Source organism: Drosophila tropicalis, unplaced genomic scaffold (assembly GCF_018151085.1).
Source record: "Drosophila tropicalis isolate 14030-0801.00 unplaced genomic scaffold, ASM1815108v1 contig_573, whole genome shotgun sequence".
Taxonomy (NCBI): Eukaryota; Metazoa; Arthropoda; class Insecta; order Diptera; family Drosophilidae; genus Drosophila; species Drosophila tropicalis.
The window spans coordinates 5,637,660-5,709,748 of record NW_027173049.1 but is presented as its reverse complement, the minus strand read 5'-3'; the positions used below and the strand labels follow the sequence as shown (position 1 = coordinate 5,709,748).

The 72,089-nt window shown below is 37.5% G+C and overlaps 3 protein-coding genes and 1 long non-coding RNA gene across 17 annotated transcripts; 1 reads left to right on the top strand and 3 right to left on the bottom strand.

Moving 5' to 3' along the window:
- Positions 1–21,037: 21,037 nt before the first annotated feature.
- Positions 21,038–57,605, bottom strand: LOC137575266 (uncharacterized). Of its 6 annotated transcripts, XM_068287733.1 has the most exons (4): positions 56,810–57,093; positions 56,518–56,747; positions 28,556–28,706; positions 21,038–28,066 (listed from the first exon to the last, which is right to left on the bottom strand). In XM_068287733.1, the coding sequence occupies exons 2-4, from the start codon at positions 56,702–56,704 to the stop codon at positions 26,656–26,658; spliced, it is 1,749 nt and encodes a 582-aa protein (XP_068143834.1). In that variant the 5' UTR covers positions 56,705–56,747; positions 56,810–57,093; the 3' UTR covers positions 21,038–26,655. The 6 variants fall into 6 exon arrangements, with proteins under 6 accessions (XP_068143834.1, XP_068143835.1, XP_068143832.1 ...); XM_068287734.1 differs by lacking the exons at positions 56,518–56,747; positions 56,810–57,093 and adding an exon at positions 57,337–57,605; XM_068287731.1 differs by having other exon boundaries at positions 56,518–57,092.
- Positions 56,146–65,460, top strand: LOC137575270 (uncharacterized). Of its 8 annotated transcripts, none has more exons than XR_011032131.1 (4): positions 56,146–56,277; positions 65,017–65,078; positions 65,139–65,249; positions 65,333–65,460. It is a non-coding gene; the product is annotated as an uncharacterized lncRNA (long non-coding RNA). The 8 variants fall into 8 exon arrangements; XR_011032132.1 differs by having other exon boundaries at positions 56,164–56,281; XR_011032133.1 differs by lacking the exon at positions 56,146–56,277 and adding an exon at positions 58,424–58,557.
- A 2,003-nt stretch (positions 65,461–67,463) lies between these two features.
- Gr47b (Gustatory receptor 47b) lies at positions 67,464–70,781 on the bottom strand. Of its 2 annotated transcripts, XM_068287739.1 has the most exons (3): positions 69,702–70,781; positions 68,053–68,217; positions 67,464–67,988 (listed from the first exon to the last, which is right to left on the bottom strand). In XM_068287739.1, exons 1-3 carry the CDS (start codon positions 70,647–70,649, stop codon positions 67,842–67,844), a joined length of 1,260 nt encoding a protein of 419 aa, XP_068143840.1. In that variant the 5' UTR covers positions 70,650–70,781; the 3' UTR covers positions 67,464–67,841. The 2 variants fall into 2 exon arrangements, with proteins under 2 accessions (XP_068143840.1, XP_068143839.1); XM_068287738.1 differs by lacking the exon at positions 68,053–68,217 and having other exon boundaries at positions 67,464–67,934.
- san (Probable N-acetyltransferase san) lies at positions 70,749–71,630 on the bottom strand. The gene is made up of 3 exons (XM_068287740.1): positions 71,471–71,630; positions 71,090–71,413; positions 70,749–71,021 (listed from the first exon to the last, which is right to left on the bottom strand). The coding sequence occupies exons 1-3, from the start codon at positions 71,476–71,478 to the stop codon at positions 70,790–70,792; spliced, it is 564 nt and encodes a 187-aa protein (XP_068143841.1). The 5' UTR covers positions 71,479–71,630; the 3' UTR covers positions 70,749–70,789.
- Between the last annotated feature and the right edge of the window lie 459 nt (positions 71,631–72,089).

Genomic DNA, 72,089 nt, shown 5'->3' with positions numbered 1-72,089 from the left:
GTATATATATTCTTGATCAGCATGACGAGACGAGCTCATTTAGCCATGTCCGTCCGCCCGTCTGGATCAATGCAAACTCAAGTGTGTAACGCATAGAAGGAAGCATTTTTGACAATTTAAAATATATATATTCTTGATCAGCACGACGAGACGAGCTCATATAGCCATGTCCGTCCGTCCGCCCGCCCGTCTAGATCAACGCAAACTGAAACTTTGCTTGTAGGCTTGTACATACTGCAGGGAATGTTTATCTCGGACTCAGCCGGATCGGACTACTATATCATATAGCTCCCATACAAACGGCAACGTCACGAACAGTGAATTTTCTGAATAGCTTCGTTATTTTCAGAGCTACTGAAATTTAATCTTAGTAAGCTTATTACACTTATAAAAGACTCTGCCAAATTTGATCAGTATCGGGCGACTATATCTTAAAGCTCCCATAGTAACGATCGGTCGGAAACAGTGACTTTTGTCAATAACTTCGTTTCTTTTAACGCGATTGCTTTAAAATTAGAAATTTTTGTTAGTGTTATGTATCTGTTAATAACTGTGCCAAATTTGATCCAGATCGGGCGACTATATCGTATAGCTCCCATAGCAACAATCGTCAGAAAACAGTGACTCTGATCCATAACTTCGCTTTGCCGTTTCGCAAACATTAGACTTTAAAGAATCCCTTTGAAACGTTTTTCCATTTTGCAGACCATAGGTAATGAAAGAGAAAAAACTTGCGAGGGTATACAAACTTTGACGCGGTAGATCAAGCCTACAAAACGAGGATTTAAGTTTGGCAAAACTTCTGTATGAATGGGCCATACAAGAATATTGCTTTTGAATTTTGTAGCAAGGAGGACCACGCAATTTATGAGCAAATTTTTTAAAAGCCGACAGTACCATTTCTTCGCTCCAGTAGATAAGTACAGCATTGCTTGCAAAGTATTTTCAGCATCATTAGAAACATGTATCAAAAAAATGCTAAATACTTAGGTTATGGATCTGAGTTGAATACAATTTAAACATGGATTTTGGGATTAATTATAACTTAATATAATTTAATGACTCCATTTACGATTTTTTGAATGTATATCAACATAGTTCCCTTATAGCAAGTTTTTAATATTCATTGTCGGCGTGTAAACGTCATAAATTTTAAGCAAAAACCTACCATTTAAGTGCCTTAAGCAATGGAAAATCTTCGTTTTTTAGCGATAACTTGAAACTTAATCCGATCTTATAATTTTTCATTTTCATATTCGATGCGTTATGAATCAAAGATTGGTATAAGGTAAACACACAACACAGAAATATTTTGATTTTTGTTAATATCTTTTGAAATTACGCGGCTTGGACAAAAGAAAAAAAACCATTTTTAGATATTTGCCTAAGAACCAAGCTAAAAATTTTAGATAAAGGCAGCGAGTAAGAAGAAAAAAAGTGGTCAAAGTAGCATGCAACGAAGTATTGCTGCTAGTAACTTTGGTAAAAGTTCGAATCTTTGAAAACTGTTAAAAATAAAATCTTCTTTTACTTATATGAATCGAAATAAGTACTTTTGAAGATTTTGAGATTTATTGTCCAAAACGATAGAAAACCAAAAATAGGTGTTCGTCTTCTGTGAAAGAAAGACTAAACTGCGTGTTTCTGCGATAAAAGCTTTAAAATTTACATTATAAAACATTTATTGTGGCTATCAACGAGATTAAAATTTGGTTTGGACAATAAAGAAGATTCGGACAGTCTTGGTAGACCAAAGCTAAATCATGATGAAGGAGGGCCATGTCTTAAAAGAACACTAGCTGCCGATGTTGCAATGAACAATAAGAACGACACCAAACTTTTGGTTTATGCATCGTTTCAAGTTTAACATTAATTGGGAGTTACGGATACGATGTATCAACTGGACAAAGTATGTACAAAATAAGATTTGAAACGTACGAACCGGATAGTGTTGATCAAATTTTTATTTGTTACTACTGTGTTACTCTGAACCTTATAGATAAAGCAGTAAACATTTTTTGGAATAATATTCTGTAAGATTTAACTTGACTCCTTGTGTACTACCAATTTCATATGTCTCCACTTTCGAACGTTTTAACGGACAGAAAATCTAGCCAGTTGTATTCAATTTGTGGTGCAGGCCTAAAACAATATATGGAAACCTATGACACAAATTCATTTAAACCAAACCCTCGGCATCTTCAATATGGAATAGGTCCATTTCCCACTTCGATATTGTTACTCAAAATATCATACAGATTTTGAATTTAATAATGGCAAGTATGAAACGAAAAAGACAAATTAAAAATGATTGAAAAAAACATATACAAAGAAGATTGCGACAAGAAATGGGTTTGCATGCAGATAAGCCAAAATCGAATGGAAGTGGAACTGGAACAATGACAACACTGCGAGAAAAGCTTTTTTAAATATCAAATATTAAATTCATTACGCCTCTCTTAAATAATATATTTCATTTTTGTTTACATATTGATTTAAAAATTAGATTTTGATAAATCAATTATATTAAATATTGTCTGCTACAAATATGTATATTTGCAATAATCAGAGCAAGACCAGTGAAGACTATCTATCATATTGGCTGGGTGACAGTGTAATGCACTTTAATTGTGTTGGTTCCACAGTCAAGGTGAGTATTGCACAGGGTGGCGGCCTTAAATTGTGCTGTGATTCGTGTCGTGGCTGGGAGCTCGAGATGCGAGGTTTTATGGAACGGACTGGGGATGCATGCCAACTGGCGTTTATAAGCTCCAAGAGGAGCTTTTAGCGATGGAAGTTGTAGTGTCCGAACCGTCAGGGCAAACATTCGTTCCCAGGAATATTGCCAATAAATTAGTTACAAGAGGAGATAGTAAAGTGTTGGCTGCTCAGCTCTTGCTCCATCTTCTGCTGCTGCTACTGCTGTGCCCGGCACATCTAGTTCCCTTGTCGTAGTTCCACCCAAAAAGCAAATTTTTGTTTCGAGGCTTGATCCAAATACTACTCCAAAAAAAGTCATCGCGTGCATCCTGGGCAAAGTTTAAGCCCCAAACATTGCGGTGGAAAAGTTCCGTTTTTCATATACTCGGGACAATTCGTCCTTCAAAATAAGCGTCTCACCAGATCTTTTTGGCCAAATAAGTCATAAAGATTTCTGGCCAGAACACCTCATTGTAAAAGAGTATACAATAAAAAAGAAGAATCGGCCTCCGATTAGCCTGCTACCTGCCTCTGAAAAACTACGTTCCTTCTGGCTCGTCGGCACTTGTTGCCGAGTCAAAAAAACTAACTTCGTCCCTAACACAGGCCTATCAGAACGTACAGGGACTCAAGTCTAAACTCTCTAGACTTGACTTTGACTGTCTTATTCTTGCCTTTACTGAAACTTTGCTAAAGCTGATATTGCCCATTCTTCAATTTTCACCTCAAAATATTTAACATACAGACATGGTCGGACTATCCGTAATGGTGGTGGTGTTTTGATCGCTGTTGAATCAGCGTTCTCGTCTGAAATTGTCCAGTCTTCCAATCAGGAGAATGAATTTGTTTGTGTTAAAATTTCTTTAAATTCTTTTTCTGCCTATTGACAACTTCCATCCAACTTTGGATGTAATCTTTGACCTTCCTTCTGGGGTTATGTCTCAATATAATAACTCGATAAAATTTTTGTTAGCTAATGATTGGTCATATCTGCATACTTGCACGGATATGGACTCTGTCTTCTATAAAACTCTCGAGTGGTTCTTGGATGTTTGTGTCCCGCGTTTGACCCAAGGATCGTCTGATAAACCTTCTTGGTTCTTACGTGAGTTATGTAACTTGAAGAACGTAAAATCAAGATGCTATAAAAGATTTAAAAAATCCGGTAAAGCATCGGATTTTTGGCTTTATGTAGTTGCTCGATCAAATTTTATGGTGCTGAATTCACAATGCTATAAGGATTATCTTCAACGTTGTAAACTTAAATTTTCTCGAGATCCTAAGCAATTTTATAACTTTGTCAATGTAAAACGTAAGACATCAGTGCACCCGTCTTACTTGTCTTTCGAAAGCAATAAAGCTGACACTGATCAGGCAATTGCCGATATGTTTGCTGATTTCTTCAAAACAACTTATTCCTCTTCTTATTCATTACTTGCAATCGTCTAGCTGCATTTAAGACCCTGTGTTTGATAAAAGTTCGGTTCTTAGCGTGCTCAGTTCCGTCTAACCAGTATATGCACTTGGCCCGGACGGAATACCAGGCTGTGTGTGTTAAGGTTTTGTGCAAAGGCCCTATGTAAGCCAATACTTAAGTTATTTACACTGTCCGTCACATCTTCCGGCTTCCCGTCTATCTGGAAAGGATCATTTATTATTCCTCTTCGTAAAAGAAAAAGTCCAAAGCTTCCAATTATAGGGGCATTTCTAAATTGTCTGCCATATCCCATGCATTTGAGAAAATAATAACATCTCAATTGCAGCATTTTTGTAGCTCAATTATTTCGTCCTCCCAACATGGGTTTAAAAAACGTAGATCGACAACTACTAACCTACTAGCGTTTACATCTCACTCGATTAAAGGATTCAAGGCTGTCGTGCAAACTGACGTCATTTATATTGAGTTCTGCAAGGCTCTTGACACTGTTAATCATACTCTACTCTTATATAAATTAAACGCATTTGGCATCCCCAGCCATTTGCTAGATTGGATTCTTCAATATATTTATAAACGTACACAAAAGGGCCTCTTTAAGTCCGATCTCAATGATCTTCAGAGTTGGTGTGAAACCAACCTATTAAACCTCGACGGCTCTAAATGTAAAGTTATGTCTTTTTATAGATGCACTCCTTACTTAGCAACTTATTATCTTAACGACACTCCCTTAGACCGGTTAGATATTATCAATGACTTAGGTGTTCTTATGGACCATAAATTAACTTTTACTCCTTCTGCTACAGTTAGTAAAGCTATGAATGTTCTTGGGTTTGTGAAACGACGGTCAAAAGAGTTTAACGATCCGTACACAACCAAAATTCTGTATACTTCATTAATCTGTCCTATCTTACAAGGGGAATTTCAGGTATGCGAATCACCGATTTGGATGAATTTTGGATATGTTGTAGAATACCCCGTAATTTGAAGCTGTGTGAAATATTTCGGCGCACTATTCTATATTTTCCTGAAAAATCGCCTTCAAAGTTATAGCTTCGGTGAGTTATGGGTAAAACTCCGAGTGGTCTTCAAGCAGCACGGTGGTGTAAGGCGTAGAGTTCCTCAAAGTCAAGAATTCCTAGTTCAACCCCCGCCCTAAACCAGTTAGTTTTGGTTTTTCATCATTATTTAGGCAGGTTAAAAATAATATAGAGCGGATGAAAAACTCCTCAACGTGTATAAATAAAAATCGTGGAATTTCATCAAGAGAAGACTGCATTAAGGTCTAATTCCTTGCACATTTCCTTTTGTCATCCCTAATATTGAAGGAAGTTCTTAAGTATTCATGGTTCGCTTCGAAGTTGACCGAGTGTTTTTCCAAAATTGTTATTCGGTTTGTTTCTTTCGAATTAATTTAAAGTTGGTATATTTTTGCACAAAATCATGATTTATATCACAACAAAAAATGTAAAGGCAGAAATTAATTTATATATTTTACGTATGTAATGGTTTATAAATCTAAATTTATGTTTTTGTAAAGGCATATTAAATGAATTCATTCAAAAATCATTATTATTATACTATTCTGCTATTAGAAAAAACAATTATTAAAATGTAAAAAAAAGAATGAAAAACCAAAACTAACTAGTTCCGAGCGGGGATTGAAACAGCATTTCTTGACTTTTAGGCAGGAATTCTACCCCTTACACCACCGTGCTGCTTGAAGACCACTCGGAGTTTTACCTATAACTCACCGAAGCTATAACTTTAAACGCGATTTTTCAGGAAAATATAGAATAGTGCCCCGAAATATTTCACACAGCTTCAAATTACGGGGTATTCTACAACATATCCAAAATTCATCCAAATCGGTGATTCGGTGATAATAATACCCAGACTTAGACTCGGACACTCCAAAATAACCCACATACACTACATCGATCAATCTCCCCCTACATGCCCCTTTTGCAACGACACCATATCAATCGAACACATTCTCAGCAAAAGCAATACCCTAAAACTTCAAAGACAAGCAGTATTAAAAAAACACCAACCCTCTCCATTGCTTAGCACAACCCACACCCTCAAACGTATCAAACATTCTTAAATACTTAAAAGCAAAAAATTTATATCACTACATTTAAGAACTTCCAATTTAACCTAAATTAAGAAAACCACTCTCACCTCTTTACCCCATGTACATTAATACTTTTAAGTAAATACATCATTTAGTACTATTAAGAGAATTTAAACATTCTAGAGGTGAAGGCCTTTGCTGCCATAGCCGCGTAATAAGCTAGCTTATAATTTTAACATTACTAAGTTATCTCTTAAATAAATAATAAATAAAAATAAAACTACGTTAGAATTCAAGAACATTTAACAATTATGTGGCAGGTAACAAACTTGTAACATACATTTTTTGACACATCAGCACCGTTCGACGTGGAGTTAAGAACTAATTCTTGTCAAGTAAATGTTTGATTGAAGAAATGAAAGATTGAAAAGAACAGAATGATGACAACTACTGCGATCTCACCAAGAATATATGGACTACCAAAAACACACAAAAAAGGGACACCATTGAAACCAATTTGTTCGTCAATTGGCTCATTATCTTATATGTAAATACATTATACGAATTTTAAGTAATATAACATTGGACTCTAACTATAATATAAAAAATGTAACTGAATTTTAACAGCGCATAAACAACACTTACATACATTTGTTACGATGAGCAATTAATTTCGTTTGACATGTTATCATTATTTCCAAGCATACCAACGGATTTAGCATTGGAACACACAAGGAAACCAAAAGCTTTATTTATGGAAATAGTAAAATTCTGCATCCAAGAGATCAGTTTTTTTCTCAACAAGGAAGCCTACTGGAGTATGATGGCGAATTGACATTGCGATCCCAATTTAGACCGCGATTCAATTTCACAGAATTAATTTTACTTTGGTGCGTCTCATATTGAGCTGACCATATGCAAGATCCGTCCTCTAACAAGGGGAACTTCAGGTATGCGAATCACCGATTTGGATGAATTTTGGATATGTTATAGAATACCCCGTCATTTGAAGCTGTGTGAAATATTTCGGCGCACTATTCTATATTTTCCTGAAAAATCGCGTTTAAAGTTATAGCTTCGGTCACTTATAGATAAATCGCCGAGTGGTCTTCAAGCAGCACGGTGGTGTAAGGGGTAGAGTTCCTGGCTAAAAGTCAAGAAATGCTGTTTCAACCCCCTCCCGGAACTAGTTAGTTTTGGTTTTTCATTTAAAACCCTGTCAGCTGGCGTACATAAGCTCCAAGAGGAGCTTTTGGCGATGGAGGTGCAATCCAGAAGTTCTAAACTTTTGATTGAACCTACGACGCGTTAGATGGCCAGGTTTCAGGGCGCGTCCCTCAGTCCGGCGCATAGATCTATGGCAGTTCCGGCTTCGGACAATGACCCTATGTCACCAAATGTACAGCAACTGATATCGTTTAGGAGTCCGCCTTTGGCAGGAGTGGAGTCTCTTCCCAGTAACCCATCTACTAGCATGATATCTGTTGTAGTTTCCGAACCGTCCGGGCAAACATTCGTTCCCAGAAATATTGCCAATAAAGAAGTTACAAGAGGAGCTAGTAAAGTGTTGGCTGCGTCAGATGCTACTCTTCTACTGTTGCAGCTACTGCTGTACCTGGCACTTCTAGCCCCTAACATTGCGGTGGAAATGTTCCGTTTTTCATATACTCGGGACATTTCGTCCTTCAAAATAAGCGTCTCACTAGATCTTTTTGGCCAAATATGTCATAAAGATTTATGGCCAGAACACCTTATTGTAAAAGAGTATACAATAAAAAAGAATAATCGGCATCCGATTAGCCTGCTACCTGCCTCTGCAAACAACGTTCCTTCTGGCTCATCGGCACTTGTTGGCGAATCAAAAAACTAACTTCGTCCCTAAGTCTGGCCTATCTGAATGTACGGGGACTAAAGTCTAAACTCTCTAGACTCTATGTAGATAGTTTAGCTTTTGACTTTCAGATTCTTGCCTTTACTGAAACTTGGCTGAAACCTGATATTGCCGATGCTTCAATTTTCATTTCAAAATAATTAACATACAGACATGATCGGACTATCCGTAGTGGTAGTGTTTTGATCGCTGTTGATTCAGCGTTCTCGGGAGATTGAATTTGTTTGTGTTAAAATTTCTTTAAATTCTTTTTCTGCCTATATTACATGTTCGTATATTCCACCACAGTCCGACTTGGCACTATACATTCACCATTTGGAAGCTATTCAACTTATTTCCTTATATCTCTCTGGCAAAGACTTGCTCTTTGTTTTGGGAGATTTTAATTTACCTGAGATTGCCTGGACCCTTCCATATGATTCTTTGCTCTTCTTGCTCTTTGTTTTGGGAGATTTTAATTTACCTGAGATTGCCTGGACCCTTCCATATCATTCTTTATTACTGTTGCCCTCCTCGTCACATTGTTTCATAGATGGTCTGCTTGAGTTGTCCCTAACTGAAATAAATCATGTCCGGAATAGTCGCGACAGATCACTAGATCTGGTATTTGTGTTGGATTCTTCCAACTGAAATGTTTCCAGGACTGATCCCTTAGTTATCCCTGAAGACAACCTTCATCCAACTCTGGATGTAACCATTGACTTTCCTTTTGGGGATGTCTAAATATAATAGCTTGATGCCTCCAACCCGATGTTTTCGCAAGACAAACTTTACTAAACTCAAAAAACTATTGTTTTCTAATGATTGGTCATATCTCTATACTTGCACGGATATGGACTCTGCCATTTCTGTCTTCTATAAAACTCTTAAGTTGTTCTTCGATGTTTGTGTCCCGCGTGTGACATAAGGGTGGTGTGACAGACCTCCTTGGTTCTCACGTGAGTTATCTAACTTGAAGAACGTAAAATAAAGATGCTATAAAAGATTTAAAAATTCCGGTAAACCATCGGATTTTTCCCTTTATGTAGTTGCTCGATCAAATTTTATGGTGTTGAATTCACAATGCTATAAGGATTATCTCCAGCGTTGTAAACTTAAGTTTTCTCGCGATCCTAAGCAATTTTATAACTTTGTTAATGGAGCGTAAAAGGGAACAAAGATTACTATCTGGTACTAGAGGGGGTAGCTCAACTATACAAGCTCTGTTTTCTTCTTCGGCCTCAATTTCAATATTTTCACCCTGCAACAGATTTACATTTCTCTCAACATTGGGTATAGCTAGAGCCCTGAACTCATCATCTAGGAATTGGATAGCTGATACTTCGTCAGAACTATTTTCTTCTAGGGGTATTTTGTTGCAATTCGGCAAGAACAGCTCCCAAGTCTAGGTCATCGAAAAAGTCATATTTTAATTTGTTTTTCTTGATCAGGGTGTTGGTGAAGTATTCAAGGTAAAGCGATCCCATCTAACGATTTTTGGCTTTAAGCGCAGCTTTACACAACCATTTCTATCCATCTGTGCATCTGCGCGCAGTTCCTTCTTCTTCGCCACCGACTTCTTTAACTTAATCGTAATTTTAATTTTTTAAAATCGTAAAAATCTGCATAGTCTGCGAAGGATATTTGACTCTAGCATATCGATCAATCAAACTGGGCACATAGATATCAGTCCAGTCATCGGGAAGTTCTTTTAGCATTCTTTTGGATTTAACCATCCGAACTCTTTTATCTGGGTGGGAAGTATTACTAAAAATTTCTGCATTGCCTGCTTCAGACATATGCCATTATTGAATTTGTTACCGAGAAGTTGCAGGTTACTTTTAACAGAGATATTTTCGTTATTTTTTTCAGCCATGGCTTCACGAAGCAATTGAGGGACGCCCCTGTTTGATTTGTTTATGTAGTTTATTTTCCAACTACAACAGTCATAGGCGTCTAGAATAAACCGAAAATCCATGTCTGCACGGTGCAGCCCCAAAATATCTCTATTATTAGCGTTAAGCAACCTGTCAGTATATCTTCGACGGAGAAAAACTTGCGGCTTTTTCAAACTCTATCTTAAAGCAAGCTTATACCCCTCATATGTAGTATTAAGGTCAGACAAAAAATTCTCAAAATTATTAAATCTAGTGGCTTCTTCCTCTGTGCTGAGCTTAAGGTATTCTTTAATTTTTTTGAAAATGTTTTTAAATTGATCAATATTCGCCTCTTCATCTTCTAATGGAAACAATATTTCATTTTGAGGCATTGGTGGGTAAGGCATATTAAACCGACAAAATTCTTGACCCCCAAGGTCCCTTAGACATGATGCGCTGTGTCTGTGGCGCTGGCACCAAATCACTTCATGTAGCTCAGGACCGTCTCCATTGGTGGTGATAAATCTATCGATAAAATTCACTATCTGTTCAATATTGGTGGAATTGTTGAACTTTGGAGCTCCAGTAAACCAGTACATGCCATGGGTGTGGGGTGAACTCTATTCTCCAATAATAGTGCGACCGTTCAAATTCTCCAAATATGTCGGATTTGAATAGTTTCATCAACTCTCGCAGTCTATTATTAAAATATCTAGAACAGGTAACTGGGTCGGATCGAATTAACCGAGCCTTTTCAGAACTCGAAAGGTTTGCCGCTTCCTCTTCATTAATAATATTGTTATGCAAAAGTTTTACAAAAATTATCAAAAGCTCTGTCTATTTGGATTCAGCAGCAGTTAATGTTATAAAAAATGTAGGCAACCCAAATTTTCTAATCATGGCAAGAACTTTCTTTTTTCAATGAGCTGGAGCTGAGCGCAAACCTTTAAGAATTTCATATCCATCGTCATGCTGAACCAAACTATCTACATATAAATCATCACGCATGTTTCCTGCTGTTACATTTTGACCTGATTTTTTTCTTAGACAAATGGATACAGAATTCTTAACTCGCTCAAGCTCGTATCGCTTGTACATATAAAGAACTTTGGGGACTATAGCGCAACGACGATCGTAATAGCGGATTTGGGAACGATCTTTTCGGACATATGTAGTTTTGTCTTTGAAAATCTGGCCACATGATTTCAGATTTTTGACTAAGAAGTTGATCGACAACTGACTTGTCGGCTACGTTTAAAATATAAGGAACTTCCTCGGCATTGTTAAATTGAAGAATCCAATCTTCAGACACGGTAATTTTGGCAGGACGGATGGTTTCTGTCATAAAATTGTGGTTATACTCAATAATACAATATCGGGGACGGATATGGGCATACCGGCAATGGCCTGTCATAGCCGAGGGACATAATTTGCATGCAAGGAATTCTCGGTGAAACAAAGCGCTCTTCAGCGCATTTTAAATCTTGAAGGCATTCAGGAACATTGGAAAATTCAAAACCATCGAATACATTATTGTCACTCATCGAAGTTGGTCCTGTTTTTTTGCGCTCTCGCTCAACTATTTTTATTCATTCTTTTGTGCACTTAATTTATAACATTCACATTAAATTAAATTATCTCAACCAATTTTTATAATCGCCACATTCATCGCGAAGTTTAAAGTTAAATTTACATTTACATTTTGATAAACATTAAAACATTAACAAACGAAATTTTTTGTTGCGCTGCTTAGTATTTGATTTGTTTCTATTCTTTAACTTTAGCCGTTAACTTCGTGCTTGTGACAAGTTTTTGTTGTTGTGTATTTTAAAACAAAAAGTATTCTCTTTTATTTGTCTCTTTTTCATTTGCTAATTGCAGTTAGCTTTTGCTTTGGTTTGTATACATATTGATATATAATTTGTTTTTAAATAAATCAATTTTTTAATATTGTCGTCCTTCAAAATAAGCGTCTCACTACATCTTTTTGGCCAAATATGTCATAAAGATTTATGGCCAGAACACCTGATTGTAAAAGAGTATACAATAAAAAAGGAGAATCGGCATCCGATTAGCCTGCTACCTGCCTCTGCAAACAAAGTTCCTTCTGGCTCATCGGCACTTGTTGGCGAATCAAAAAACTAACTTCGTCCCTAAGTCTGGCCTATCAGAATGTACGGGGACTAAAGTCTAAACTCTCTAGACTCTATGTAGATAGTTTAGTTTTTGACTTTCAGATTCTTGCCTTTACTGAAACTTGGCTGAAACCTGATATTGCCGATGCTTCAATTTTCATTTCAAAATATTTAACATACAGACATGATCGGACTATCCGTAGTGGTAGTGTTTTGATCGCTGTTGATTCAGCGTTCTCGTCTAAAATCGTCCAGTCGTCCAATCAGGAGATTGAATTTGTTTGTGTTAAAATTTCTTTAAATTCTTTTTCTGCCTATATTACATGTTCGTATATTCCACCACAGTCTGACTTGGCACTATACATTCACCATTTGGAAGCTATTCAACTTATATCCTTATATCTCTCTGGCAAAGACTTGCTCTTTGTTTTGGGAGATTTCAATTTACCTGAGATTGCCTGGACCCTTCCATATCATTCTTTATTACTGTTGCCGTCCTCGTCACATAGTTTCATAGATGGTCTGCTTGAGTTGTCCCTAACTGAAATAAATCATGTCCGGAATAGTCGCGACAGATCACTAGATCTGGCATTTGTGTTGGATTCTTCCAACTGAAATGTTTCCAGGATTGATCCCTTAGTTACCCCGGAAGACAACCTTCATCCAACTCTGGATGTAACCATTGACCTTCCTTTTGGGGTCATCTCTAAATATAATAGCTTGATGCCTCCAACCCGATGTTTTCGCAAGACAAACTTTACTAAACTTAAAAAACTGGTCATATCTGTATACTTGCACGGATATGGACTTTGCCATTTCTGTCTTCTATAAAACTCTTAAGTCGTTCTTCGATGTATGTGTCCCGCGTGTGACCCAAGGGTGGTGTGATAGACCTCCTTGGTTCTCACGTGAGTTATGTAACTTGAAGAACGTAAAATAAAGATGCTATAAAAGATTTAAAAAATCCGGTAAAGCATCGGGTTTTTGGCTTTATGTAGTTGCTCGATCAAATTTTATGGTGCTGAATTCACAATGCTATAAGGATTATCTTCAACGTTGTAAACTTAAATTTTCTCGAGATCCCAAGCAATTTTATAACTTTATCAATGTAAAACTTAAGACGTTGCCGTCCTCGTCACATAGTTTCATAGATGGTCTGCTTGAGTTGTTCCTAACTGAAATAAATCATGTCCGGAATAGTCGCGACAGATCACTAGATCTGGCATTTGTGTTGGATTCTGCCAACTGAAATGTTTCCAGGACTGATCCCTTAGTTATCCCTGAAGACAACCTTCATCCAACTCTGGATGTAACCATTGACCTTCCTTTTGGGGTTATGTCTAAATATAATAGCTTAATGCCTCCAACCCGATGTTTTCGCAAGACAAACTTTACTAAACTTAAAAAACTGGTCATATCTGTATACTTGCACGGATATGGACTCTGCCATTTCTGTCTTCTATAAAACTCTTAAGTCGTTCTTCGATGTTTGTGTCTCGCGTGTGACCCAAGGGTGGTGTGATAGACCTCCTTGGTTCTCACGTGAGTTATGTAACTTGAAGAACGTAAAATAAAGATGATATAAAAGATTTAAAAAATCCGGTAAAGCATCGGATTTTTGGCTTTATGTAGTTGCTCGATCAAATTTTATGGTGCTGAATTCACAATGCTATAAGGATTATCTTCAACGTTGTAAACTTAAATTTTCTCGAGATCCTAAGCAATTTTATAACTTTATCAATGTAAAACTTAAGACATCAGTGCACCCGTCATACTTGTCTTTCGAAAACAATAAAGCTGACACTGATCAGGCAATTGCCGATATGTTTGCTGATTTCTTCACAACAACTTATTCCTCTTCGATTTATTTAGCAAATCCACCTTATCTTCATCACTTGCAATCGTCTAACTGCATTTTAGACCCTGTGTTTGATGAAAGTTCGGTTCTTAGCGTTCTCAGTTTCGTCAAACCAGTAAATGCACCTAGCCCTGATGGAATACCCGGCTGCGTATTGAGGTTTTGCAGGGGCCTTATATAAGCCACTACTTAATTTTTCACTGTCCGTCTCATCTTCTGCTTTCCCATCCATTTGGAAGGAATCATATATTATTCCTTTTCATAAAAAGGGAAAAAAGTCCGAAGCCTCCAATTATAGGGTCATTTCTAAATCGTCTGCCATACCCAATACCATTTGAGAAAGTAATAACTTCTCAATTGCAGCATTTTTGTAACTACTATTATTTAGTCTTCCCAACATGGGTTTAAGAAACGTAGATCGACAACTACTAATCTATTAGAGTTTACTTCTCACTCGGTTAAAGGATTCAAAACTGCTTTGCAAACTGAGATCACTTCTGCAAGGCTCTTGACTCTGTTAGTCACGCTCTTTTTTTATATAAGTTGAACGCACTTGGCACCCCGAGCCTTTTGCTAGATTGGATTTTTCACTAAGACCAACCAAGTGTCCTCTCGAGTAACTCATGTAGTCATTTGGGTGCATTGCTATTCACTTTTTTTATACCCTTGCAAAAAGGGTATATTAATTTTGGTCAGAAGTGTGCAACGCATAAAACGAAGCATCTCCGACCATACAAAGTATATATATTCTTGATCAGCACGACGAGACGAGTTCAAATAGCCATGTCCGTCCGTCCGTCCGTCTGGATCAACGCAAACTCATCCTAGACCGTAAGAGCTACAGAGCTGACATTTTGCACATAGGCTTATATATAATGCAGGCGTTGTATATCTCGGATTCAGCCGGATCGGACCACTATATCATATAGCTCCTATACAAACCCCAAAGTCTATTATCGTGAAACTTAATATTAGAGAGTTTATTGCGCCTATAAACTACTGTGCCAAATCAAGATCGGGTGACTATATCATATAGCTCCCATAGGAACGATCGGTCGAAAACAGTGACTTTTGTAAATAACTTCGTTACTTTTAACGTGATTGTTTTCAAATTAAACATTTCTTAATTTAATATATCTGTTAATGACTGTGTCGAATTTGATAAAGATCGGGTGACTATATCATATAGCTCCCATAGGAACGATCGGTGGAAAACAGTGACTTTGATCAATATCTTCGTTATTTTCTATGATTGTAGACCATTCTTTCGCAAACATAAGCCATTGATGGCTAATAGGTAAGGAAAGAGTTACCAAAAAAGTTGCAAGGGTATACAAACTTTGACGCGGTCGAAGTTAGCCCCGGCCCTCTGGTTATAAATAATCTTCCATTGGTAGTGACACATTCCAGTGTGCTTATCTACGCGAATCATGTTAAGCTTTACCTCAGTTTTAAAGACATATCGTCTTCTTGTCTGCTTCAATTTGATCTTAATGATCTTCAGAGTTAGTGTGAAACCAACCTATTAAACCTAGATGGCTCTAAATGTAAAGTTATATTTTTTACAGATGCACTCCATAATTAGCAACTTATTATCTTAGCGACACTTTTTTAGTGCGGTAAGATATTATTAATGACTTAGATGTTCTTACGGACCATAACTTTTCTTTTAATCTTCATATTTCCACTACGGTTAGCAAAGCTTTGAGTGTTCTTGGGTTTGTAATACAATGGTAAAAAGAATTTGACGATCCGTACATAACCACAATTCTTTTTACTTTCTTAGTCCGTCGTATCTCATAGACGCACCAAGGTAAAATTGCTTCCTATTTCAGTAGGCTTCTATTAATCAATCTTCCTTCTCTAATTATTCCTAGATTAATGCTTTTTGCTGTCTTTATACACTCTCCTGTTAAATCTAACTGTACCCCGTGGACCTACTAGAAATTTTATTCATCTATCTTTAAAACACTGTATTTCTAACTGTGCTTCACGTTAACCTTTTCAAGTCCTATGTTCTGATTACAGTCTTCTTTATCCCGTAATCAGATCAGAAACCTCCCTCTCTTTCTTTCTTTCTTTCTTTCTCTATTCTCGTAATTAGCTTGTAATGTACAAGAATTCGATTAGTTAGAATGGTGAGAATCAAAATGTAGGGATCGATCAGTTTGCTTTACATTATTTTTCTAAAAATGCACTTTGGATAAAACAATAAGAAAATGAAAGCAAAAGAGCCTTATTGAAAAGCGTGGTTGTTGGGATTATTAACACGATTGGGTAGTGCATCATAACCCCTACGAAAATAAAATGATTTGCGTGTATGTGTGCTTAAAAGATTGATGTAAGTTTATTTCATTGCAATAATTCTAGGATTATTGTGAATTTAACCTACACATTTTTTCTTCAACAGCCATCGGAAATTGTTTCCATCAAGTATTGGCGACCTTAATTTGGGACGCTTCTCTTCGGCAGATTTGCCCCAGCAGTCTCAACTTTTTTTTTAAGAATTGATTGTAGAATCCGAGAGTTAAATATATATCTAACTTTTGACTCGGATGGTATTAAAGGTAAATAAAAACCAGAGGGCCGGGGCTAACTTCGACCGCGTCAAAATTTGTATACCCTTGCAACTTTTTTGGTAACTCTTTCCTTACCTATTAGCCATCAATGTGGAAGAACGTTTTATCTAAAAAGGCTTATGTTTGCGAAAGAATGGCCTACAATCATAGGAAATAACGAAGATATTGATCAAAGTCACTGTTTTAAACCGATCGTTCCTATGGGAGCTATATGATATAGTCACCCGATCTATATCAAATTGGACACAGTCATTAACAGATATATTAAATTAAGAAATGTTTAATTTGAAAGCAATCACGTTAAAAGTAACGAAGTTATTTACAAAGTCACTGTTTTCGACCGTACGTTTCTATGGGAGCTATATGATATAGTCATCCGATCTTGATCAAATTTGGCACAGTCATTAACAGATATATTAAACTAACAAATAATTAATTTGAAAACAATCACGTTAAAAGTAACGAAGTTATTCATAAAAGTCACTGTTTTCGACCGATCGTTCCTATGGGAGCTATATGATATAGTCACCCGATCTTGATCAAACTTGGCACAGTCGTTAATAGGCGTAATAAACTCTCTAAGATTAATTTTCACGATAATAGCATAGAAAATAACGAAGTTATTGAGAAAAGTCACTGTTCGTGACTTTGGGGTTTGTATGGGAGCTATATGATATAGTGGTCCGATCCGGCTGAATCCGAGATATACAACCCCTGCAGTATATACAAGCTCTTACGGTCTAGGAGGAGTTTGCGTTGATTCAGACGGACGGACGGACGGACATGGCCATTTGAAAATTTTGAATGAGACATTTATATACATACATATGTCAACATCGCGCTTTCCGCTTATCCTGCCTCATCTGTAATCCAGGCCATACAAGCAGAACACATGTTGGAAAAAATTGTTGCCTAATAGAAGAAAAAATAGAAGGATGTACTAAAACCCCACCTTTCTACAACCGTAACATAACCTCATTAAGAAGAACGTGATATTTTTAAGTACAAGCAAGGCGTATAATTTTCCAAAAAAGATTTTTTATTTGTCTTCTGAACAGACGAAATGATCAGGATTAAGTGAAATGAATCAACATGAGGCTCCACAGTAGTTTATATAGCAGTAGTTTGAAATTCACAATGTAACCAGATGCTTTAGCTCTGTTTGGAATATGTAAACCTTCCTATTTTCAACAGTGACAACAACACAATGAAAAATCCTTCTGCGTGGCACAAATTAACAAACTGTAAGTGTATAAAAACCCAAATTTTCCTTTTTATATTTTTGTTGAAATTTATTGGATGAAATCAATTCATTCGTGTAAGGATTAGCCTTTGATACCATGTACGTAGATACATATATGTATAAAAATATTTAGACAGAATGTTATTTGCGAGGAAATTAGCGTAGGCAAGCAACATACTCGGATACATTTTTTTTCTGGAATTAATGTTATGAGTCCAAATATCGTAAAGTTAGGAAATCATGCATATAAAATATTAGATCCGTTTTTTTAGCACTTAATTCAAAAATGTAGGCTTAACAATCATTTTCATTCTCATTGCATGGCGTGAGGTAATAAATATATTTTGCAATTATTTTTAGAGAAAATGGGCGTGGCATATCGCCTCCACGGTAAAAAAAACAGTATCTAAAAAAAGTATGCAAAGTATTTTATCAAATTTTTATCTTCAAATTTAGGGCCAAGATTCATAGAAAAATCTAGAATATGTTCTTAAAGTTGATCAATATCATTATCAGCATAAATAATATAGACACCTGAAGCAAGCAACTGCTTCCGCCGGCCGTGGAATTCGAGAAATGCATTTGGAAGCTATTTTCTAAGCTTAAAGAGAAAATCAAGAGATCTGAATATCCATTTTTATGCGAAAAGTGGTTCTAAAATCTGCGATTCTATTGTTTTTCTTGGCGAGACGGTTTGGCTTATATGTATACCGCTTTTGGTATTTAACCTTATTTTCTGATTCGTACTACTCTTTGTGGATGCATAAATGAGACATTAAAGTCGCACAAACAATTTTTTGCTGTTATTGGTGCTATCCCCTATTATTCAAAAGGTCGTTTGCATCCGCCATCTAAAAAACTGAATTTAAAAACATTTAAATTGGTCGTATATGCTTTGGTGCAATAAAAAAAAAAAAAGCGTACTATTATATTATAATTTCGCATCTAACACACCTGGAGCACTGTACACTACATGTGCCTGCAACATATGGACATTAACTCCATATGATTCATTCCTTAATCGTTTTTTCCTACTATGTTAAAATCTCGTCCATGTGCAGATATTTGAGGTTATGCGCTTAAAAGTTAAATTGCAAATAAGGGGTTATTTGTGGACATTAAGACTTTTATATTTTACAAAGAATTGATTATTCTGTCCAATAGTAAGTCTTAGACTGCCAGTGTCCAGTCTAAGAACATTTTTTTAGAACTCTACCTAAAGTTGAGATTTCGTTATAAGTTTTGTTGCTCAGAATGACACAAATTTTAAGGCACAAACCTGAATTTGTAACAAATTAAATATACTTACACATTGAACGAACCCGACTTTTTCAATTGCATATACAGTTTTAGCAATAACGTTTTTCTTTCAAAAGTTATACACACTCAAAGTCAAGCAATAATTTGCAATAAACAGAAGGGAATTCATTCTGTTCCCAACACTGGTTTTCAACAACGTTTTAATCGCCAGTGTTGGAAAAATTTGAAAAAGCAAGTATGCAAAAATGTGCATTGATGTTTTATCTATGTATAAAGCATCATCAAAACATTTCGATTTAATGAACTTTTAAAAATTGACTTACGTGCTCAAAAAACGGCTCGGCGCCATTTTGTGTAATGGTAGGATGGGTACAGACGCGGAGCACAATTATCATCCATAGCACCTGCAAGAAGAGGTGTCCGAAAATCTCTTGTATTATTTTTTAATGAAAACCCAGGCAAGGGATTCGGTTAATATGAATAGCCGACGGACATAAAATACGCTGTGTAAATACTAGCTATGACGTTCAAAAAGAACCCCCCACAGGCTGCTTCTGCTAGTCGTTTGTGAATCCCACTGAGCAGTCATATGCCCACTATTCACCTTCTTTAAAGTCTATCACACGCGTTGTCAATATCATTCAAGGGGTTCGGGTAGTTCTAGTATTTTAACCCATTCTGACTCCATCATGTTGAGCAAAAGGATCGCAGTGCCACTAACCTTTGTGTTTTGCTAACTTATGTCAACAGTTACAGGATGCAAACCAGGAGTGTTAGGAGTGCTACTTTATTTATCGATAAATATAACTAATACATTTATAGGACGGGATGTCCCAATTTTTTTTTTTTTTTTATATTTTTGTCGTTATGTGTCAGTTTCTATTACAATTATATTTGTAATTGCTTGTCCGTTTGAATTTGTATTGGTCTACGCGATCGTGTCGTCCAATATACGGCTGCGCTCTCTGCGTGGGCGCTCGCGAAGCAGGCTATGTCGTATGCGCCACTTGTACGTACATCGCATTGTACGCGTCCAGACAATTTAAAAATAAATTTTTTACCATATATGTATTTATATTTAAATTTAATTAAAAATTTTTTTATTCCATATAATAGAACTGATATATTTGATATGTACATATATCGTGGAGAAAATGGCACGTTGCCAATCAATATTGATCTGAACTTTTTATACCATGCAGAAATAGGGTGCAACGGTATATTGATGACGCCAAAATGTACGTACCAAAGGAAAAGAAAAAAGACCCACTATTTTGGTATGCCGCCATTCGTCCCCTTTAAATAAAATAAAACTGATTTTTCTGAAAAATAACAAAGCTAATGCTACGAAATTTGGAAAGTAGACTTCTTTAGTATGCGCGCAGAGGATAAACGAAAAAACCACTCTCCTACCGCGATTTGTTGACAATCGCAATTAAATTTGCCACAATACCTAGTGTGTTTTATTTATATCGTCCTGAAAATAGACAAGTTATGAATTGATCATTTTCTACTAGGTGCTCATGCCTTGTGTGGGTATCCGTTTGGTTTTCAATATTTCAAATATTTTTTCACTTGGTGCATGTCAGCGAGACGATTTACTGAAATCAGTTTGTTTAAATATTACTAAAACAAAAATTAACATATATGTTTTTGTTGAACCAAAAATTTGTTCAGTTGAATAAAAAAACTAAATATTCTTTTTTAAATATGCCCGCCTAGCTCGCAGCTTCTCATGGAGCTGTTTGGTTTTTGTATTTCAAAACAGCACCAAAAAAGTAGTTGTATAAATATGTACACTTGTGTGCGTATTTATGTAGCTGTACACTGCTTAAAATGAAAATTAATTAAATCTTGCTATAAATCTGGAAAACAAGCATAACCGATAATCTGATTCAAAAAAAAATATAGAGAAAACAAAACAAATATATATTTTTTTATGTGTTCTCTAAACAAACTGACTGTGACGCACGGGGTTTCGTTTGTATTAAAACAAACTTAAGTAACAGTTTATATAGCATTTAGTTTATTTAGCGCGATTTTACAGGTTGTGTGATGTAATTTTACATTTTAAACGAAGACGCTTGACAACGCCTTTTTCTAACGCTTTCTAACGCTTTAAAAAATTTTGTCGCTTTCTTCCCCTGGTACCATCACAGACTGACGCCAAACTCTCGGTTGGTCCCGCTCGTGTTTTTCAGGGCTGCCATACCCCAGTGTTTTCAGGGCTGCCGGCTCCAGCATTTTCGGGTTGAAGGTTAATTTTTAAATTTGTAATGACGGCGGTAACATTCCTGCCATTAGTGTTAGGCACGTAAAGGGGGCTCCCCAGCGCTTTTCTTTGTGTCTTCCAACGTTGACTAGTATGGGGCCGAAATAGTCGACTCCTGTATATGTGAATGGTCGTTCAAAACAAGCTAGTCTGGCGATCGGTATAGGTGCCATTTGTAGCACTTGAGGTTTCGCTGTGGATATTTTGCAGTGTTGGCATGCATTTCGGACGATTTTATATAGGACTCTTAGGCGTGGTATATAATATACGCTTCTAATAAGGTTGATAGTACACTCGTGAAATATATGGTGAGATTTTTCGTGATAATCCTTTGCGATTAAAAAGGCAATTCTGCTGTCTTGGGATTACGATGGCGTCACCGTCAGAAGTTATGCTGTCTGACCTGCCCTTCACGCGGATGATGTCTTCTGAGTCCAGGTAAACATTCAAAGCAATTAATGATCTTGACTTGTCCACTACTGATTTGTCTTTGTGCGAATCGATTTCATTTGAGTACGTCGCTAATTGGGCCTGTCTGCATAAAAGAGATTTTGCTGCGTATATATTTTCGGGGCTTAGGGTTTGTGGTAGAGGCTTTCCCGAACACTTAGCGCGTAACCTTCGGGCGTACAGCATGACGTTGGCCACTGCTCTATATAGACGCTTCCAGTCAGAAAAGTATTCTACTGCAAATACATTTGAATACATTTTGTCGGACTGTCGTTAGACAGTCCTTGATAATCGACACCTTTAATCCAACGAGATGCATCTGGTAATTTAAAAAATTTTGTGGCTAAGTCTGCAACGTTATCCTTTGTGCTAACCCAGCGCCATTGGTTTGGGCTGGTTTTGTCGATTATCTTGCCCACTCTATGCATGACGAATGACTGGAGTCTTCTTGGGTCCATGGTTAACCAGTTAAGGACCGTTTTAGAATCGGACCAATATGTGCAGGAATCGATTCTTAGGCCTCGGGTGCTGAGTATACGCATTGTTAGGCTTATGCCCATGACGGCTGCCAAAAGTTCCATTCGAGGTATAGATACAGGTTTGAGTGGAGCTACTTTACATTTGGCTGCTACCAACACTGTATTTATGTTTTGACCTTGTTGAATGCGAAGATAGGTTACTGCGGCGTAGGCATGTTCGCTTGCGTCTACGAAGGTATGAAGGTCTACCTGGCTTTCGTTTAACAGCAGAGCAGAGTAGTGACGTGGAAATTCTAAATTGCTGGCGTGTAGTAGGACACCTTTCAATTGTCGTCACTGTTCGAGGAGTTGTTCGGGTAAATCTTCGTCTCATCCTATTCCTGTGCGCCAGACCTTTTTAAGCAGCATTTTAAGGCCTACGGTGTAGCACGATAATAGACCGAGGGGATCAAATATAGACATCAGTACTTGTAGGACCTCACGTTTCGTTGGCGCTATTTCGTAGGTTAGGACGTCTCGTTTTAATCTCGAAAATCTGAAGATAAACTTAAAAACGTCATTATTTGGGTCCCAATACATACCGAGGACCTTTTCAGGGTTCCCTAATTCTTTCGGGTGTTGATTTATTTGCTGTTCTCCTAGATTTTGGAGAACAGATACAGAGTTTGAGCACCAATTTCTTATTTGGAATCCACCATAGGCATGTATGTCTCTAACTGATGATGTAACTGTTATGGCTTCAAGGTCATCTTTGAAACTGTCGATGAGGTCGTCCACGTGGGCCTTTGTAATGGATTCGTACGCTCGTGGATTTTAAAATTTGGAAATTCTCTGCATTTTTATCGCGCACATAGTGGGCAATACAAGGGGCGCAATTAATTCCGAATGTCATCGCGCGCATAACGAAGATCCTTGGAGTGTTCTCGTTTTTATTGAGCCATAAGAACCGCTGGACGTGCATGTCGCTTTCCTGAATGTTTATTTGATGAAACATCTCGGCTATATCTGCGCACACGGCAATCCGTCCTACTCTGAAGGCCATTAGGACAGAAGTCAATGGATTTAGATAATCAGGCCCAGTAAGCAGTGATTTTCCATGACTTTTGGCGGCGGCATCCCAAACTAGTCGTATTTCGTTTGGCTTATTTGGACTTAAAGCAATAAATATTGGGAGATACCAGACGCGTTCCTTTCGATCGGATATTTCTTCTGGTCTGAGCTCAAATGCATAACCTTTTTCTAATATATTGTCAATTTGTGATTGAATTTTATCAAACAGTTCCGGCATTCTTTTAATTTTGGCCCGTAGGCATTCGAGGCGTTTCAGCGCTGCGGTATAGCTTTCGGTTAAAATGACTGTGTCGTCTTTCCAGAGTAGGCCGACTTCGTATCGACCATTGATCTTTTTGCAGGTATCTTCGAGAATGCCTTTGGCCGTTTTGTCGTTTTTAGATTGCATTTCTCTAGATACGATCGGTTCCATTGTGAAACTTTCCTTTATGGCTTTATCTATTTCAGTCCATTTGCTCTCGCAATGATACATTCTTACGTGTTTGCTTGAGTTTGTTGATCCTTGGATGCACCATCCTAATGTGCACTTTTAAGCAATGGGTTTGTTTCGTCTGCCCTCGCGGATTTTGCGGTGTATTGCCAGATTCCAATTGTTGCTGCCGATTAAAATTAGTGGTGTACCGTTTTGGTACGACTTTAGCGGCAAGCCACGCAAATAAGGATATTGCTTGGATAATTTTTTAACATTGATGGTTTGTTTCGGCAATCCTAATTTCTTTACTGAGTGGATGTTGTAGAGCCATAGCTTTTTGTCAGTTCCCGCTTCCGAGATTTGTAGGTGGGTCTTAACGGAGTCCTCTTCGTTTCTGGTTTCTTCACCGGTCCATTGCAGGCAAATTGGCTCTGGCGTTGAAGAGATCTTCAGCTTGTCCAAAATGCTTTCATCGATGAGAGTGACTGATGAGCCCTCATCTAAAAATGCGAACGTGTTAAAAGTTACATTGGCTCCATACAGTTTGATGGGTACAACGCGGAAAAATTGTCCTTCCACTACATTGTCTTTATGATGAGCAGTAACAACTTCGGTTCTGCCTGTGCCTTTGTGAAGAAGCGGGTGATGTTTTGAGTTGCAATTATCAATTCCGCAGTCACGATTGGAGAAGCATTTACGGCGGTGGCCTTTGGTGCACCTGTACCTTGGCTTCATTTATTATTCGTTGTCTATCGTCAACGGACAGTCGTTTGAAGCTTTGACATAGAGCAACCTGGTGATCCGTGGAAGCACACATCACGCATTGTAGCTTCAGCTACCCATTCTCTCGATTATTTGGTCCTTCCTGTGGTTGTTGATGTGCTTGCGAGTGTGTGTTGACATTATTGGCCTTAGTGCTTTGGCCAGGCATAACAGTGGCTGCGGCCTCAGCTATTTTGTACAACCAATCGCTAAATGATTTTATAACCGGGATGGATTCGTTACGTGGATGCATAGCCCAGTTTAACTTTTGCTGGGTGGGTAGTTTGTCGATAAGTTCTCGAAGGAGCATCGGGTTATTTAAATGTGAGGTTAAATTGCACGCTTCCATAGTTGCACATGCGTTTCTCACCGCCAAATCAACGATGGATTCTAATTTATCCTTGTGTACGTTTATTTTTCTTATTTTGTCGATCAATCGATCGAGTATTTGCTCCGGGCGTCCAAAGAATGTCTTAAGCGTATTAATGACATCAGGAACCAGTATTGGCAGCAGTAGCTTATCACGAACTAGTTCGTAGGCTTTACCTTTGAGGATCTTCTGAAGTCGTAGCATGTTTTCGGCGTTTGAAAATCCCGCTATACGGCAGCTGTTCTCGTACATGCTAATAAAGATTGGCCAGTCCTCTGGATTTCCGTTAAAGATGGGTAGATCTGCGGGTAAAACTTGCCTTGCGGCTAGCTGGGAAGCAGTAGGTCCATTTAATTGGAAACACGATACCTGCGTTCCTTGCTGCTATGCAAGCAAGTTGTATTTTTGCTCGATGTATCTTTTCTCGGCTTCCCGCCTTTCCTCCAGCATTGCCAACATTAAATAATTTGAGCTTGGCGATTGAGTTTGCTCGACTAAGTTTACTTTGCCGAGATAAGACGCATTTGCCGCGTGAGGTTCGGGGCATTGCTTTTCGGTGGCTTTGTTGGCATTTGGTATATTGGGCGATCCTGTTGACGGGTCACGACCAGTGCTTGTTGATGCCACTTTGTCCAGCGCTTGTTGGCAGCTGTTGCAAATCCATTCAGCCTCAGCTATTGAGCTATTGACTCCAGCACATTGAAAGTGGTACCATTTCTGGCAATTGTCGCATTAAACCCAATGTTGGGTACTACTGTTTAGGCGACTCTTGTTACAGGCACTACAAATGTCTTGATCTTTATTCATGATGCTTTGGATTTGTTTTAGTCTATTGGTTTCCGATTATATTGTGCTATGAATTTATCCCCTGCAATTTGTGCATGTACTACTTAAAGGTTTTTTACATGCATGGCTTTGAACACTTTATGTGTAGTTACGCTCTAATATACATGTGTATGTGTGTCTTTATGTATTTGCACTTGATACATATGGTGAAATTCGGGCACGCGGAAACTTTTTAACCTCAATAAACCTTTTTAAAGAAATGCGACGCACGGGGTTTCGTTTGTATTAAAACAAACTTAAGTAACAGTTTATATAGCATTTAGTTTATTTAGCGCAAATTTACAGGTTGTGTGATGTAATTTTACATTTTAAACGAAGACGCTTGACCACGCCTTTTTCTAACGCTTTCTAACGCTTTAAAAAATTTTGTCGCTTTCTTCCCCTGGTGCCGCCATCACAGACTGACGCCAAACTCTCGGTTGGTCTCGCTCGAGTTTTTCAGGGCTGCCATACCCCAGTATTTTCAGGGCTGCCGGCTCCAGCATTTTCGGGTTGACGGTTAATTTTTAAATTTGTAATAACGGCGGTAACAGTGACAAATGCTGTGTGAATGAAATACGCTCTGATTTTTTATGTGAGATCTTCGCCAGCCGTTCGGATCACATAAACAAGAGGTGACGAACACTTTCGTTTCCCGGTGTTTATTAGTCTCTCTGCGGAGACCAAGATTTTAGCTTGGACATTGGCATTAGTTGATTGACAAAAGCGATTATTCGGCACACATTAAATTACTCCAGCCCTGAAATATAATCATTCTTATAGCTACAAATGCATAATATATGCTAAAACCTACTGTTGTAATATAATGTTATTACAGTAAGCTTTTTACTTTACAGCCTTTTTACAAAATTTGTTATGTGCAAATTAATTAAATAATTAATTTGGAAGAATTGTAAGTTATTAACTCTCTTTATAGTATGCATATATGTATGCGCTTTTTTAATTATGTATGCCTAATCTTAAGTAGTTCCTACGGTAGTTGCAGGGCCAGTTCCACAACTACTATTAATAGTGTTTTCTTCATCTGAGGATATATCAATCATGCTTTCCACTCGCGATGGTGACATAACGTAAACAAAGTGCTCAGTAGATCCTTCTGTTGCCCCATGGGATGGTGCAATTATAATTGCCGATCCATCTTGTATTGGAGGTGGCGGTGTATCCATGCTTCTAAAATATTTAAAATTTAACGATCCTTCGCTGGCTAAAGTGCAATCATCCTGTGGTGGCGCACCATCATTACAGTGAAAGTTTTCCAACTCCAACTCAAGGTCGCTTACAATTCGCATGCATCGCATTTTAGCTAGCGACTGAAATTTCATGGGCATTGCATTCACTTGGCGAGCCAGACTTAGAAAAAATAGGGTATTGGCATCAAGATCCCGATTCGCTTGTAGCACTGCTGAAACATCCCATTCGCGTAAATCGGTAATTTTGCGTTGCTTATTTGGTAAAGGTTGGTGTTGAGAGCCAGAATTGGTGCCACTTGTGCAACTTAAGTTAATAGCTGTTGTTTGTGGCGATGGTTGCACTCTTCTTACTTTGGAGTTTGGTGGCGCCGTTGATGACGTAGGTAGTGCATCACCTTGTGAAAGAACTGGAATAATGGCGTTCAAATTATTGCAGGTATTGGGACGGTTATTAACACCAATGACTGACTGATTAGCCAAGTTTTGAAAAAGTCCCAATGGGGCATTAGCAGCAGCTGCTGCACTTAACTCCTTTTTAAAATTATCAGCAGCCGCCAGGAGATGTGGTTCTATGATAAGGCAACCCATATTGTTGTTATTGTTGCTGCCAGGAAGTGCCACACTAGTTGGTAGAGGCAATCCCGCAGCTGCAGCTGCTGCTTTCAGAGTTGCAAGAGGAAACATCTGGTTTGTTAGACCACCAACACCTAGACCTATCGGTGCTATGTGACCGAAAGTATTAACATTCATCTTTGAAACTGCTGTTGCTGTAGGAAGAGGCAGAACCACCGCACTGTTGCTGCTGCTATTACTGGTAAATGGCGGTGTCTGTGAACTAAGAGGAGCAACTGCAGCGCAATTACTATTTAAACTACTATTACTGTTGGTGTTGGGATTCTGAGGGCCTAGCGGAACTGCTGTACTGTGATTGGTCGGTGAGATGACATTTGGTGCAGCACTTTTAGCGATACTGGGCGTTAATATAGGTGTACTATTTGATGACGTCGTATAAGTGTTGGCTGTATTAGTGATCAGGCCTGAACCGCTTGAAGCCGTTGATATGGTAATTTCAACATCATCCTCTACACTATTACTTGCAGCTTTAGAAAGCACTTGATAGCCAAAATCACATTCAGTATCATCTTCGTCATTGGATTTCGTATTGCCATTCGCGGAATTTCTGAAACAATTTACGAAATAAATTTAAAAATATCAAAGAAGTTAAATTCGGCTATGCCGAAGTTTCTATACCCTTGCCGTCCTTGACAATAATAATTCTACATGTTCAAAATTTGTTTTCTGCAACTCAATTCATCAATATATAAACAAAACAATTTTACTCGTCATACAACAATTTCAAAATGTTTCTTCTAGAGATATATGATATAGTGGTCCGATCCTGACAGTTTTCATACTTAATCTGCTCCAGATAATAAAAAGCACACAAGAAATTTCAGCCCGATAGCTCTTAAGATGGCTGAGTAAAACGCATACGCACGGCCGGACAGACGGACATGGTTATATCGACTCAGCTTCTCATGCTGATCAATAATATATATACTTTATGTGGTCGGAAACGTCTCCTTCTGCGCGTTACAAACATCTTACCAATTTTATAATACCCTCTGCAAGGGTATAAAAACGTGTTTGAAATTTAATTGCTACTCACCTGCCTGGTCCCTGGAAGGGTTTTAGAAATTCCATATGATCTGCATGTGCCCAATACTGATATTTTTTCGATGTTTTTGTACCCACTCGGAAGGAACGTAAGTATTTGGTATAACTGTCTCGAAGATTTTTCCATTTTCTCTTGGAGGCCTCTGAAGGAAGAAAAATAAAATATTTATACAAATATGTATGTACATACAGATCGATTTGGCTGTAAGGGACGAAATAAAAACAGACGGAATAAAAACAGGGTATTCCTGATAAGAACATGCTACATGCTAACTTATCGTATTTTTGACTTTCCTGCTTGTATAGGAACTATATGATGAAGGAGATCGATCCGAAATATACAACCCCTGGACCAGGGGCCCTGGTCAATATTTCGAAAATGGCTATGCGCTAAAGTAGGACCAAAAACAGTGTCTTTTGTCAATAACTTCTGCTGCAGAAAAAATATAATTTTATTAGTATTTAAGCTATGTATATATCCAATTCTGCTTTTGAATCTAGGATATACATGTGTATTATTTCGATCAAAGAAAGTGATGATCACACTCTTAATAAAAACTCGAAGAAAAACGTGCATACAGGAATTAAATATTATACCATGGCCAATTTCAAACCATTAAATGTTGTCATTCTAGACGAATCATTAACGCGTATAATAAAATCTACAATAGTTAACAAAATGTGGGGTTGGAGTAGAAAAGAAATTGGAGACATTTTACCACAAATAAAAAACAAGTTAGAGATTTCGTGAAGCGTGAACTACACAAATTCAACTTCAAAAAGAACACATCGACTGTATTTTAAAATAGCTGGGCGCAAACGCTTTGCAGCTTATGCCAATTCCTGGAAATTTCGCCGCAAGGAGGGATAGACTGTACCGAGATGGCATTCAAAATTCATGACGCCAGTACTTTAGTAAAAGAGTTCTAAAGAATCAAAGCGGGAACCTCATACAAGCATCAAACTCGACGCAGTTCGAAAACATGAATCAGTTGGAAGTACTAAGGGGAATAGAAGCCATTGATGTAGAAAACGTGGAACGTGGAAGATGAAGTCTCGAAAAAGAAAATATTCTTGCTTGATGTAAAAGACAGCTAAAAAAAAAACCGACACTGGGGGAGCTACTACTGAAGTCATCAAATAGCATGAACATGAAATACAAGAAGTGAAAGTTCTGAACGCCAGCGAGGAAGTTTTGGTAAGTAAAAAACATACATTGAACACTACTGTAACACTAATTTGTTCATCTACGTCCTCACAAAAATCTGTATTGTCTGATAAATACCAAGCGATAAATGAATCTCTATCGATCTCCACCCAATTTGAAAAGCAGCTTCATTACCATGTTAGCCAGACAAAGCTTAGGCAACTAACATCTGGCCATAAAATCAGCAAGCGAGTGTAAATTTTCTGGAGAAGATGATGTATATCATCAGGACATGTCACTAAAACGGGCAGCACGAAAGAAGGTTGACATTTTGTTGATGTCGGCCAAGGAGCCAACGAAAATTCTAGCCACTTGGGACAACATATATGGAGCTGCAGAAAATGTGGCTTTCGAGCTGTGGTTTTTTCAGAATGCAGAAAAAAAAAAGCAAAAGTATTTTTTATTTATGTATTATGAATTATTATACAAATATTTTTTACAGAGCTTTACTGTTTTATTCTTTTAGGCACGTTTTTCTTCGCCATCGTTTTTATACAGAGTGTGACCATCTCCTTTCTTACAACTAAATGATAACGAGTTCATTCCTTAATGAATCGTCTTCAGAAGGCTTCTACTAACATTTGCGTCATCCTCCATATCTGTTTCTCACTGGATCCGTTAATTTTGCATGGTGCTTCAATAGATCCACTTTGTTGTATGATTATATCATTGGGGCAAAATCCTAAGCCGTCATCTGGATCATCAGAGAATATACGGTCGACTATTTACCAAATGCTCCGCTTCACAAAAAAGAGTTTGCAGCACTTCGTCAGTGGGATTACTTTCGGCGGATAGTACGGCCTCTAGTGTTCTTTTAAAGCATCCAATTAGCCTTTCCCAGCAGCCTCCAAAATTTGGTGAGTTCGCTGGTATAAATTTCCATTCGATTCCCTTTTGTGTTAGTTCTCCGCGTGCTGTTTGCTTATCTTTTTCCTCTAGAGCTTCTGTTTGTTCTCTTGAAGCGCCTCTTAGATTAGTTCCATTATCGGACCATAGTGTTTTAATTTCGCCTCGCCTTGCCATCATTCGACGGGTTGCCAAAATGCACGAGTCTGTAGTCAAAGAGTGTGCGATTTCCACATGTATTGCTCTAGATGTTAATTAGAGAACCTCTCCTTGGGTAATAGACCCATTTGCGCTTTAACCGGTTTGGCTTTGCGTCGTCTACACCACATACAGGGTTGTCCGTATTCGACGGACCCATCTGGCAACCCTGTATCTTTTGACAGAGACGTCAGATCCCTTAATGACATACCGCGTTGAAAGCGTCAGCCCAAACAGATTTTTACCATACAACAGTGCACCACAACCATTCGTTGATAATTCTTTTGATCTTGGTATTCATCTTCGGCATAAAGTACTGCGACTTGAATTTATGTACGACGGTATACTATACTTCGTTGTGAAAATGTTGACCCATCAACTTTGTGAATCCTTGATCTCCATCCTGCACGTATTATTCGGCTGTTTATGCGTAGGATTTCATCTTCACTCATAGAAAGACAATATTTAGTGGACTTTTCGCATATTTCGCTTATTCTGTTGGCTACGAAAACTTGCAGCCCTTCGTTACTCTTTATCCATGAAATCACTGTTTGGGAATCTGTCCAGAAAAACCTTTCATCAAGTTTTAGATGCATTTCGTTTTCAATAGGTTCCGCCACTCTACATCCCATCACATCTGCCAATGTTTCAAATTTGGAATCGTAACATGTTTCAAAGGTGAGACTCGAGCCCGAGATGCTATAAGCATGACGTCATATTTTGTTGCGGCTTCTGCACCCTTGAAACTTACTCGAAAACGTGTAGTTCGACTTTCGTAGCAATAGATAAATGTTGGGAGTAACATCTTGGTATACTAACATCATGTAGTTTTTTCAGATCGTTTAACCACTCTTGCCACTTTTTGACAGGGTCACCTTTAATGACATCATCCCATCCAATGCCAAGTTCCCAAATACTACGCATCAATATCCGACCTTTTATTGTTACTGGAGTCACCATTCCCAAGGGATCATATATTGAGTTGAATGCTGCAAGCACCTTTCTTTTTGTAGGCATCCTTGTTCCATTCAGTATATCCTCGCTTATGCTGTGCATTGTAGTTGTTGAGAAAATAAATATGTCTTTTTGTGCGTCCCAAATAATGCCGAGAACCTTTTGAGATATGTCTCCTTTTTCGCCCAATCGAATCCGTGTTAACGGACCACGGAGATGTTGGGGTATTCCCTGTAAGACAACATGATTATTACAAATAAAATTTCGAATTTGAAAATGTCCCGCTGCGTGTATTTTAATTACTGCATGAATTATCTCAACAGCTTCGCGAACTGTTGCTTTTGAATCCAAATAGTCGTCGACGTAATGGTTTTCAATGATAACTTGAGCTTCTTCTGGTGCCTCACTTTTGTGTATCGCCGCATTGGGGTTTTTTACAAATGCTATAAATGGTGAGGAGGTTGCTCCGAATATCATTGACTTCACCTGGTAGACTGTTGGTGGTATTTGCATCTTCTTTGGCGGTTTTTACCTGGTTAAACATTTCTTAAATATCTGCAGCAAAGGCTATTGTGTTTAATCTAACCTACGATTGATGAAAGCCGATCCGGCCCAGTTAGTAGATTTTCGTTCAAAGAAGTGTCATTACAAATGTCTGCTGCGTCGAACACTACTCCAACTTTTCCCGGTTTCTTGAAATCACTGCAAAATGTGGCAGGAACCACAGTTTTGGGGATTTAACCAAGTTGACATTAGTGACTATTTTGGCATAACCATTTTTCAGTAGCTTCTCCACTTCCTTTTGGTATGCTCGCTAGGGCTTGGAAAAACATCGATGGTACTATCGATACATCGATGGTACTATCGATACATCGATGGTTTTGTATTTTTATAAAACATCGATGTTTGGCCAGCACCATCGATGTTTTCTTTCTTTTACAATTCTTCGAGGGAAAAGCATATAAGTACGAGTTTTCTGTTTTGTATTTTGCAATTTAATTGGAAAGTAAATTTTACTTCTTTACAGTTAATATTATCTTCTTTACAAAAGTTTTAAAAAAATGGCCAACAAATTTCTATGTGTGCCTGCATCGTCCTGCGAGTCGGAACTACTAGAGATTCCTTCAGTCCATCCAAAGCAATACGGTTCAGGTTTCCCAATTATACCGACCTCACGTGCTACATTAATCCAACATTGTTGTTGTGCTCCCATCGTCGAGAAAAGCCAGAATTTCTTTTTCATCTAAGAATTCATTTTAAGAATTGCTTCTTCTTGGACTTCTTGAATGCATCCGCTAATAGCTTGCGGCAAGGATTGTAGATGAGACTGTTTTGCCTTATGTAGTAAGCGATGATGATATCGTTCACAGTGGTCGATCTTGCATTGTCCCTTATGAAATTTTAGACATGTGAAGCAGGCGTTACTTGTGCTTGCGTAATCCCATCGCTTCTTCACTTCTGCCTTTCTGAATTTACTACATTTATCTAGGGAGTGCTTGTCCTCATCACAAATAAAACACTTTCTGGTTGAGCGAGTTTGTGTAACCTTTTGTGATTGAATTTGTGATCCGAATTTCTTTTGTGCTTCATTATCTACGTTATTGATTGTAATTATCTTTTTATAGAAACATAATATCTTCTTATAGAAGCATATATCATGATACAATCCCGACTGCTCCTGCGTACATTCAGCAAATATTTCAAAATTACATTCTGCAGCTCTTAATTTTCGAGCGGTTAAAATGATCCCCATTCTCGAAGAAAACTTTCATATAGCCGCTCAATTAGGGTTGCAAGCAACTTTTGTGTATCGATGAACTTGCATTGTACAAACTCCAGCGCTGAATTGATATTTTGAACAGAGCAGTTGAACTCGTGAAAATCTCCAATTTCCTTTACATATTTTATTTCCTGTGCTTTTGTCATCAGTTCGAACGCCACAATTTCTGGAGCTCCGTATATGTTGTCCAAATTGGCTAGAATTTTCGATGGCTCCTTGGCCGACATCAACAAAATGTCAACCTTCTTACCCCTTTCAGTGACTTATCGAGACGATATATATCCTCTTCTCCAGAATACTGACACTCGCTTCCTGATTTTATAAACTGTGTCTTATAATGTCGCCAAGCCAAATGAGAGGAACCGGCAAATTCCAGATGTTTATTGCCTAAGCTTTGTCTGGCTAACATGGTGATTACGGTGCTTTGTATGTTGTTGTCGCCGTTGGAGATCGATAGAGATTCATTTATCGGGTGGTCTATATCAGACATTACAGATTTTTGTGAGGAAATAGACGAACGAATCAGTGCTACAGTAGTGTTCAAAGTATGTTTTATGCTCACCAAAGCTTCCGCGCGTGCATTCAGAACTTTCACCTTTAATGACAGCTGTTGTATTTCATATTCATGCTCTTCGATGACGTCAGCAGAAGCGCCCCCCAGTTTGGGATTTGCTTAGCTGTCTTTTTACACCAAGCATCAATATTTCCTTTTTTGATATTTCGTCTTGAAATTCCACGTTTTTACATCGATGGCTTCTATTTCTCTTACAATTAGTACTTCCAACTGGTTCATGTTTTCGAACTGGTTCTCGGGCTTGTTTCGCGTTTGATGCTTGTATGACGTTCCCGCTTGATTTGCCAGAAGTTTCGTACGAAATGGCGTCATAAATTTTTGATGCCATCTCGGTACAGTATATCCCTTCTTGCGGCGAAATTTCTAGGATTTGGCATACTACATGCTGTCGATGTGTTCCAGCTTCTTTTTAGAATCGTAAGGTAAACCCTTGAATTTTCGTAGTTCGCGCTTCACGAAATTATCTCTAACAAATTTTGTATATATGGCGAAATGAACGTCTCGCAATTCTTGCGACTTCAACGCCTCCAATTTATTTTCTACCTTTTTGGCCACTTTTGTGGACTGTATTATGCGCGTTAATGATCCGGCTCGAGGGACCAATTTTATGTTTTGGAATCGGCCGTGGTTTTTATTATTATATATTTTTTAGAGAGCTTTATTGTTATACCCTTGCAGAGGGTATTATAAAATTGGTCAGATGTTTGTAACGCACAGAAGGAGACGTTTCCGACCCCATAAAGTATATATATTCTTGATCAGCATGAGAAGCTAAGTCGATATAGCCATGTCCGTCTGTCCGTCTGTCCGTCGGTGCGTACGCGTTTTACTCAGCCATCTTAAGAGCTATCGGTATGAAATTTTTTTTGGGAGCTTTTTTTTTACCCGGGTGAGATAAAGTATGAAAATCTTTGGGATCGGACTACTATATCATATAACTCTGGAACAAAAATTTTTGCAAAAATTGGAGTATCCCATGAAATTTACCAATATAATAGAATTTGATATAAAATCTCAGATCCCAAAATTTGATCGGATCGGATAAATAGAACACAAGTTACAGTCTATATAAATCGGTTCAATCGCTGCCGGCAGCTCTGCTTGCTGCCTACTACGTCATCATCAAATCAACAGAGCACATGCATACACACACAGACGCAACGCTACATAAACTGTATGTGTATGCGTGCGTTGCTTTGCTTAGGGAATGAGGGAAGAAGAAGAACAAATTGTACATAGTATGAAGAGTAAAATTGTTTTGTTTGTATATTAATGAATTGAGTTGCAGAAAACAAATTTTGAACATGTGAAATTATTATTGTCAAGGACTGCAAGGGTATATAAACTTCGGCATAGCCGAATTTAACTTCTTTGATATTTTTTTTTTTCTTTTAGGCACGTTTTTCTTCGCCATCGTTTTTATACAGAGTGTGACCATCTCCTTTCTTACAACTAAATGATAATTGACTCGTATACTAGATTCAAGAACAGAAATGGTATATTTCGGTAATATAGCTTTAATACAAATAAATTGGTATTTTCTGCGACCCCTTTGTTCTTATATTTTGTTGTCATCAGGCTTCAGGTCATTTGATTAAAATAAAAATAAAAAACCGCTGTTATATATTTATTTTTTACCGATATATTTCGGTTGCTCAGCGGCAACCGTCTTCCGGGCAACTACAATAGAATAAAAGAACATTTAACAATTTTGTGACATTTAACAAACTTGTAACATACTTTATTTGACACGTCAGCACCGTTCAACCTGGAGTTAAGAACTAATTCTTTTCAAGTAAATGTCTGTATATGTAGGCGCAGTAGTCTGTATCAGTCTTAAACCCAAGTCATGTGGCGCTCAGATAGCATCTATTATTATTATTATTATTTAATTGTAAAAAAGAATTAATTCTAGGTTACAATGAGTTTTGAGCCAGAGCGACAAAGGCCTTCAGGCTAGAGATATCATCTATATGGTAGACCTTTTGTTGTAGTGCCGCTCTTCATCTAATATTATTGTCTCTTCGAATCACAATTCACAGTGTGTCATTAGTGCTGTTTTTGGTGTGTCTGAATAATGTCTCATTTTATAGTCAGATTTATGTTGTGAGATTTTAGTATTTTTAATTTGGATTTGGTTGTCCCTATATATATCTGATTGCACGATATGTTTCATTGTCCATTGCTTGGAATTTTGTATATTACATTACTTCTATTTGTCGTCTCTATCTTGGATTTTGTTTTATTGAATATATGTTTGAGGGTATTGTCAGGTTTGTGTGCTATTTTTATTTAATCTCTGTCATAACATTGCGAAGGTGGTAGTTTTTCTGATAATTAAGGTACATAAGTGACAGATAAGTAACTCTTTTTATTTTTGGTATGTGTCAATGGGGGATTTATGTTTTTTGAATAATGTCTTGATTACGTCATAGTAAATTTAATATTCCTGTCAAAAGAATTTAGGGTGTCCAGTGTGTTGTTGATGTCCTATTGGTGTATTATTAAAAAAAAGTCATCTACATATTTCGTCAATACTGTTGTTGGTCTGGTTAGTTTATCCATGGTGGAGTCTAGACGATTTCCCATAACGATGTCCACAATGACAGGTGAGGCCGGAGATCCCTTCGGCAATTCTTTTAATTGTATGAAAGTTTTGTCCGTTAGTTCAAGAATGGGCACGTAGTGGCTCTTTTGGCTCCCCTGGCTCTTTACCGGCAGAGGCTGGGCAGAGAAAAGGTCATTTTTTGGTCTCGACGTACACAAAAATTTGTGTATCTCGAGTTTTATGACGGGTCATAAACGACCTCTCTTGGGTCGAGCGAGCGATCATCATCGAACTTTTAGGCCGAGGAACGGCCAAATCCCGAATTTCGGCCTCTGCTGATGCTCTGGCTCCCAAGTTAAATTTTCGTGCCCACCCTTGCTTTAACTAATGTCACTCATCGAAGTCGGTTGTGTTTTTTTTTGCGCTCTCGCTCATCTACTTTTTTTTCATTCTTTTGTGCACTTAATTTAAATCATTCACATTAAATTAAATTATCTCAACCAATTTTTATCATCACAATATTCATTGCGAAGTTTAAAGTTACATTTACATTTTGATTATCATCAAAACATTAACAAACACACTTATTATTTTGTTGTTGCGCTGCTTCGTTTTTCATTTGTTTCTATTCTTTGCTCCCACACGCGCCTAATTTACAGTTTACATTTTGTTTTTGTTTGTGTGGGGTTGGTGCTCTCTATTCTTTTGTTTTCTCTCGCGGCCTTTAACTTCGCGCTTGTGACAAGTTTTTGTTGTTGTGTGTTTTAATACTAAAAATATTCTTTTCTTGTTGTCTCTTTTTCATTTGCATATTGCAGTTTGTTTTTGCTTTGGTTTGTATCCGCCTCTCTTAACATTTACATCTTTCCCTTTTTATTTACATATTGATTTATAATTTGTTTTTGACAAATGAATTTTTTAAATAATTTCGGTCTGTTGCAAAAATAATTGCAATAATCCCAGCAAGACCAGTGAAGACTTTCTTTGCTATTGGCTGTGTGACAATGTAATGCACTTTAAATGTGCTGGTTATACAGTCATGGTGCGGGATAGTACTGCACAGGGTGGCGGCCTTAAATGGGGCTGTGATTCATGTCGTGGCTTGGAGCTCGAGATGCAAGGTTTAAGAAACGGACTGGGGATGCATTTAAAACGATGTCAGCTGCCGTTTATAAGCTCCAAGAGGAGCTTTTGGCGATAGAGGTTCCATTCAGAAGTTCTAAACTTTTTATTTGAATCTTCGACGCGTACGAGGGCCAGGTTTCAGGGCGGCTCCCTTAGTCGGCACATAGATCCCTACCAGTTGCGGATTCCGACAATAATCCGATTTCCCCAAATGCACAGCAGCTGATATCGTTTAGCAGTCCGGCTTTGGTGTGTCACCAGATCTTTTTGGCCAAATATGCCATAAAGAAGAATCGGCCTCCGATTAGCCTGTTACCTGCCTCTACAAACAACGTTCCTTTTGGCTCGTCGGCACTTGTTGGCGAGTCAAAAAACTAACTTCGTCCCTAACACAGGCCTATCAGAACGTACAGGGACTCAAGTCTAAACTCTCTAGACTTGACTTTGACTGTCATATTCTTGCCTTTACTGAAACTTTGCTAAAGCTGATATTGCCCATTCTTCAATTTTCACCTCAAAATATTTAACATACAGACATGGTCGGACTATCCGTAATGGTGGTGGTGGTGGTGTTTTGATCGCTGTTGATTCAGCGTTCTCGTCTGAAATTGTTCCAATCAGGAGATTGAATTTGTTTGTGTTAAAATTTCATTAAATTCTTTTCCTGCCTACTGAACAAGTAATAGCTCGTATATTCCATCACAGTCCGACTTGGCACTAAACATTCACCATTTGGAAGCTATTCAACTTATTTCCTCATATCTCTCTGACAAAGACTTGCTCGTTGTTTTGGGAGATTATAATTTACCTGAGATTGCCTGGATTACTGTTGCTCTCCTCGTCACATTGTTTCATAGATGGTCTGCTTGAGTTGTCCCTAACTCAAATAAATCATGTCCGGAATAGTCGTGACAGATTACTAGACCTAGTATTTGTGTTGGATTTTTCCAACTGCGGTGTTTCCAGGACTGATCCCGTAGTTATCCCTAAAGACAACTTCCATCCAACTTTGGATGTAACCTTTGACCTTCCTTCTGGGGTTATGTCTCAATATAATAGCTCGATGCCTCAAACCCGATGTTTTCGCAAGACAAACCTTACTAAACTTAAAAAACTTTTGTTAGCTAATGATTGGTCATATCTGCATACTTGCACGGATATGGACTCTGTCTTCTATAAAACTCTCGAGTGGTTCTTGGATGTTTGTGTCCCGCGTTTGACCCAAGGATCGTCTGATAAACCTTCTTGGTTTTTACGTGAGTTATGTAACTTAAAGAACGTAAAATCAAGATGCTATAAAAGATTTTAAAAAGCATCGGAATTTTGGCTTTATGTAGTTGCTCGATCAAATTTTATGGTGCCGAATTCACAATGCTATAAGGATTATCTTCAACGTTGTAACTTAAATTTTCTCGAGATCCTAAGCAATTTTATAACTTTGTCAATGTAAAACGTAAGACATCAGTGCACCCGTCTTACTTGTCTTTCGAAAACAATAAAGCTGACACTGATCAGGCAATTGCCGATATGTTTGCTGATTTCTTCAAAACAAATTATTCCTCTTCTTATTCATCACTTGCAATCGTCTAGCTGCATTTAAGACCCTGTGTTTGATAAAAGTTCGGTTCTTAGCGTGCTCAGTTCCGTCTAACCAGTATATGCACTTGGCCCGGACGGAATACCAGGCTGTGTGTGTTAAGGTTTTGTGCAAAGGCCCTATGTAAGCCAATATTTAAGTTATTTACACTGTCCGTCACATCTTCCGGCTTCCCGTCTATCTGGAAAGAATCATTTATTATTCCTCTTCATAAAAGAAAAAGTCCAAAGCTTCCAATTATAGGGGCATTTCTAAATTGTCTGCCATATCCAATGCATTTGAGAAAATAATAACATCTCAATTGCAGCATTTTTGTAGCTCAATTATTTCGTCCTCCCAACATGGGTTTAAATAACGTAGATCGACAACTACTAACCTACTAGCGTTTACATCTCACTCGATTAAAGGATTCAAGGCTGTCGAGCAAACTGGCGTCATTTATACTGAGTTCTGCAAGACTCTTGACACTGTTAATCATACTCTACTCTTATATAAATTAAACGCATTTGGCATCCCCAGCCATTTGCTAGATTGGATTCTTCAATATATTTATAAACGTACACAAAAGGGCCTCTTTAAGTCCGATCTCAATGATCTTCAGAGTTGGTGTGAAACCAACCTATTAAACCTCGACGGCTCTAAATGTAAAGTTATGTCTTTTTATAGATGCACTCCTTACTTAGCAACTTATTATCTTAACGACACTCCCTTAGACCGGTTAGATATTATCAATGACTTGGTGTTCTTATGGACCTTAATTTAACTTTTACTCCTTCTGCTACAGTTAGTAAAGCTATGAATGTTCTTGGGTTTGTGAAACGACGGTCAAAAGAGTTTAACGATCCGTACATATCCAAAATTCTGTATATTTCATTAATCTGTCCTATCTTACAAGGGGAACTTCAGGTACCCTTTCTACCCCTTACACCACCGTGCTGCTTGAAGACCACTCGGAGTTTTACATATAACTCACCGAAGCTATATCTTTAAACGCGATTTTTCAGGAAAATATAGAATAGTGCGCCGAAATATTTCACACAGCTTCAAATTACGGGGTATTCTACAACATTTACATTTTGATATACATTTAAACATTAACAAACGACATTTTTTGTTGCGCTGCTTAGTATTTGATTTGTTTCTATTCTTTAACTTTGGCCGTTAACTTCGTGCTTGTACAAGTTTTTGTTGTTGTGTATTTTAAAACAAAAAAGTATTCTCTTTTATTTGTCTCTTTTTCATTTGCTAATTGCAGTTAGCTTTTGCTTTGGTTTGTATACATATATAATATATATAATATATGATTCCTTCCAAATGGATGGGAAAGCAGAAGATGAGACGGACAGTGAAAAATTAAGTAGTGGCTTATATAAGGCCCCTGCAAAACCTCAATACGCAGCCAGGTATTCCATCAGGGCTAGGTGCATTTACTGGTTTGACGAAACTGAGAACGCTAAGAACCGAACTTTCATCAAACACAGGGTCTAAAATGCAGTTAGACGATTGCAAGTGATGAGGATAAGGTGGATTTGCTTAATAAATCGAAGAGGAATAAGTTGTTGTGAAGAAATCAGCAAACATATCGGCAATTGCCTGATCAGTGTCAGCTTTATTGTTTTCGAAAGACAAGTAAGACGGGTGCACTGATGTCTTAAGTTTTACATTGATAAAGTTATAAAATTGCTTAGGATCTCGAGAAAATTTAAGTTTACAACGTTGAAGATAATCCTTATAGCATTGTGAATTCAGCACCATAAAATTTGATCGAGCAACTACATAAAGCCAAAAATCCGATGCTTTACCGGATTTTTAAAATCTTTTATAGCATCTTTATTTTACGTTCTTCAAGTTACATAACTCACGTGAGAACCAAGGAGGTCTATCAAACCACCCTTATGTCACACGCGGGACACAAACATCGAAGAACAACTTAAGAGTTTTATAGAAGACAGAAATGGCAGAGTTCATATCCGTGCAAGTATACAGATATGACCAATCATTAGAAAACAATAGGCTTTTGAGTTTAGTAAAGTTTGTCTTGCGAAAACATCGGGTTGGAGGCATCAAGCTATTATATTTAGACATCCCCAAAAGGAAGGTCAATGGTTACATCCAGAGTTGGATGAAGGTTGTCTTCAGGGATAACTAAGGGATCAGTCCTGGAAACATTTCAGTTGGAAGAATCCAACACAAATACCAGATCTAGTGATCTGTCGCGACTATTCCGGACATGATTTATTTCAGTTAGGGACAACTCAAGCAGACCATCTATAAAACAATGTGACGAGGAGGGCAACAGTAATAAAGAATCATATGGAAGGGTCCAGGCAATCTCAGGTAAATTAAAATCTCCCAAAACAAAGAGCAAGAAGAGCAAAGAATCATATGGAAGGGTCCAGGCAATCTCAGGTAAATTAAAATCTCCTAAAACAAAGAGCAAGTCTTTGCCAGAGAGATATAAGGAAATAAGTTGAATAGCTCCCAAATGGTGAATGTATAGTGCCAAGTCGGACTGTGGTGGAATATACGAACATGTAATATAGGCAGAAAAAGAATTTAAAGAAATTTTAACACAAACAAATTCAATCTCCTAATTGGACGACTGGAAGATTTCAGACGAGAACGCTGAATCAACAGCGATCAAAACACCACCACCACCACCACTACGGATAGTCCGATCATGTCTGTATGTTAATTATTTTGAAATGAAAATTGAAGCATCGGCAATATCAGGTTTCACCCAAGTTTCAGTAAAGGCAAGAATCTGAAAGTCAAAAGCTAAACTATCTACATAGAGTCTAGAGAGTTTAGACTTTAGTCCCCGTACATTTAGATAGGCCAGACTTAGGGACGAAGTTAGTTTTTTGATTCGCCAACAAGTGCCGATGAGCCAGAAGGAACTTTGTTTGCAGAGGCAGGTAGCAGGCTAATCGGATGCCGATTATTCTTTTTTATTGTATACTCTTTTACAATCAGGTGTTCTGGCCATAAATCTTTATGACATATTTGGCCAAAAAGATCTAGTGAGACGCTTATTTTGAAGGACGAAATGTCCCGAGTATATGAAAAACGGAACATTTCCACCGCAATGTAAGGGGCTAGAAGTGCCAGGTACAGCAGTAGCTGCAACAGTAGAAGCAGTAGCATCTGAAGCAGCCAACACTTTACTAGCTCCTCTTGTAACTTCTTTATTGGCAATATTCCTGGGAACGAATGTTTGCCCGGACGGTTCGGAAACTACAACAGATATCATGCTAGTAGGTGGGTTACTGTTTCCAGGGGAAATGGGAAGAGACTCCACTCCTGCCAAAGGCGGACTCCTAAACGATATCAGTTGCTGTACATTTGGTGACATAGGGTCATTGTCCGAAGATCTATGCGCCGGACTGAGGGACGCGCCCTGAAACCTGGCCCTCTAACGCGTCGTAGGTTCAATCAAAAGTTTAGAACTTCTGGATTGCACCTCCATCGCCAAAAGCTCCTCTTGAAGCTTATGTACGCCAGCTGACAGGGTTTTAAATGAAAAACCAAAACTAACTAGTTCCGGGAGGGGGTTGAAACAGCATTTCTTGACTTTTAGCCAGGAACTCTAACCCTTACACCACCGTGCTGCTTGAAGACCACTCGGCGATTTATCTATAAGTGACCGAAGCTATAACTTTAAACGCGATTTTTCAGGAAAATATAGAATAGTGCGCCGAAATATTTCACACAGCTTTTAATGACGGGGTATTCTATAACATATCCAAAATTCATCCAAATCGGTGACTCGCATACCTGAAGTTCCCCTTGTAAGATTATTGGTGCTTGAGCCACAGTTGATTGTATGCCAACTGTTAAAGTCGCCAGTGTATGTTTAAGGTTTCTAATACATTTTGGAGATTATTCATACAATCTCTTGTTTGGTGGAATGTAGGCTGAAATTAGTCTAAATTTGAGGTTTGACGTGAATTCTACGCATACTGCGTCGAAATCACCTTTCAACGCTATTTCTCGAATTTGTAGGGCGTTGTGTATCAAGAGGGCTACACCAACATTAGAGGTTGAAATGTTTATACCCTTGCAAAAAGGGTATATTAATTTTGGTCAGAAGTGTGCAACGCATAGAAGGAACCATCTGCGACCATACTAAGTTTATATATTCTTCAAATAGCCATGTCCGTCCGTCCGTCCGTCTGGATCAACGCAAACTCCTCCTAGACCGTAAGAGCTACAGAGCTGAAATTTTGCACATAGTCTTGTACCCCTGCAGTGGGTTGTATATCTCAGATTCAGCCGGATCGGACCACTATATCATATAGCTCCCATACAAACCCCAAAGTCACGAACAGTGACTTTTCTCAATAACTTCGTTAATTTCTGTGCTATTATCATGAAACTCAATATTAGAGAGTTTATTACGCCTGTAAACTACTGTGCCAAATTTGATTAAGATCGGATGACTATATCATATAGCTCCCATAGGAACGATCGGTCGCAAACAGTGACTTTTGTAAATAACTTCGTTACTTTTAACGCGATTGCTTTTAAATTAAACAGTTGTTAGTTTAATATATTTCTTAATGATTGTGCCAAATTTGATAAAGATCGGGTGACTATATCATATAGCTCCCATAGGAACGATCGGTGGAAAACAGTGACTATGATCAATATTTTCGATATTTCCTACGATTGTAGGCCATTCTTTCGCAAGCATACGCCTTTTTAGATAAAACGTTCTTCCACATTGATGGCTAATAGGTAAGAAAAGAGTTACCAAAAAAGTTGCAAGGGTATACAAACTTTGACGCGGTCAAAGTTAGCCCCGGCCCTCTGGTTTTTGTTAAGCCGTAGTTGATTGGTATGGGAATGCAGTTGGTGTGTATTTTATGTGTTTTGGAGTTCGCTGTAATTATTTGTTTATCCGTGTATCCATTGAATGATCTTAATGGTCACTTGGTTTTATTTATATTTAAGGAGAGAAATGTGAGGGTATTGTGAGTCTATTATTGTGGTAATTACAGCATGTGTGGGCCATTGTTATTCTAAGTGTTAAAAACTGTCGCTGTCGTCGTTGTCTTTATGTTTTGCTCTTTTTGAAGTTTTTGTTTTTGGTAGGTTGGGTTTTGTGGGTTTGAGATTTGTTGAAAGCGTGTTGTTTTTTCCTGCTTACCGAATTTTGTGACTTAGCGAGGAAGTCTACGTCCATTTCCATGTCTTATTTGCGGTGGTGTATGTGCGATGAACTTGGGTGTTCTGATAATAGGTCGTCGTAAGATGTTGGTAGAGATGAGGTGTTCGTTCGCTGGGCAGATGATGGTTCTCATATCCAATTTTAATAGATTCTGGAAGGTGTGTGTGGCGAATGTAATAATTATAAGTCCCGTTTCTGCCAAGCCTTTCTCTTGTTTCTTTAATATTTTTCGCACTTTGGTTACACTTTGACATTTTACTTCGTTCAGAATTTTTGTTTTCTCTATGTGTCGTAATCCGTTGCTGTAGATTACTCCCTTAAAAAAATTTAAAGTCTTGTGTTCGGTGGCTTCTACTTCAATATCGGCCATATTTTTGATTTTTAATAATTTGTTTTTTTTGTAAAGTATTTTTTGTTTTGATTAGTAAGGTTTTCTGTTAATTACACTATTTTTTGGGTTGATTAGGTTTTGATATTTGTAGAGTGGTGTTGTTGATATGCTCATGTCAGGCGGTTTCATCATTGTTGTTGTTTTACGGGCTCAGGCCCGGCACTTTGATTTGTGTCTCTAGGTTTTTTTTTATACCCTTGCAAAAAGGGTATATTAATTTTGGTCAGAAGTGTGCAACGCATAGAACGAAGAATCTCCGAACATACAAAGTATATACATATATTCTTGATCAGTTAATCAGAAACCAAGAACTTAAAATGAAGTGAAAAAGCTACTGAAGAAAGGTTATGCCAAAATAGTCACTAATGTCAACTTAGTTAATTCCTCAAAACATTGGTTCCTGCTACATTGTGCAGTAATTAATCCCAAGAAACCTGGGAAAGTTGGAGTAATGTTCGCCGCAGCGGACACTAATGGAATTCTTTGAACGAAAACCTACTAACTGGGCCGGATTGGCTACATCAATCGTAAGCGTGCTTTTACGATTTAGGTTAAACACAATAGCCTTTCTGCAGATATTAAAGAAATGTTCAACCAGGTAAAAATAGCCGAACAAGATGCAGTCTCATATTATTTTTTATGCAGGGTGCTCCTGCTCACCGTTAAAGCATAATTTGTAAAAAAAAAAAACACAATGCGGCAATACACAAAAGTAAAGCACCAGAAGCAGCTCAAGCCATAATTGAAATTGATTCGAAAAAACCAGTTCCCGAAGCTGTTGAGATAATTTAAGCAGTAATTTAGGGACATTCTTAAGTCCGAAATTTTATTTGCAATAATCATGATGTCTTGCAGGAAATACATGCAGGAGATATATTTACATTCTCAGCAACTAGCATAATGGATGACATATTGAATGGAACAACAATGCCTACAAAGGTGCTTGCAGCGGTCAACTCAATAAATGATCCCTTGATAAGGGTGACCCCAGTAACAATAAAAGGTAGGATCCTAAAGCATAATATTTTCGGAGGTTGGCATTGGATGTGATGATGTCATTAAGGGTGACCCTGTCAAAAAGTGGCAAGAGTAGTTAAACGATCTGAAAAAAAAAGCTTGGTGTTAGTATCTCAAGATATAACTCCCAAAATTTATGGATTGCTACGAAAGTCGAACTACACGTTTTTTGTGACGCTAGCAGCAAAGCATGCGCTGCAGCAGCATATATGCGATGGATGCAGCAGCCGCAAAAAAATTATGTCTTGCTTATAAAATCTCGGGCTAGAGTTTACCATTTAATCGTGTTACGATTCCAAAACTTAAAACATTGGCAGCTGTAATGGGATATAGACTGGCGGAAACTATTGAAAAAAAAAAACCAGAGGGCCGGGGCTAACTTCGACCGCGTCAAAGTTTGTATACCCTTGCAACTTTTTGGTAACTCTTTCCTTACCTATTAGCCATCAATGTGGAAGAACGTTTTATCTAAAAAGGCTTATGTTTGCGAAAGAATGGCCTACAGTCATAGGAAATAACGAAGATATTGTTCATAGTCACTGTTTTCCACCGATCGTTCCTATGGGAGCTGTATGATATAGTCACCCGATCTTTATCGAATTCGGCACAGTCATTAACAGATATATTAAACTAACAAATGTTTAATTTGAAAGCAATCGCTTTAAAAGTAACGAAGTTATTTACAAAAGTCACGGTTTTCGCCCGATAGTTCCTATGGGAGCTATATGATATAGTCACCCGATCTTGATCAAACTTGGCACAGTCATTAACAGATATACTAAACTAACAAATGTTTAATTTGAAAGCAATCGCGGTGGAGAAAATTTTCACAACGATTTAATCTGTGTTAAAACTGGCAAGATAACAGTACTTGATGATCAAGACGAATACCAAGTACAAACGAACAAGAAGAGGTTCTCTACATTTCAAACACCCCTCACATCCGTTGGCGTGGATTATTTTGGCCCGTTCTATACAAAGGATGGACGGGGCTTCAGCGGCAGCGTTCTCTTTACATGCTTAACAGCTAGAGCAATAAATGTGGAAATCGCACACTCTCTAACTACAGACTCGTGCATTTTGGCTGTCCGTCGAATGAGGGCGAGGAGAAATTAAAACATATGTTCCGATAATGGCACTAATCTTAGAGACGCTTGAAGAGAACTAAAGAAGCGCTAGAGGAAGCAGCGCGCAGAGAATAAACACAAAAAACAAAAAATTTTGAGTCTGCTGGGAGAGGCTAATTGTATGCTAATTGTATTATAAGAACACTAGAGGCCGTACTATCTGTCGAAAAGCGAAGACGAAGACACAAATGTTAGTCGAAGCTTTTTAGAGACGATTCATTAACGAATAGATCCCAAGTTTAATTAACAGATCGAAATGGGAAAAAATTGCGACAACGCAAAAGAGGGTGAACTCGTCGTAATAAAGAGCATGACACCAAGAGCATGACGACAATGAAATAGTACTGAAAGCGCACCCAGAAGAATATGGAATAGTAAGAGTAGCAGACATAAAAACCCGTCCAGACTAGGACTGGGATCACGCGACATAAAGCACCGTGATGAAATATGTTGCAGAATGTACAGGGGTGGTCAAAAGTATTTACACAATTAACTTTGCTCTGCAACTTTTATTTACAACGTTATTTTGTTGTTGTAAGTAAATTACAACAAGAAAACATTCTAAGCTTTGCTATCAGAGCGTATTTCAATATTCAACTTTCCTGTACTTACCATTTTAGTAATTGGTTCTCGAATTATCAATCTTAATATTTTAATTGGAGCTTTTTTAGTTTCAATAAAAGCAAATCCAATTTATTTTTAGAAACTGAAGTTAAAGAATAAGAGTACATCTTCATTGTGAAATTTTTGACAACTGTGTATCATTCGTTCATTTGCTTTTGACTTGCTCTACATACCGTTATTTTTATACCCTTGCAAAAAGGGTATATTAATTTTGGTCAGAAGTGTGCAACGCATAGAACGAAGCATCTCCGACCATACAAAGTATATATATTCTTGATCAGCACGACGAGACGAGTTCAAATAGCCATGTCCGTCCGTCCGTCTGGATCAACGCAAACTCCTAGACCGTAAGAGCTACAGAGCTGAAATTTTGCACATAGGCTTGTATATACTGCAGGGGTTGTATATCTCAGATTCAGCCGGATCGGACCACTATATCATATAGCTCCCATACAAATCCCAAAGTCACGCACAGTGACTTTTCTCAATAACTTCGTTATTTTCTGCGCTATTATCGCAGACTTAATATTAGAAAGATTATTACGCCTATAAACTACTGTGCCGAATTTGATCAAGATCGGATGACTATATCATATAGCTCCCATAGGAACGATCGGTCGAAAACAGTGACTTTTGTAAATAACTTCGTTACTTTTAACGCGATTGCTTTCAAATTAAACATTTTAATGACTGTGCCACATTTGATCAAGATCGGGCGACTATATCATATAGCTCCCATAGGAACGATTGGTCAAAAACAGTGACTTTTGTAAATAACTTCGTTACTTTTACCGCGATTGCTTTCAAATTAAACATTTGTTAGTTTAATATATCTGTTAATGACTGTGCCAAATTTGATCAAGATAGGATGATTATATCATATTGCTCCCATAGGAACGATCGGTCAAAAACAGTGACTTTTGTAAATAACTTCGTTCCTTTTACCGCGATTGCTTTCAAATTAAACATTTGTTAGTTTAATATATCTGTTAATGACTGTGCCGAATTTGATCAAGATCGGGCGACTATATCATATAGCTCCCATAGGAACGATCGGTGGAAAACAGTGACTTTGATCAATATCTTCGTTATTTCCTATGATTGTAGGCCATTCTTTTGCAAACATAAGCCTTTTTAGATAAAACGTTCTTCCACATTGATGGCTAATAGGTAAGGAAAAAAAGTTGCAAGGGTATACAAACTTTGACGCGGTCGAAGTTAGCCACGGCCCTCTGGTTTCATTTTTCTTTTTCTTTGTATTCTTGAATAATCAATTTTCAAAGCTTATAATGTTTTCTTGTTGTAATTTACTTACAACAACAAAATAACTTAGAAAATAAATAGTTGCAAAAAAAAAAGTTCATTGTGTAAATACTTTTGCTATGTCACAAAAAATAACATTTGTGTTTTTAGATCTAGTATATAAGTTGATTTATGATTTTGTTCAAAGGAAGAGATGGTGACACTCTTAATCAAAACTCTGGAGAGGAGAAACGGGCATACAAGAATTAAAAAATTAAGCTCACCAAAAAATATTATACCACGGTTTATTCCACAACTTTATTATTGTTATTATAAGTATAGGATATAGTTGTAAACTATCAACCTAACCATATTTTACAAGCACTGGCAACTAAGGCCTTCGGCTTATTGTTAGACAAAAACTACATCCATACACAAGCCTGGGATTCGAACCAGGATTAACCGGCTAAGTTCGATTTAAATTTTAATAGGTCGTAATCTCTAACCAGATAACACTAACGGAAGGCACGCCGTTACTTTGGAATTTTATTCCAAAAAATTGCAATTCTGGAGTTCTTTAGCAAAGTCTGCTGATGATAGAACTTGGTAGTTCTTGAAATAGCTATACAGACAACCTGCTCACCTTTTTGTGTGCTGCCTTTCAAATAATCTTCTTTTGTAAGATTGACCTCGAGCCGGCTAAGTTCGATTTAAATTTCAATAGGTCGTAATCTCTAACCAGATAAATTATATTATATTTTTCAGTTTAACCTAACTATTAATGACTGTGCTAAACCTGATCAAGATCGGGTGACTATATCATATAGGAACGACCGGTGGTAAACAGTGACTTTGATCAATAACTTTGTTATTTGCTATGCTAAGATTTTAGGAAGTCCTTTCGCAAACATAAGACATTTCAGATAAAATGTTTTGCCAGTTTGGCGGCTTTAGGTAAGCAAAAAGTAAAATAAAGTAAAATACCTGCAAGGCCCATTAAGGGTATGCAAACATTGACGCGGTAGAAGTTAGCCGCGGCCTTCTGATTTTTCTTTTTATTTCGTCGGTAGAGCTAGAGCAGATTCGATTCTCATTTACTGCAACTCGTGTTCTATATTTCCGATCTTTTGAAAATTTGCCGATATTATGTTTTACATTAAAAACTACCGCATTAGTAAATTTTATTGGGCTACTCCAAGTCCTTCATCTATTTTTCGTATGTTACTTACTGATCGATATATAAATACAAATGTACATATGTATGTATATGATAAATAAATTTGTGTTAATATTGTAGTCCTCGGTAAATAAGTTTTCTAAGTGACGAAACATTATATCCTATCTATACTATCAACCTAACTACATATAAGTTATCATATAAAGCTTTAAGACTCCAAAGCTTGCGCAGCTCGCAGGTGATATCCAGCTCTACAGTTATCACTCGAGGCTTTGGTCCCACAAAGCTTATTTATTGCAGCTGATAGCAGCTTGAGCTCGATAGGCTTGAAGCCCGCACCCACGTGTGCGAAAGCAGTATCAAAAAGAACTCAAAAGGCACTACACGCAATGCTAAAGCGGTAGATGTTTAATACATACTTATAAATTAACCTAACTAAATAAATAACCTAAATAAATTTGAAAGCAACGAAACTATTAACTGGCGCCCAACGAAAAAACCTGTACCAACGGAAAAACCCGTAACAACGGAAAACTGGAAACTACGGAAAAATCTTCGTAAAACTGAATAAAGAAATTAAAAATCATCAAAATTTTTGTAAGTGTTCTGCTCACAGTGTATGAATTTTCTCCAACACGTGGAAAAAAAAAAAAAAATTTTTTTCCAACAATTATTTCAATTTTCATTTCAATTTTTTTTGTAAAAAAAACCATGAACTATAATTCTTCATGTGCGACTCTTCCTTGCTTGAATTAGAATATTTTTTCGGACAACTAAATTTAAACGAGATTAGCTTAAAAATGAATGCAGATCAGGTTAGATTGTTAGTAAGGGAAGCAGTTGAAAATACTCGAAAAGAGTTTGAAAACGAATTAAATAATATTAAAAATCAAATAAACGGCATTACTAATAAGCCGACAGCGAAAAAAGTGGGAAAAAGTAAAAATTGTTCCTGGAATAAAATGTGAAGAAACGCTCGATGCTGTGAAAACTCTTCCCGAATTTTCCGGCCAACCCGGGACATATGTGTCTTGGCGAGAGGCGGCACATAATGTGTACGAGATTTTCAAAGAATATGATGGAAGCTCACGACATTTTCAGGCGGTAACAATAATTAGAAATAAAATTAGAGGTGCTGCTGACGGTGTATTATCATCTTTTAGTACAGTGCTCAGTTTTGATGCCATAATTGCTAGGCTAGACTTTACTTACTCGGATAAGCGCCCTGCTTATCTAATCGAACAGGAACTGTCTACTTTAAGACAGGGAACAACGACAATTCTCAAATTTTATGATGAGATAGAAAAGAAATTGACTCTGTTAACTAACAAGTCCATTATGACCTATGAAACAGATATTGCTGATGCAATAAACGAAAAATATAGAGGAGACGCTTTAAGAGTATTTATATCAGGACTAAAAAAGCCCCTATGCGATATAGTGTTTGCATCAAGACCTACTGATTTACCATGTGCATTGGCACTAGCACAAGAAGTCGGAGCAAATCATGAGCGTTATACTTTTGCTTCGCATTTTGCAAATGGTAGTGCTGAAATCCCTGTAAGGAACAGGCAACCAGCACAAAAAATTATTAACTTAGATTCAGCTCCAGGTCATCGCAATCCATATTTTTCTAATAGACAACCAAACTTAGGTAGCGATGCCAATGTTGTAGCACAGACCAATAGGACCGTCACTGATAACCGGGTATCGCAAAAAACTAACAGCACGCCGGGTGTCGTACAATCTTTGGGCGAACCAATGGATGTTGACCCTTCCACGTCACGTTTCAGACAAAACACCGCGCACTTAGGCCGAGGCCAATCGGGTAGACAAAACCTTGAAACTCAGCAGTGGGTTAATAGCCCGCCTGATCGTCAAAGCTCTAGAACTAATCGAATTAATCATCTTAATCAGGAGAAGCCTGACTCTGACGCAGCATACAACGAGCTTGGAGAACAAGAGGTTGCAGGGATAGAAGATGACGAGATTAATTTTTTAGGGGTAGTTCCCTCCTGCCATGGATTCGTAGATATGTAGGGGGAAAGAAATAAAGTTGCTGATCGATACAGGAGCATCGAGAAGCTATATCAAACCATTACCTATGCTAAAGGGTATACGGCTAGTCGATAAAGTATTTTTTGTAAAATCCATTCATGGAACTACCTCTGTAACTCATAAATGTAAAATTAACTTGTTCGGTGTAACTTCAGACTTTTTTATTCTCCCGAATTTGGCATCTTTCGATGGTGTTATAGGACTTGATCTATTAAAAAATATTAACGCGACTCTGAATAAAGGAACCTTTTCATAAAATGATAAAGCGAAAATTCGGGGTCTTCGCCGATCCTAATGAGAAGCTTCCCTACAATACTAATATTGTTGCAACAATCCGAACAAGAGATGAAGAGCCAACATATTCTAAATTATACCCGTACCCTATGAGTGTTAGGTCGTTTGTCAATAATGAAATACAATTACTGCTCGAAGATGGGATTATTAGGCCATCGATATCCCCATACAACAATCCTATATGGGTTGTCGATAAGAAAGGATACGATGAAAACGGAATTAGGAAAAAGCGGTTGGTTATAGATTTTAGAAAATTAAATGCAAAAACAATCGAGGATTCGTATCCTATTCCAAACATCGAAGTCATTGTATCCAATCTGGGCGGTTCTAATTATTTTTCAACACTTGATCTAAAATCTGGATTTCACCAAATTGAGCTCGCAGAGCGGGATCGAGAAAAAACAGCTTTTTCTGTTAGCGGTGGAAAATTTGAATTTTGTCCCCTTCCTTTCGGACTCAAAAACGCCCCCAGTGTGTTTCAACGGGCCATCGATGATGTTTTGCGTGAACACATCGCGAAATATTGCTTTGTTTATATAGATGACGTTATCATTTTTTCAAAAACAATGGAGGAACATCTTAAACATGTAGAGTTAATTTTATCAAGCCTTTTTGCCTCAAATATGAGAGTATCCCTTGAAAAATCTAAATTTTTTGAAGAAGTTGAGTATTTGGGATTTATAGTCAGTCGCAGTGGGATTAAAACCTGTCCCAAGAAAGTGGAAGCAATCAAAGCTTTTCCGGAACCACGCACCCTAAAATCGCTTCGCTCCTTCTTGGGCTTATCCGGATACTATAGACGATTTATAAGGGATTACTCAAAAATAGCTAAACCCTTAACAGATATTCTGAGAGGCGAAAACGGCAGTGTTCCAGCGTCGCAGTCAAAAAAAATAGTAATTTCATTAGACGAGAATCAGCGCGAGGCGTTCAGTAAATTAAAACAGATTTTGATCTCAGAGGAGGTAATGCTCTCATATCCAAATTTTCGAAAGCCATTCGATCTTACGACCGACGCTTCTTCAAATGCCTTGGGAGCAGTTTTATCCCAAGATGGCCGGCCCATCACGATGATCTCGAGAATCCTACAAAAAGCAGGAGGAGCATTATGCGACCAACGAGAGAGAGTTGCTCGCAATTGTTTGGGCTCTCAGATCATTAAGAAACTACCTTTACGGTGTAAAAGGTCTTAAGATTTATACGGATCATAAGCCTCTTACATACGCCATATCGGATCGAAATCCGAATTCTAAAATCCAAAGATGGAACGCGATTATTGAAGAATTCGATGCTACACTTCTCTATAAACCCGGCAAGGATAATTTGGTTGCGGACGCTTTGTCTCGCCAATATTTAAATTATACTGAGGAAGATCAAAATTCGGACGCTGCAACAATTCATAGTGAGGAGTCGTATTCAAATACTATAGAATCCGTTACTAGACCGGTCAACTGTTACGCCAACCAAATAATTCTCGAACATGGAAAGTCTCACTCTAAGAACACCACTATTTTGTTTGGCAAGAAATTAAGACATATGATCGTATTTACTGATTTTCAAAACTTAATTAACACTGTACAGGATTGCGTGAAGTTAGGTGTAGTTAACGCAATTAAGTGCGAATTGTCTGTGCTTGGCAAAATTCAGCATCGTTTAGTGAATATTTTTCCTAAGACAGTTTTCCGACACACTGAAGTAATGGTAACCGATATTGTTAACCCAAACGAACAACTAGAAATTATTAATCAAGAACATAATAGAGCTCATAGATCTTCTCAAGAAAACGTCAAACAAATTCTTCGCGATTATTTTTTTCCTAGAATGGAAAAAAAAGGCAAAAGAAGTTGCGTTAAATTGCAAGATTTGTTCAAAGGGCAAGTATGCTAGACATCCAACGAGACACCCGGTATGCGAGACTCCTATTCCAACTTATGTCGGGGAACTTTTGCATGTTGACATCTACTCTACGGACTCAACTTATTTTCTGACATGTGTGGATAAGTTATCTAAATTCGCAATAGTACAAAAGATAGCTTCTCGTACAATTTTGGATGTAAAAATACACCTTCTGCAGCTGTTAAATGTATTCCCTCGAACAAAAACAATTTATTGTGATAACGAGCGCTCTTTGAACTCGGATACTATTGTGTCCTGTCTTCGCGATCATTTTGGTATCGAAATTGCAATTGTTTCACAGCACCTTGAGCGAAATAGGCAGATGCCTAAAGCTAGAAAGAGGAATCCAGGACACAACAGACATAATATTGCTAGCCACTATAGAGTACAATCGAAGTATTCATTCTGTAACAGGGCAAAAACCAAATGACTTATATAATTCGAACGATGAAAGAATTAATGCGACTATAAATCAAGTAAAGAAAGCTCAAGAAACTGAATTAATAAATCATAATAGGAACACTGTTGATCGTAAATATAAAACAGGAGATAAAGTTATGGTGAAATCCAATAAGAGACTTGGTAACAAACTAGCGCCCCTATATACAGAAGAGGTAATTGAGGAAGACTTAGGATCAACGGTTAAGGTTAAGGGAAGAGTTGTGCACAAAGACAATATCAAATAAAAAAATAAATTAAAAAAAAATAAAAAAAATAATAAAAAAAACTAAAAAGAAAATGAGAAAAAATAATGAAATCAATGAAAAGGAATGAAAAATAAAGAGTAAAAGTAAAAGAAAAGAGGAAAAAAGATAAACAAAAATTCATGCTGGTTGAGCAGTTCACATCGTTATATTCATACGAATTTTGTTAGTTTGTAAAATTAGTTAAAATTAGTAGAAGATTATCCACAGTCCAACAAAAATCAAAACCGATACCGTATTGCCTGAATTACTGGACCAACGCTTCAACCAAAACGCCTAAAACTCATATGTGTACAGCTATGCGCAAACACTTATGGCCAATCTCGGAGAGGAGTTAATCATCTTTTGCGGCACCGAGGACGTCCCCGATTGAGGGGGGGATTAGTTATCATATAAAGCTTTAAGACTCCAAAGCTTGCGCAGCTCGCAGGTGATATCCAGCTCTACAGTTATCACTCGAGGCTTTGGTCCCACAAAGCTTATTTATTGCAGCTGATAGCAGCTTGAGCTCGATAGGCTTGAAGCCCGCACCCACGTGTGCGAAAGCAGTGTCAAAAAGAACTCAAAAGGCACTACGCGCAATGCTAAAGCGGTAGATGTTTAATACATATGTACTTATAAATTAACCTAACTAAATAAATAACCTAAATAAATTTGAAAGCAACGAAACTATTAACTTATATGTAAAGCTAACTATGTATATTTCACTCTGGCAAATAGCTTAGATGATAACTACATATGTATGTATGTACATACATACATCCTCCGTACACCAGCTTGCGATTCGGTAAATTATTAATTTTGACATATGTATGTACGTATGTACATATGTATGTATGTATCATCTACCATGGATTTCAATAAATAAATATTTTGTATAATATAATAATTAAATGCGAAAAGTTTATTCTCTAATTCGTTGTGGGTTAAAGTAGCCAACTATTTACCTTTATAAACCACACATTTACATTGGAAATGCAGTGCTTTTCGGGGTTAAAAGCTTTTATCTCAGCTTTTACAAGTGTTGTACAATTTTTCACTTGCTGTACTAGTTTATATTTTTCCTGCGTACCAGTGTGTTTTTATTACTTCCCCTTTTTGATACTCGCTGCAATTTTTACGACTGCGACAGCGGTTTACTATCGTCAACACCCCGTAACCGCCTACACATAGATAACATATGTATGTATGTATGCACATAAATATACCTACTAATGTACCGAAATATAGAGAGCTATGAAATTATGAATGTACATACATACATATGTACATATGTAACTGCATAGCGTACATTCATACAACCATTTAAAACGCCCTGCAAATTTAACGATTCTTCATTCATACATATGTACATACATATGTATGTAACTAGACATAGAATATACATACATACATACACAGGTTGTTTTAATTTAAACTTACCTACTGATAAACCAATCTCGTCAGCGATCAGCGCCCACACCTTCATCTTTACTTCAACGTTTTTGTAATCAGGATTATGATTATTATACACAACGTCATATTTTTTGACAATATCGATAAAATCAGAAGTGTTGTCGGATGTTGTAGAAGATTCACTTATTGCGCGCGACACTTTCATTTCTTTCATAATAACAATATTTACCAGGCTTTGTAAGTTTTTGTATCTCTAACTAATAAACTAATATTGCATAAGCCAATGTACCTTTGTGCATACATGTATGTACATACATACATATGTATACAGCTGTGAAATGTTTTTTAACGGACGAGCCGCGTCCTGGTCCTCCCAGCCACATACACACTTAGAGGAACCGAATATGTCGTGCGTAAACTGCCGCCGTTTTATTCGTATATGACCGCTTCGACAAAAGTTGGACACTTGAATGAGCGAGCTAAAATGCACACAAAACCTAACAGCAGCGGTAGCGACAGCCGTCAAGCATGGCAGAGGCTGTAGCAGAAACGACCGGAGCTAGCAGCAGCGACGCGAACGCGACCTCACCAGCAGCAAAGACAATAACACCAACAACATAAGGCCGGAGAGCTTCGAGGATGTTTATAGGAAAACATTCATACATACATACATATGTATGTATGTATGCACATACATATGTACATATATGTATGTAGGTATGTATGTATGTAGGTGTTTGCATTTACACACATACAAACAACATTTGGCGCTCCCGCCAATTCAACATATTCCCCTCTTACTAGCATCGGGAAAACTTTCAACGCTTTGCATAAGAACAGTTTTACCTTTAGGAATGTAGTACGTGCACGTTCAAGCTTGTCATGAAGTTCAAGGTCATCGATTATGGTGTTTTGATTAATGTTTCCTTTAAGTGAAGAATTCAAAACCCCTTTAAAAAGTATCTGTCATTGAAACAACATTTGTTGATTTTTGCCCGGCCGCACTCAAGACACCAGTGTCGTTGCTGAGCGGCTGTTTTCTTTTAAATTGTCTGTGGATTCCGTTTATGTTGTTGCTTCCCCCATTTGAATTTGTATGTGTATACATACATATGTATATGTATGTATGTATGTGTATCTGTAAAGTACATATGTATGTACGACTAGTTCCTCAACTGTTTTTTTTTTCATCTTCAAGAGAAATGCGCCTGATGGTACGTTTAACCCCATGCGCGGACCCCTTGCCATTAGTCATTCATACATACATACATGTACATACATATGTATGTATGTAAATGCACAGATGTATGTTTGTATAGTAGTAAATTTTGTCTACATACAAACATATGTATGTATGTACGAATTTTGTCTGTATATTGTAAATTGCATATAAGATTTTCATTATTTCATTTCATTTTTAATTCATACATATGTATGTATGTATGTATGTCCATATGAATTTATGTAAGTATTTATGTTTCTGTATCCATTATTTGCTATGTATGTATGTATGTAAATACATACATAGTACATAGTGTACGTACATATGTATGTACATATGTACGTCCCTGGGATTACGATGGTTAGAGCTACAAACATACATACATATGTATGTACATATGTACAACTACAGCTGACCACCTCCAATACATGACATATACATACATACATATGTACATATGAATGTACGTACATGTATGCGTCTGCAACTGTCTAAACACCCCCTTTTCCACCCGCTCCATTACCCAGCAGCCTATGTACATACATACATATGTATGAATATCACCACTTTGGCGTGTTCTATCAAAATACAAATGTGTACACATGTACATATGTATGTATGTACATACATACATATGTTCAAATCGCAAAGAATCTTCTGTACAATGAAATGTTTAAAGAACACCATCGCAGCCTTTATTCGTTAATAAGGTTGTAAGAGAACAAGAAACGGGATTTTACTTTTCTATCACAGTGTTAAGACCTAAAATCCAAGTTACAAGTTGCTTTTGCCGATGCGTTTGCTGTACAGCTTTTGTTCTTGCTTTTTACAAATCGATAAACGATGTACGGTGTGCTCATACATATTAAAGTTTCACAAAGAAAGACACAAAAAGCTTTTTAACCGGTTTTTTTAAATTGTATACATATTTCAGCTTTATATACATACATACATACATACATATGTATGTACATAGCATACCTAATAATGATAAATGATAAAAGCGATTTTATTTTCTTTAATTTAATTGGTTACATTTATAAATCAAAAAAATAAACTCCAAAAATAGTATGTATTCGAAATATTTAGTGTAAATATTTGGTAAATGTTTACTACTACTACTCGAGATTTCAGTGTTGAAAAGTGGAAAAATCGGGTAAAGCTAGATTTCAGTGTTGTCAAACGCAATTTTTTGTTGGCGCGCTGTTTGACTGCCCTGGTAGCCAAATATTTTAATCTAAACTCAAGAGTCGAGAAATATTCGGCTCTGGCAGCCGAATATTGTATTCTAAACTATATCTATATATATAAAATTCTTGAGTGTGGTGTTTGTTACCAAACTACTCCGAAACGGCTCGACCGATTCTCACGAAATTTTTTATGCAGATCGTGTAGGACTGAGAATCGGCCAACATCTATTTTTTATACCCAAATAATAAATAATTAAATAATTTTAATAAATGTTTATTTGTTTGACACACTAATACTTGCATACTTGCAGAATGCAAAAATCGGCTTCTGTCGCATGCGTTGTCCTCTCACAATTTTTCACTCAGCTTTCAGTGTTCTCATGTTATGAGCAAAATACATATATGTACATATGTCGGTGCGTGAGTGTGAGAGTGTGTGTTTGTGTTTTCGGGTATTTCACAATAATAGTAATTTCATCATTATGGCGGCGCATTTGTGGTTTAAGAAGAACCGTTTTAGCGGGGCGCCAGCGTTCTGTCGCTGTCGCCGAGTGTGGTTCGGTGGAAGGCGCGCACAAGAATTGTGCGTCTCGAGTTCAGTCGTTGTTACAACTCGAGTGCGACCGAACTCGCTGCGCTAATTATTGATCAAGAAAATAATACACGTTATACACCAATCAGTTTTCCAACTTGATTTATTACAACAATGCCACGAACACGCAGGGGGGCTAATTTGAGTCGTCAAACAAACAGATCTAGAGGCATGCAAGATAGAAGAGCAATAAGATCAGATGCAGAAAGGCAACAAAGTAATGCAGATGTCCGTGTAAGAATGGCGCAGTTATGTGCATCACAATTACAAGAGGTACGAGATGAGCGAAACCAACAAAGACCATTGGAACGAAGAGAAGCGCGCAGATTCGTAGCCAACAGACGTAGAGGGATTGACCAACATCAACAAGTACTTTGAGCATTTACATCACATTCATTTCTTCGACTAGCATTTCAGTATGAGCCCGATATTGAATATTATGCTCATTCAAAAGTAGTAATTGGTGCTATGGAAAAGGAATGTCCGCATTGTCATGCTCTGAAATTCAAAAATGAGCCAACTGGGATGTGTTGCGCGTCAGGAAAAGTGCAACTACCTGAAATTGAAACACCATCGGAACCATTGAACGGCATACTTATCAGCACGGATCCAGATTCTAACGTGTTCCTGAAGTCAATTTGAAGATTCAATTCATGCTTTCAAATGACATCGTGACATGTCAATTTAATTCAAACGTATTCAGTTTCCGATTAGATTGGCATTTGCAATGACTATCAACAAATCCCAAGGTCACACGATGTCTGTTTGTGGATTAGATTTGAGAACATGTTTTTCACACGGACAATTATACGTGGCATGCCCTCGAGTGGGTAAAGCATCCAGTTTGTTTGTGTTAGCTAAAGATGGAATAACAAAAAATATTGTTCACGCTGTAGCATTAAGAGATTGATATTGTATTAAGGGATAAATTATAATAATTTAAAAATAATGTTTGCCTTTAGTTATTATTATATTCTAGAAATTACTAGAAAATTATTTATATGGCAAAACAACGTTTGCCGGGTTTTCTAGTTTGTTCTATAAAATCAAGAAATATTGTAAACTCAACAATATTTTCGTTTGTTGAGAATATTGCGAACAAAAGATTCAAAAAGCCCGCGTATTCGAGTATCCAAAATTCGGCATTTGGCAACACCATCTCAAAATTGAACAGCTTTTTTTTTTAGCCGGAAAAAGCTACTTTTAGCTATAGTCCCACTAAAAATATTAATTTTCTTTTGTTAATTACTCAAAAACTACGAAATAAATCGCCAAGGCGCACCTGAGGTCGTGCTCCTGGAATTTTTCTCTTTCGTTTGATACAAAGTTTATGTAGTTTCAGCACGTTTTTAGCCCGAGTAGCTTAAGTAAATATTTCCCCAATATTTGTACCAAAGTATGTAGCTTTGATACCGAGTAGCTTAAGTAAATATTTACCATATAGCCGATAAAAGTACCATTTAGGTGTCTCCATAGAAGTTTATTCATATACATATGTACATACTACGTATGTACATTTTTTTTGCTTTCCAGGATTTTTTTGGTATGTGCCTTACGTTTCCACTCATTAATCGCACGCGATGCTTGGTTCTAGAACTTAAATATACAAAGAGTTTATTTATTTTTTTTATTTATTTTACGTCAACTAACACAGCAGTCGACGAAAAATCTTAAGCTAAAAAACAGATAAAAATTAATTGAAGAAAGTAAGCTTAGCCTTATACAAGGTGCCAGCTATGCCGCGATTCACAGCCAATGTGGTCAGGGATGAGTTGCAAGCCCTGCAAAGTCCAAATATAATCAGAAGTTTCCTTGTAAATTATTAAAAATAATAACGCGAAGAGAAGAGACAAAGATTAGTAGGGATAAGGTGAGAAAGGTTGTTAAAAGATTGGCAAGGAACACGAAAAGGTTCGCGAAGAGAGTTGACATTTGCTAAGGTAAATAGGAAACTAAATTAGTAGATGTGACATCACTGTTGACTAATTTATGGAGAAAGAGAAAGCCAAATACCAGCCTACGGTTGTAAAGTGAAGGAAGATTATTAGAAAGAAGTCTGTCAGAACAAGAAGGCGGACAGCGAATTGCTTCTGAACCGATTGAATACTACGCTGGTAAATATCTTATTGAGTGTTCCATACTGGCGACCAATATTCTACAGTAGGGCGAACTAACAAGGTGTATAAAACCTTTGTTACGTAGGGGTCATCAAATCATTGGCCCAACGTTTTACAGAACAGCCTTAATAGAGTAATGAGCTAGGAACGGAGACAAACAACTGAATGTCATTAAAGAGCACTTTGAGGCATTAAGTTGTAATTTATTAACGTGGCACCAATCACAGAATGCATCGAGATCTGATTGCAAGTACTGTTGGAATAAAAAATATTGACGTCATCCGCAAACATGAGCCAAGGCCAAGGGCAAATCATTTATAAACACGGTAAATAATAGTGGGCACAGATGACTGCCTTGTGAGACACCTGAGACAACTCGAACAGTATTAGATATTGAGGAACGAAAAGACTTTTGGGTTCTATCAATAAGATACGATTTTAACCAAGCCAATAGTTTCGGAGAAAAGCCCGTAATGTTAAGTTTCGTAAGAAGCAAAGAATGATCAACCGTATCGAAAGCCGTACTAAAGTAAAAAGTTTGTATACCCATGCAACTGTTTTGGTAACTCTTTCCTTATCTATTAGCCATCAATGTGGAAGAACGTTTTATCTAAAAAGGCTTATGTTTGCAAAAGAATGGCCTAAAGAATCATAGGAAATAACGAAGATATTGATCAAAGTCACTGTTTTCCCCCGATCGTTCCTATGGGAGCTATATGATATAGTCACCCGATCTTTATCAAATTCGACACAGTCATTAACAGATATATTAAATTAAGAAATGTTTAATTTGAAAGCAATCACGTTAAAAGTAACGAAGTTATTTACAAAAGTCACTGTTTTCGCCCGATCGTTAGTATGGGAGCTATATGATATAGTCACCCGATCTTGATCAAACTTGGCACAGTCATTAACAGATATACTAAACTAATAAATGTTTAATTTGAAAGCAATCGCGCTAAAAGTAACGAAGTTATTTACAAAAGTCACTGTTTGCGACCGATCGTTCCTATGGGAGCTATATGATATAGTCATCCGATTTGGCACAGTAGTTTACAGGCGTAATAAACTCTCTAATATTAAGTTTCACGATAATAGCACAGAAATTAACGAAGTTATTGAGAAAAGTCACTGTTCGTGACTTTGGGGTTTGTATGGGAGCTATATGATATAGTGGTCTGATCCGGCTGAATCCGAGATATACAACCCCTGCAGTATATACAAGCCTTCGTGCAAAATTTCAGCTCTGTTGCTCTTACGGTCTAGGAGGAGTTTGCGTTGATCCAGACGGACGGACGGACGGACATGCCTATTTGAACTCGTCTCGTCGTGCTGATCAAGAATATATATACTTTGTATGGTCGGAGATGCTTCGTTCTATGCGTTGCACACTTCTGACCAAAATTAATATACCCTTTTTGCAAGGGTATAATAATATTAGTATAAATAACATCAGTTTGACAATTCTAAATGGTTGGTAAGCGACGAACGACCTTTCATGAAGCCATGCTGACAAGGTGAAATAGTGGATCTGGATAGGTGTTGAAGGGAAGACGTAAAGTTTGGCAATGCCACTGTGGTTAAAAATATCTATTTTGTTGCCCTTTTTAAAAATCGGAATAATAAAATTCTCCTTCCAAACATCAGGAAAGCTACAAGTCTCACTAGATGTAAAGAATAACAGAGATAAAGGTTTAGATAAGGAAATCGAACAAATTTTAAGAATGCAACTAGGAATATTATCAGGCCCGGGTATGAAGGAAGACGTTATAGAAGATAAGCTAGAGATAACTCAGTCTTTAATAATACTGGGAAAAAACACAATTTAAATGTGAGATTGAGAAGGTATAGGGTGTGGGATCCGAAACAGTAGTAGAATAAGTCGACTGAAAGAATTTAGCAAACAGATCTGCAATATCTGAATTATATTAGCTGTTAGCTGGGCAATTTCTCAGAAGGTGGAACGAACTTGAATTGCGACAATAAATGTACGCTAGAGTCACACTTATTAGACAGCTGTTTGGCTAGTTTATTTAAAGAAAGAAACTTTAAAGGAAGATCCCTTTACATAAGGCTTAAATCTAGCTGCTGGCTGGCACAAGATGGGCAAGTCCAGCGCATTAAGCCAAGGTCAGCCTTATACTAGAAAATTGTCACAGTCGCCGCCGTCAAGGCCAGGAATAAGATTATGCTTGCAAGTAGACAACAAGCCATTGAAAAGTAAAAAGAAACATTTCTACAAGAGCAACAGAAAAGGAAATGCTCCGTAGCAGTAGCACATTTTGTTTGCTATGCTCTCATCTCGCTTTTAATGTTTGTGGTATTGCTAGAACTACAAAAAGCGTATCCAAAATTGTTTGCTCTTGCTATTGCTCTGTGCTTCCTTCGAAATCAGATCAGTAGCGGGAGCAAAAAAAAAACTCCGAAGTGGCGGCGACATGTCGACGCAATGTCCCAGCGAAACTATAGCTCGGACTTACAATCTACGTTGCGGCGACATTGTCGATAGAATATCCCCGCATTTTCCCAAAAATAAATAACACGCATTAGTTTTTATTTAATAACATATGTATGTATACATTTAAATTTCTTTATTTTTATTCTTTAATATATTACATTAAATTAAAATTTAAATAAATAAATAAATAACGACAACCCGGCGACAGTTGTCGCTCCAGTCGCCAAGACAAATGTCCAAATGTCTTGCCGAACGCCGGGACAAACAAGCATTGTGTCGACGCTTTGTCGCTTTTGTCCCTCTAGTCGCCGTAACTGTGAAATTTTTCGCTCTGGTCGCCGGCGACTGGAGAGACAATGTCGCTAGGTTGTCCTAGGGACCACAGGGACAAAATCGATAAATTATCGTAGGGACGATAGGGACAATATCGATAGTTTGTCCTAGGGACTAGAAGGAGAATTTCCATAGTTTGTCCTAGCGACCAGAGGGACATTTTCCCAAGATTGTCCCATGGACTAGTGAAACAATTTCCCTATTTTGTCCTAGGACTAGAGGGACATAAATTACATAAAAAAATATAGAAGAATTCAATTAATTTTTATTTTTTATTAAGCTGAAAAAAAAATTGTTTGATTAATTTTAGATACAAATAAAGGTTATTAAGTGTTATTTAATATTATGTTCAATATACCAAACAGTGAGTAGTAATTTTGTTGGCAAAGTTCAATAAATAAGCAAAAATTAATATTATTCATAATTGAATGCAAATAAATAACACTCACTCGAGAAAATGAGTGAAACATATGAGAACAGAGAGTGAAAGGAAAACAAAGTATTTTGTCAACAAAATTAAATGCGAGTTCGACCCCGGGCCGTGCCAAACGAATACATTTTTTAATTTTGTAATAATTTATTTTTTTTTTATTCTCAAAATAAAAAAACTTTAGCAACTGATTTGGAAAAAATTGACTTCAAGAACAGCTTTACGTAGGAAAGTTAAAAAAGCCATGTAACTATACAGTTGTTGTTATGAAAAGCACAACATTTTAATTATTTTTTACATTTGCAGACTTCTCAAATGGCTGGAGACAACTCTCTCTTCTAAAAAGTCACAACCCGGATACGAAAAACTAAAAGTTGAGCCTAAGAACCTATCTAAAGGTTTTGAACATTTTACTAGGTAAGAACATTGATAGCAAAAGCGTTAGTTTTTATATTATAATTCATTTCATTTCTAATAATATCTGCACTTTTTTATTCCAGAAGCAGTTCAAAACACTTCCCCGGGGCAGACAGAATGGGACAATACGGACATCAACCCAAAAGCAGAAAATTGAAGCAGCAATTGCCAAATTAGCTAAAGAAAAATAAATTTAAAAAAATTAATTTAATTATTTTATATTTTTTTATGTTATTTATGTCCCTCTAGTCCCTAGGACAAAATAGGGAAATTGTCTCTCTAGTCATGGACTATCTTGGGAAAATGTCCCTTTGGTCGCTAGGACAAACTATGGAAATTCTCCTTCTAGTCCCTTGGACAACCTAGCGACATTGTCCCTCCAGTCGCCGACTACCAGAGCGAAAAATTTCACAGTACCGGCGACTAGAGGGACAAATATCGCTCAATCGTCCCTTGCACAAGACCATTAAGCGACATTTGTCCTTCTGGTCGCCGGGCTGTCTATTAGTCACTCTGGACAAAAGCGACAGAGCGGCGACACAATGCTTGTTTGTCCCGACGTTGGTCACGAAATTTGGACATTTGTCTTTGCGACTGGAGCGACAACTGCACCCAGGAGACGATACCAAAGGGCTAGACGCCGTGATGCTGAAAACTGGACGCAGCTGCAGCACGAATTTAGCTTAGCGAGGACGACACTAAAGCACACTATTTGGGCAACTAAGAGTGAAATTTTTATAAAGTTATGCGATTCAGCAGAGCAAGACCCATATGGGGGAGGGCATATAGAATCGTCGTGAAGCGCATATATACAAACAGGCAGCACACACCTTTAGAAGCGGAGCAATTTAGCTCTGTAGTCACCGAATTATTCCCGCGAAGAGACAACTCACTCGATAGTAGACGTCCCGTCCCAGGAAATCGTGGCTGCAACAAGCCGGGTAAGGCGCCCTGGCGCCCAGATGCCATCCCCAACTGGGAGCTAAAGCTGTCAATGGCACTGCGCCCATACTCATTTTTGGAGGCATGTAATAAATGTCTATATGAAGGAGTTTTCCACAGAATCTGGAAACGGCAAAAATTGGTTCTGATCCCGAAACCAGGGAACCCACAGAGACGGTCTCATCGTACAGGCCCATCTGCTTGGTGGATACTATGGGCAAAGTTCTAGAGGTTCTTATATGTACTCGGCTTCAAAGAGCTATCAATGCCGGAGAGGACCTATCGTCCAATCAATTTGGCTTTCGAAAAGCCAAATCGATGGTCGTCGCCATTGGCAAGGTGGTCAGTATAGCCGCGGCAGCCATTGAAGGCACTCGATGAAAGCACGGGACGAAAAAGTACTGTCTGATTGTCACGCTAGACGTTAGAAATGCTTTCAATACTGCAGACTGGGGATGCATTTTGGATGGATTACTCAACTTTGGAGTCCCAGAGTATCTACGCGCAATTATCGGGAGCTACTTCGAGGACAGGCAACAATCAACATACTCAGTTTCTGCAGGGGTACCTCAAGGCTCCGTTCTGGGGCCGCTGTTGTGGAACATTATGTATGACGGGATCCTTCGCTTGAACCTGCCGGCTGGCTGCGAAACTGTTGCATATGCTGACGATGTCGCTCTGGTCATAGTGGCAAAAGAAGTCGCGAAAGCAGAGGCGTTGGCAAACGAGGCGATCTTGCTCATCACAGATTGGCTGCGTTCGGTGGGCCTACAACTCGCAGCGCAAAAAACGGAGCTTCTCCTAAAAGGGAGTAGGAAACGGGTCGCGACGGCATCGGTCAGTGTGGAGGGCTCCATCATTTGCTTGAAGCGGGCTATTCGGTACCTTGTAGTATGGCTGGATACGCGACTATGCTTTCGGGAGAATCTGGAGCATGTGCACGCAAAGGGTTTGGAGTCAGCGAGGGCATTATCGAGAATCATGCTGAACACGCGGCCCCAGACAAGAAAGAAGACTACTACTCTCTAGCGGGAGGGAAAAGAGGGCTGACGCTAGAAAGAGTAGTATAGCCACATGACAGCGCAAATCATCAGTGGGCACTGCTGTTTTAGGTATTACCTACACCGCTTGGGACACGACGCTTCCCCCTTCTGCCCGTCCTGTGGGGATGGCGTCATTGAGGATGCAGAGCACGTTTTGTTCAAATGCAACCGCTTCTCTGGCGAAGGGCAGGTGCTATTCCAAGAAGTGGGCACCATTCTCACAGTTGGTAACCTAATAGAGGAGATGATTTCGAGTCCACGTAAGTGGGATGCGGTAAATTCCTTCGCGGCCAGAGTGGTGCGCGATCTGCGATTAGCCGAACGCCGGAGGGCGGGGGTGGACGCACGACAATAAAAACAATATAGCTGCTGTGAAGCATTACCTTTCGGCCGTCCAGCAGCAGTTCTTGTCATTTTTATTGTATTGTATATTACTGTAGTGTACGTATTGTATCTGAATGTACTGTACGTATACTGTATGAAGATATGTTGCCTCACTGTTAGATGTTAATTAAATTTGTTAAATAAATAGAATTAAAAAACAAAAAAAAAACACATACTTAGCTTATTGTAAGAATAATATGTTTTTTTAATTTAATTTTTGTTTTTACAAATTAACGGCTTGATGTGTTAAAGGATCCAAAGGCTGTATTATTTCCACTTCTTGATTCACGATAATTGGTCCATTTATTTGTAGTTGCTGAAATAGTAATTGAACAAGAATAATCACGTAATTCGCTATGCCATTATAAACCTATAATAAAAATAATTAATTTATTAATAAAACAAGTGCTATAAAAGTTTCCATTAAAAGTTACTATGTAGATCATATAAATGTTACAGGGTAGTGTGCTTCCAATGATGGCCCTTATATGATTATTGTGAAGTTGCCAATGTTGGATAATTTCCGCCTGACCTCGTACCAAAAGGTTATGTTTAAAGTGTCTATCAAATTGGCTCAAGAGATGCATACTATTGGCTTGCTATAATGGATGGACGATTAGATTTAATTAAGAATATCAAAAAACTTAACTATTCGGCTATTCCGAAGTTAATATACCCTTGCAGTCCCTGGCATATGTATGTAAATATTTTTACATGTTCAAAATTCTTTCTCTGTAATTATTATTATTGTTATTATATACGGTTGACATTACATTATAATGTAAAATTATTAGTAAACATACATAGCTTAGTGGCTGCAAAGGCCTTTTAACATATTTATATTGAGGAAAAAAGAAATATTACAAATAAGTATGTATATATTTACAATGTGAGATAATATATACATATATAGTTAACTAATTAGATGAGCTCGTAAATGTTAGATGATTTTAAACATTGAACGACTTTGGATAGGTTTTCTAAGGTTGGGTTAAATATGAGAATTGGCTGTAGGTAGCGTAGTTGGTTATATTGGTTTTTGTTGTGTTATTAGATTTGTAAAAGTTGTTTGTTTTTGAAAATAGTTTTAGTTTAGTGAGATTATTAACTTTTTTAATTTGTTTCAATAAGTCTGAGACATTATAGTTTTTGTAAATATAAGGGGGAGAGTGTTGGCGGTTTTGGCCGCCACATCGGCTTTCTCATTTCTCAAAATCTGGCAGGGAACCGGGGATCCAGATTATTTTTAGTTTATTTGGGTGGCTTAAGAGAGTCTGTCTAATTTGGAAGGGATAGAAAAATAGATTGTAGGGGTTAGTTATAGCTTCGATAGACAAAAGTGAATCAGTACAGATGGCAGTTTGGTGAGACAGGACTTTGGCTAAGTTGGTTGCGGAGAAGTTTGCTATAATTTCAGCGGAAAAAATACTGCTATGATTTTAAAGAATAAAAGAATCTATAATTGGGATATTTCAGTTGTTGGATTTCTTTAAATAATTTACGGTATGTTTCGGGAGTTGTCGAAGATTTGGGTGAAGCATGAAGGAAGTAGTCTATGTACTGGTCGATATTTGCCCAGGGAGGAAATATTTCCCGTTCTCTGTAATCCAATTCATCAATAAACAAAGAAAACTTTCGCTACACAATTTCTTTTTCTTCTTTCAATTGTATTTGTGCATGAAAACATTTAGCGTTCGGCACCCACACACACAGAGTTTAGGTAGAGTTGCGTCTGTGTGTGTATCCGTGGGCTCTGCTGATCTGTTAATTCCAAGCAATATTATACGCAATACGTAGTATTGCTTGGCTGGATTTGTGACTGCAACTTTATCTAATCGGACTGAAATGTTGGGATCTTATGTTTTAATTCCAAAATCATCGCATTTGTAAATTTCATGGGTATACTTCAACTCCTTCAACTATTTTTCGTATATTATTATGTGCTATAGTGGTGGATATCCGAACGATTTTCATACCTCACACAGATTATACATCGCTTAAATATTATTATATTATATATTTGTATTATAGTATTACAAACTTTTTATAATACCCCCTGCAAGGGTATAATAATTCTACTTACCTCCCGCTTAAGTAAATAGCCATAAGAACACGCTATAATGACTTTGTAGGAGTGTAAAGACAAAAGCAAAATCATAAAGGCGTATTCTGCATCCCAAAACTGTTTTGCAACTATCTTTTGACAGACCACATAAACAAAACATATCATTAGAGTAAAATCATAGAATATGCCAGCTGCTGCTACAAAACTAAAAACTGCGTTAAATTTGATTACCAAATCGGATAACCGCCTATTGAATTTTATCAAAATGAATATTTTAGAATGTAAATAGGTTGTAGCATGATTCGTATGTGCTTGGTACGTTTGTTTGAGTAATTTTTGGGTAAGACGCAACCGCAGGCGTAAATAATCCATAATAGCTATATGAACGATTCCCAATAATCCCAAAGAACTGGTAATAAGACTATAACACGTTGCAATTAGTAAAGTGGAAAAAAGTCCACACGAACATTTAGTTAAATCAAATATCAACAATATAGACAATGTCAAGTAGCATATTCCTACTAAGATAGTGCCGTACCAATACTTTAATTGAGTCTTTTGATAGTGCCATTTCACTTGGGGGAACTCCTGAGAGATTGGTAAATCCAATTGTTGAAGCTTATGTAAAAACTCAATATGTCTATGGTGCCGAAGGTCCATCGATAGGCAAAATTCAACATAAGTTATTATACAGCTCAGATACTCCCATGAAAATATCGCTTTAACCACAGGCGAGATATGATTGAACATAGCGTAAGACATTTCCGTATCCAAACGTTTAATTAACACACCACTTAGAAAGCCGGAAATAAATAGACAACGTATGCACCATGACAAAATTAAACGTTTTGCAGTTGTACTAGAACCCTTCTGTTGTGTGGATTTAAGTCCAAAAGAGATTACTCCCCAGAAGGACAGTATTTTGTAAAGATTATCAAAACAATACGCCAGACCGTGCGGCTCCATGACTTGCGAATGATTACATAATGGTAGTTACAGTCCTTAATTGCTCTTTGGTCTAATCGAAAACCGAGAAATTGGGGTTTGGACAGATAACAAAGTCGATATTTTCCCATTTTTTTTATTTGCTTTTTTCAATTAATTGCTCAAACAAACGTATATTGACGTGTCTTACTTCTTAAGCTAGTATTAGTATTACTGCTACTGTTACCATGTAAACTCATGTTGCCAAGGGAATTAATGCGTCTTAGAGACTTTTGCAGAACATGAGCATCCGCGGGTTCAATTCGTTTATAGTAATGCTCCTTAGTATCGACAATTTCAAATCCAAACTTTTTATAAAATTCGATTGCGCCATCATTGTTTATTTGCACATGCCTGGGAACGAAATAATATTGAAATCGGTAAAAACTGTGAAGACATTGTAAGGACGAAGTATGACTTACAGAAAAATGCTATCAAAATTGCCATCGCTTTTGACATAATCGAGAATATGCTCAAACATAACAGTACCAATGCCTAAACGACGATATGGCGACAAGCAACCCAAGGTCATGATATAAAGACGCCGCTGATTTTCAGTTGTATCTATCCGACAGCAAACAGCTCCCACAACTATATCGTTATAATACGCCAACTTAGCCAATTCGCCAGCTTCTAAAACATCAACGTAAAATTTATCATTGTATGAAACTGGAAATACCACAGTATTAAGCTTTTTTAATTGTTTAATATTGTGCGGCGTCACATCGCCCAATTCAATGCTCGATCTAAAATACCAAATATAGGTTACGAAAAATAAATAGAATTCTCTGTGATATACTGACCTAGTCATTATAATTATCAATAATTATCTTTTGAGGATTGTAATTTTTTTAATGTAGAAATTGATTGCTGCTTTACATATTTGGGATGGAAAACAGTTGATAACTTAACACGTGTAGTAATCTAGGTGGCAATATCTGACAACTTAACGACGGTAGGTAGAAGTAAAACGATAAAAAAGGCACAAATATTTTTTTTATCATTCATAAATAACAAATTTTGGTCCGATTTCCACTAGCGACCATCCACCATCTCTTTTGGGGATGGTGCTTAAGATTTTGCCGTTCCTCAAGATTTACCATCAATTTCAACATAAAAAGGAGACGTTTCTATATCAGGCGGTTCGATTGGCCTTTTTTTTTTATAGATATTTTTCGAATGCAACACTAAAAATTAATCATTTACTTACCCACGTGTGAAACTTACAGCGAAAAAAGAAGAAATATTTTATTAAATCTTGAAATGAACCAAAAATTTCTGCATAATGTGGCGGGAATGTCCATTGCAGAGTTTTAATTTGTCAAAGATCGATTTCGTATGTCACTTTAGACGGTATCGACATTTCGAACATAAAACTATAAGCATTTTTTTAAATTCAAAAAATTATCTGAATTGTTTAAA

What these genes read in the sequence shown, in the direction of transcription:
- LOC137575266 (XM_068287733.1), bottom strand. Translation starts at nt 56,704, where the DNA reads ATGAAAGAAATGAAAGTGTCGCGCGCAATAAGTGAATCTTCTACAACA. An exon ending in CGAGATTGGTTTATCAGTAG is followed by an intron (nt 28,707 to 56,517) that starts GTAAGTTTAAAT and finishes TTCTTCCTTCAG; the next exon opens with AGGCCTCCAAGAGAAAATGG. An exon ending in CCCTTCCAGGGACCAGGCAG is followed by an intron (nt 28,067 to 28,555) that starts GTGAGTAGCAAT and finishes AAATTGTTTCAG; the next exon opens with AAATTCCGCGAATGGCAATA.
- Gr47b (XM_068287739.1), bottom strand. Translation starts at nt 70,649, where the DNA reads ATGGAGCCGCACGGTCTGGCGTATTGTTTTGATAATCTTTACAAAATA. An exon ending in GCTATTTACTTAAGCGGGAG is followed by an intron (nt 68,218 to 69,701) that starts GTAAGTAGAATT and finishes CATCCATTATAG; the next exon opens with CAAGCCAATAGTATGCATCT. An exon ending in ACATTTATATGATCTACATA is followed by an intron (nt 67,989 to 68,052) that starts GTAACTTTTAAT and finishes TTTTTATTATAG; the next exon opens with GTTTATAATGGCATAGCGAA.
- san (XM_068287740.1), bottom strand. An exon ending in AATTTTGATAGCATTTTTCT is followed by an intron (nt 71,022 to 71,089) that starts GTAAGTCATACT and finishes TTTCGTTCCCAG; the next exon opens with GCATGTGCAAATAAACAATG.